The following is a 58,387-nucleotide window of genomic DNA, read 5'->3' on the forward strand; positions in this document are numbered from 1 at the left end:
GCCTTTTATCATTGTTCAAAACCAAAACTTTTAATTGCTTTCATTTACTGTTAATTGAATTGTCACTCGAAATTGAGAAATTGAAACGAATTCAAACCAAACCCTTCACACTTCTAGTACCTAACTCGGATTTGTAGAAATTTAGAATCGAATTAAACCGTCCCTGAGGATCGATACCTTATTATGCTATACGGATAGGGTTGTGCACTTGCAACCTTAGACGAGAGTAAATTCAAGGTTTAAACTAGTACAACTTGTTGTACCTGAAACTTTGTAGCGTACTTTTGTAAGCGAACAGTAAGTATTTTAATTTTTTCTTTTAATATATTTATTTTATTTTATTGTATCACACAAATTATCTTTTAAATATATCATTCTCTTGTAGAGATTTCGCCAGCTGAAGCAGACCGCAAAAGGAATCAGTATAGTAAAGACGCCTGGACAGAAGGCTTTTGGACTTATGATGCTTGAAAATAGTCGTGATGTCCTATCTGATCTCGGGCAGATTGCACTGTTCACAGCCATGCTCGAGCAGGCAGAACTTCTAGTTGATATAAGAAATATAGATATCGGCAGTGATTTTCCTGACCAATTTCCGAGGGAACCATGCATCGAAGTTCCTCAAACCGCCATGTATGATGATATGTCTGACATTTTTCAGTCAATGGGGTCCATTCGGATAGATGGGCATGCCCTAGGAGAAAGTGCTTCCCTAAGAGATGGTGGTGCCGGTCCATCAAGGGCAACTCAAGTTCGACGGCAAAAAAAAAACCCAACAGATATAGCGACTCGAAATTCAGACATGCTAGGGACAGAGAATATATAGATGAAGACGAAAACTTAGTGTAGGTGTTTTAGCTTATGTTTTGTTAGTTAACACAATCTTTAGATGAAAACTACCAATACAATGCAGAGGCCGATCTGTAAAAACACAATATTTTGATAGAACTTCTTTTTAGCTGAAAATTGTGAAAATGGTGGAGAAGAAGAAATCAATTGTCTGTTTCAGGAAGAAAGAAGATGGATATTTATAGTGAAAAAAATTACATGGAGACTGAATCCCTAATTCGGTCTACAATTTAAATTCTCGAGCCAATAATAACACTTGTTGAGTCAAAGTAATAATAATTGTTTCTTTAGAAAAATTAAAAGGTTTACTTTATCTTTACTTTAAAATTATTTACAAAAAGTCCGGCCATTTTTATTAATATCCCTAAAAAAAAATCAAAATTTTAAAAATGCCCCTATTCCCCATTTTTTTTTTAAAAATGCCCTGACCGCCTGGGCCCAGGGCGGCCCAAAATTCCCCATAGCACATGTGAGGCGCCAGCCCCCAGGGCGCCTCATAACCCGTTTTTTTTTTTTTTTTTTTTTAGAGAAATCTTAGTATTTTGATTTGAATAATTTTGTGAAAAAAGTTTAGGGTTTATATGTGTATGTGTATGTCAAAAAATAAAATATTATGTGTATGGCTACCGGAAGCATTTCGGCCGAGGTGCTTCCGGGGTTATATTTTAGTGTGTATCAAACAACAAATCTAAACCGTTAGATGTTCAATCTATTATAAAATATGCTTGGAGACCAAATTTTACATTTTTTGGAATTTTTTTACTATTTATTAAGATGGTTTGAAAATCACTGTTTTTATTAAAATTCTGCACCATTAAAGCTTATATTCAACATAATGCGCGCTAATGTAATACAACAGTCCCATAGTAATATATTACAATAAACAAAAAAGTTCACACAAGCAAAATAGCAAGTTTATCTGCCCCTACCACGACATCTCAATAAACCTAACAAACGACTAGTTGTACTGGTATGAGCTGCAGGTGCGGCATTACTTGTAGAGGCTTGGCAACTAGATGATTGGCTCGGAGGAGGGGGGGTTGTGTTCTACCAGTTGCTTCAGCAACAACTCTAGCATTTTCTCTTTCGTTGTGCGCGTTTATGGCATCTGAAAATAAGAATACAATTCAGTTAGTAATATAATAAAATCATAAATGAATTTCGTACAATGCTACATACCTGCCGTGCGCCTGTCAGAAACAAAACGGCGAGCCCGATTTCCCGACGGTCGCCTACCACCCATCTCGTCCATGGTCATTACAATACGCTTGTGTCTCCTCCTCCCCTTTCTTATCCATCCTTCTGAAGGGAGTATTCTATCACCGATATATGCAGGCCACTCGTGCTGATCGGGATAAGAATGGAAAGATCCACCCCAAGTGGAAGCAAGGTAATCGGTACGGTACATGTCAGCAACATAGTGATCCTCGCAGTAGTTCCTCACTCGGCATACCGCCATCACGTGACTGCAGGGTATGTGACTTAGTTGGGGTCCCTGGCATGTACAGTTTACCGCCCTGGCATCTCCGAATTTAACCACGTACTTGCAAGCCCTCTTGACAAACGCCATAGTCCCATCTGGTTTACGGCTAGTAGGAACGTACTCATTTGGATTTTTCACTTCGAATTCTGTTCCATCACTACCCATCGGGATAACGGTCATAGTTGCACCTTTGTCCTTGTGTCGTCTTAGTTTCTCCTCCACCCTTGTTGAAAATGACTGGTTCATCCTTATTAATTCTGCGGCCTTAGCACGCCGTTCCTGAAACCAGACATTTAACTTGTAGAATGTGTCCTCTACAATTGCAGCCACAGGCAACATCCGGCTCTGCTTGAATATTGCATTCAGCGACTCGGACCCGTTGGTTGTCATAATTCCCCAACGCCAACCTCCATCACGGGATTGATATATTTTCTCGTATGCTGGATCTTCGTTGACATCTCGGGGATTATTTTTGCCCACCTTCATTAGGTAGAGATTTGCCTTTGGCATGTACTACACAAAAAATAAGGAAATAGAATAATGTAAGTAAACAATTGTACTAAAAAATCGTTTTCTTAAAGTACAATAGTATATGTAAACAATTGAAATACATGTACCTTTGCAAAACTGCTAGTCATCTCTACCACTCTTCTCGGTTTTTTCTTTCTGCAATTCCATCTAAATGTATCAGTAACCCACTTGTCACCCCCGGTTGCCTTGGAAAGGTTCTCCGCAACGTGTTGCATGCACAACCTGTGCACACACTGGCCAGTACGGGTTGACCAACCGTAATCTTCACGATCAAAAACATATTTTATTCCTTTGTGATGGTCTGATATCACGCAGAAAAACTTCCCTTCCCCAATCACCCGTCTTCTTAAAAACTGCATAAAGAATCCCCAGTTCTCGCCGTCCTCTTTATGAACAATTGCAAACGCCAAAGGCAACAACTGGTTCTCAGCATCGTATGCGCATGCTATCAGTAGCCTCCCCTCGTAACGGCCAGACATGAAGCATGCATCAATGCTGATAACGGGTAGTATACATTCCCAGTTGTGTAGTATACATTCCCAGTTGCCGTGAACATGAGTCTCATTTATTTTCTTTACAAGTTCGTCTATGTTGGTATAAACTTGCCCTGCGGCAAGTTCTTTATTGTATTCAACACGAGGACCGAAGAAACTAATGTCTGCCTTTTCGAAAGCTGTGGTGTCATTGAATGTGGCGACCGGATGCTTACTTCCCCGACTTGTAATCGGGAATTTTTCTGCCCTGGATAAACCTGGTACATTTGCATCACCATCTAATAAGTCATCAGCTTCCCAAACCCCTTGGTATTCGTCCCCCGTTTCCATTTCCCTCTCTGGTATGGCATCAATAGCATCAACATCAATATCAATATCATTTCGATTAACGGGTACCGGTCCTGACTCTGGCATAGTTGGAAATCTAGGGATTATGGGTGTCTGTTTGGGTGGTGGTGGCAACTCTTCAGTATTTTCTGGGGAGTTGTGGTACCCCTGGTTGTCATAACCGGGGCTGTGATACCTCTGGCTGTCATAAGGGGACTGCTGGTGATATCCCTGGTTGTCATAAGGGGATTGCTGGTGGTACTCTTGGTGGTCATAAGGGGAGTGCTGGTGGTACCCTTGGTTGTCATAAGGGGAGTGCTGGTGGTACCCCTGGTTGTCATAACCCGAATTGTCATAACCTGAAGGTCCGGCCCTCGTTTGGGGAACCCTCTTCGAATATATGTCCATTACCGGGACCCCACAAGCTACAAATTGAGTATACACAACTCTCCACAAATTGGCATATGTTATTGGAAACTTAACAAAGTAAGGTCTACCCCCCCCCCCCCCCCCCCCCCCCGCGTGAGTTGTCAATCCGTGTAGCCAATTCTATTTCATACCTGTTGGGGTTTACAAATGTCTTTTCGTATATTAGCTGCTTCAGTTCCTCAAATGTGGTATTTTCATTAATCTCGAAGCCAAATGCGACTTCTTTCGTGTAATGCACGCCATCTTCATCCCTTTCTAGCTTGCTGCCGACATACAGTGCAACTAACATCTCTTCTTTAACAAACTACATTTTAAAAAAAAATTTACAAGTATTACATGACATAATAATGGGTACAGTAATAAATGACTAATTGAAAATAATTTAAAAAAAGTTTTAAAAAAATTACAATTTTGCTACAGTACAATACAGTAATTACAACAGTCAGATACAGTAAATGTACAGTGCGCTACAGTAAGTACGATACAGTAATTACAACAGTCAGATACAGTAAATGTACAGTGTGCTACAGTAAATGTACAGTACGCTACAGTAACTACAACAGTCAAAATTAACTACAGTACTCCATCTTTATCAACAGTAATGACTAATTATTATAATTAAAAACATACCTATTCACTCAGTTTCTCGCCTCGAGCGAAATTCTCAAATCGGGAAGTGACAGAGGCAGAAAACGAAGGGTTAAATCAGATTAAATATGGGGCGCCCGGCTGTGTGGCGCCTCACATGTGCTATGGGCCGCCCTGGGCCCAGGCGGTCAGGGCATTTTTAAAAAAAAATGAGGAACATGGGCATTTTTAAAATTTTGATTTTTTTTAGGGATATTAATAAAAATGGCCGCAAAAAGTCACAGCAAACAAAATAAAATCAGTTGCAATAATGATGAAAACAGTAATATTAATAACACTTTCAGTCAATCTAATAATAATTATTTCTTCAGAAAAATAAAAAGTTTACTTTATTCTTACTTTAAAATTATTTGCAACGATCACGGCAAACAAAAAAACAAAAAAAATGATGAAAAAAGTATTATTAGAAGAAAAAATAAACACAGACCCACGGGTTGAATAAAAAAATTAAAAAAAATTAAGACCGAACTAACCGTCCGGTCTGAAGAAAAATAAAAACAGACCGGACGGACCATTCAGTCCGGAGAAAAAGCCACGCAAAAAGAAAAAAAAACAAAAAACAAAAAACAAAAAACAAAAAAACAATTAAGACCACGTGATATCATAGAAATAAAATAGAAAAAAACAAAAATTTTTTTTTAAAAACCACGGTGATACGAAACAAAACAGAAAAAAACAAAAAAAAGGAAAAAATTTAAGACCGGACGGACCGTCCGATCTGGAGAAAATGCGAAAAATAAAGTTTAAGACCTGACGGTCCGTCCGGTATGGAGAAAAAAAATAAAAATGGAAGATTTTCTGTGGCCGATAATAAAGAAAAAGGTGCAAAACTTAAAAAAATGAAGAAAAATAAATTCCAGACCGCACGATTCGTCCGGTCCTTATGTGTTTTGAAAAAAAAAAAAAGGAATCGTATTGTTATCGTTAAATGTTTTTAATTATTTATGGTTTATGAAAAAATTTCCCATTCCAGTCGGACTGTCCCAGTAACAGTTGAAAAGGCCCCACGTGAAAAGCCTTTTAATTTGGCTACGGGCGTGTTTGAAGCAAAAATAAAAAATAAAACCTATTAATTTAATATATTAAATAAACATGGTTTCAGGTAACTTTACGGGTCTCCAACTGTATGGATCAATTGGAGCGATGTTGCACTTCTCCTCTAAGAATAATGAGTATGGGTGAGTAAATTGTTCATAACTTGCTCGCTAAAAGTTTATTAACAATTCGTTCATTATCAACTTATTTAAATTTGCTCGTTAACTTAATGAGCCGAGTATGATCATATTCCAACTCGCTCATAACTCGCTCATTAAGAATTGAGTTACATGAATTATTTTTTTTTGAAAAATAGGCTAAAAAGCCATTCCATTATATAAAATGTCTTACACAGAAAAGCAACAAGGCACTACAGCCATGTGTCAGAACATCAAAAGAAGTGAGCAAAGTACGAACAATTTGTACCAGAGATAATAAACTTTGCAGGAGATCACACTCCATGCTTATTATAGACAAACAAAAGCAAGCAATAAGTAGGAAAAAAAAAAATGGGACCGAGCATCCATATTGCTAATTGGCAAGCAACATGAATCATGCCACGTCTAATCCCAAATTATATCAAACCCAAATAAATCAGGTTTCTGCCACATCCAATCTCAAGTGTATTGTTTACAGAGAATTGAAATTAAAGTGTTTGCAATGTTATTCGGATCATCATTTGTTGGTATTTTGTTGTAGCATGTTTTTTGTTCGTTGCAGCCTTGTTACAACACTAAACACTCATGTACTTTCTTATTATATTAATGATAACCTACGGATTTTTACTGTACAAAAAAAAAACCAAAGAATGTTAAATGGATTATGACAATCTGTTAAATTCTATAACTCGTGACTTGCTTATAACTCACTCGGTAAAATTAAGTTCATTAACAACTTGCTCGTTAACTTAATGAGCCGAACATGAGCATACCCTAACTCGCTCATGCTTGCTCATTAATCACCCCTACTAATGAGTAACAAGTAACAACTGAAATTCGAATCACCCATGTACTTGAGGTGTAATAAGTAAATATGGATCGTTCTTTCAACTTGGCACGAATCTGAAAGCAGACCCTCTATAGTTTCTATAGACATTGGAGTAAGTTTTGCCTAACTGAAATTAATATGGACCATCCATTTATTTAGATCGCACCTTAGGTACCTGAGGGGATACAGACTCGAATGATTGGAAATCTATGTTGTATGGATATGGGTATGGATATGGGTACGGATATCGTATCAGATACGATACGATAATTTAAAAAAAATCCTAAATACGATACGGCTACTATATATATTATTTTAATCATTTTATTAATTCAACACTTATATTATATTTTCGTATCCCATTTGCTTAAGCTCCAGAAATGTGGTATTTTCATTAATCTGGAAGCCATAGTTTGCATCTTTCGTGTACTGTTCTCCCTCCACACCCCGGGTAATATTTCCGCCCACATACAGTGCAGTCACCATTTTTACTTTAACGAACCACATTAGCCAATAAACATTTATCGGTTTATATATTAAAATGAATTAAAAAATTAAATAGTAAATAAATAAAAATCTGTAGTCGCAAAAAAATTATTTGAATTTCTTCTTCCTCTTTCTCTTTATCTGGAGTAAGAATGAATTGTGAGTGGACGTGAGAGAAAAAACTATCTTATATATATAGGAATTTTTATAGCAGATCGCCCATACATGAAGCGGTTTGGTTCAGGCAGTTGATCGTCCCAATGTGAGGCGGTCAGGTATCAAAAGCAAACCGCCCAAATATGGAACGGTTATGGTGTTTTTAAAAAATAAATAAATCAATATTTGCTATTTTTTTAGAGTATTTAAAAAAAAAACGTCAATAACTATGGGATGGTGTTTATGTAAGCTCACGCAATTTCCTCTCTTTAATCATATAATTTAGTCCATCGCTTCACCGTTCAAATTATTAAATAATTTTCATCATTTTAGAGTAATTTAAATTATTTATAATTTTATAATTTTATAATCTTATAAGCAAAATATACACACACATACACACGGAAGTATCATGGAAATAATTCTGCTGTTATTTCAAAGGAATAGAAACCTGTTATTTCAATTTCAACTGTTCAAAATTTTAATGTGCAAATCAATAAAAAAAAATTCATGTTCGAATCTCAATGCAGATCAACAATTGGGATCAGAATAACATGTTCCTTATATTTCTTTAGTCCTAGTGGATCTGATCTGATGGGTCGCTCTGACATGTCACAGCCTGGCAGAGAGCAGTTGAGCAGTTGAGCTTATCTCAAGATCCATCGCTAATGTATTTCCATGTACGGGATACATATCAGGATATGAGTTTGAAGATCATAGAATCATTTAGGTTTGAATAACATTCCTTCTTCATTTTATATGTATTCAGTTACGGTAATAAATCTGCTGCGATCCGAAATAGATAAAAAGTACCTTGAAATTCTTACCTTTCCAAATCTAACTATTGATTTGTTTTGAGATACGTGCACAGAAAAAGTTGAACGGTTAGATTTAAAAAAGCAGAAATTTCAGAATACTGCTCATCTAATTCAGATTGCAGCAGATTTATTCCAATTCAGTTACCTACTGACGTGTCATATTCCGAATAGAAAGAATCATTATCAGTGTATTGCCATCACATGGGTAAGTAATTTGGATTAACAGTACTTTCGCCATGTTATTAGCTTTAAAAAAAATTAGATAAATTGTATAAAAAGAAACACAATATACTTGCATACAGTAGTAGGGAAACATACAACATAAGAAATTTTCGGATAGGAAGGGAATGAGGACCGAAAAGATTTTTTTTTTTTCCTTCTCTTTTTATGATTAGAGTTAAAATGTTCGTTGTTTTTGTACTCCAGTTATTTTTTTGAGAGTTAACCGGCAAAGAGCTAGCCGTTAACAAATTAATATATTGATGATAAAAGAGTTTATTTTACAAAATGAGATTTATATACACTATAATACAATCACTTCTCAGCTGTACTCTTTACATGTTAAATAAGGACCTCCACCCTTCTCAATGGTGGGTACTATATTCTTCATGTAATCAGAAATATATTTCTGTGGAGGCGCTATTAATTATTATCGGCACTGGTTTTGATGTTTTATTGAAGATTCTTTTGTTTCTCTCTCTATAGTGTTCATGTTTCCGCTACTCAAGTTAAGTCCAATTTTTGTCTTACTTGAGTATGGAGGGAATCCCTATGATCGAACCATGCTACCTCTACCGAGTCCCCTCCTGGTATTGTTAGGTTGAATTCCGCAAGTAACCCTATATATCCAAAATTGTTTAGAATATGTACAACCCCAAACAGGTGATCCCTACTCTCCAATGAACCCGTATCGCACAGTACACACTCTTGGGCGATGTTGCACCCCCTAATCATAAGGATTTCCCGAGTCATTAGTCTGTCACACAGCAATAGCCAAAAAAGACCCTTACTTTGATTGGTACCCTCAGTTTTCACAATGTTTTTTGAAATCTGCATCGGTATCCCTTATCATGCATGGACCAATAAGCCAAGGAGCAAGTGAACTTACTGTTTGCATTTCATCGCCAGACTTAGGTCCCCGTTTGGATATCCCAATGTCAAGATGCCGAATAGAAATGTTTCAGAGTAATTGTCATCATTCCCGCAAACGGCCCCTGTTGATCGCTATGCATCTTCCATAACCATTTCGTGAGCGCGCAATGCCTCATTTTATCTATCAAGGTCAATAATGCTCATACCCCCATTTACTTGGAGAGTGCAAACCCTTTCCCAACTGACCACGCAATTTATACCACTACATACTTCGCTCGCTTTCCACAAAAAAAATCCTTCTAATTATGTCTATGTGTTTCAGAACGCACTTTAGGATTATAAGGACTTGCATGTAATGAAGCGGCATTGCTGAAAGGACTACTGACTTCACCAGTGTTACTCTCCCCCCGTATGATATGATATTTGTTTTCCATCTCTGAAGTCTAGCTTGTACCGCCTCTAATATTGGTTGGTAATGAAATTTCCTCGGTTTCCTCAATGTTAATGGTAGACCTAAGTAGGTAATTGGCAAGTTAGATGAATCACAAGCTAGAATATTTTGTATAACCGGCACTAGCCGTGGTGGGGTTGCTACTGGTATGAAGGTATTTCTTGACTTATTTATTCTAAGGCCCGATAAATCCTCATAAAGTGTGAGCACTAGTGCTATCACCTTTAGAGTTTCTGGGTGAGCTTTTGTCACGATTACGGTGTCGTTCGCGAATTGGATGACTCTCGGGAAAGCAAAAGCAGGAGTTGCCATTACTGAGGTTGCGTTTTGTAGAAACCTTGATAGGGTATCCGCTGCAATAATTAATAGCATAGGAGACAGAGACAGGGGATCTCCTTGTCGCAACCCTCGCTTGTATCTGAAAGAGACTAAGAAAGTTCTATTTGCCTTGATCACCGAGGTAGATGACTGTAATTATCCTACATTCTCATCTCTGTTTTTAAAATTCAAACAGTTGATCCGAATCGTTCAACATGACCTCTATATTAAAATGTGTTTGAAAACACAATTTTATATATTGTTAATTTCTTTACTATTTTTATAAATAGTTACAAAATTAGAAAATTATGGACCATCTAAAAATAGTAAGTTTGTATCTATCTAAAACAGTTGTAAAGAGTTTCTAAAAAAATATAAAATTTGATCTTCAAATTATATATTTTAATATAAAAAATATATTAAGTGACTCGAATCACTCACTCACACATTCTATTCCTACATATACAAGATTTGAATTCTTATCCACTCGTACGACGATTTATGTCACCGCTAATTGCATAATTAAGTAGCGATTGCATAATATGAATTGCCTGAACAAAAAGTATGACTTTGTTCAAAAAAAAAAAAAAAGTATGACACTTTTTCTGTTTTGGTCCCTAAAAGGGTTTAAGTTTCTAAATATTTAATTTTTTATTTTTTATTTTTTATATCAACTCTTTAAACATTACATTTTATAAATTATTCACCTTCCTTCAAGGAATTGGATAAAATCGTAAATTACGAGAGTGGTCAGGTGAATGGTTGACTCAACCATGATGCTAAATAAGTATTGTATATACTGAGTTTGAGTTTGGCTAGTATAACATCAGTGTCATTTCAACCTATATAACACCAACTCTAAAACTTATCAAATCAACTTCAAACGGTGAATCCAAACCGTTCAAACCAATCTACTTCATTAGTTGTGCGTTTACATGCATAATTTATAACCTTTTAAATTTATTTAGTATTAAGTCAAGCGGTCAAATGTGTGAGTTTTTAAGTTAATTTTAATACATTAATTTTTCAATATTTTACCGCTTGATTTGATACTAAAATAACTCGAAAATATAAAAAAATTGTATGTAAACGAATCACTCATAATGTAAATCAGTTTGAACGGTTTGGATTAGTCGTTCGAAGTCGATTGAATAGATTTTAGAGTTGGTGTTATATAGGCTGAAATGACACTAATGTTATACTAGCCAAACTCTATATTACTTTATTCATGCGAGTAAAAGTCAAATAGATTTTTTGTTAAATTCATCAAGACTGATTGACATTACTTTTCACGAGTAGAACTAGGATGTTCTTAAGTTCACTAAGTTCTTTGGTGAACTCAAGTCTAAAACTTATTGAAATCCGAATCGTTGAAATCCGAATCGTTGAAATCCGCCTACTTTATAAGTGATGCATTTACATGTAAAAAACATTAATTTTGTATAGAGTCAAGTGGTAAAAAACATTCAAAAATGAATGCACTAAAATTAATTTATTAACCTTTTAATTTTGACCGCTTGATTTTAAACTAAATTAGTTTGAATGTTTAAAATTTTCACATATAGACGAATCACTCATAAGGTAGGCGGAATTCAACGGTTCAAATTCGTCATTTAAAGCCAATTTAAGAGATTTTAGACTTGAGTTCACCAAAATACTTGGTGAACTTAAGAACACCGTAGTTCTACTCACTTTTCACATATAGCTCTCTCTGAATATAAGCAATAAAAAGTAAAAAGAGTAATAATTATAATTTTCATGGATCAAATCGAAAATATGACAAACTGGATTTGCGACTGTCGACTCTGACTAGTCACTCTCAGTCGAGTCCAGACTCGTAAGAATCTCAAATTTTGAATTTAGATCTGGGCAGAGTTGGGATGCAAGAGATCTTTTAAAATTCGTGCCAAACAGATCTGACGGTCTGGATCTAAACCCAAAATTTGAGTTACTTCAGGAAATATGTATTCCTTTAAAAAAAAAATAGAAAAGAGTTTAGTCCTTTCACGGATCATCTAGCAGTGCATGCCTATCTGATCCCATTTCACTTTCACAATCTAGAAAGAGAAACAATCGAACAAACCTCTTATATCTTACAATTTTAGAAACATTTCTTCCATTTCCTTTACTTCCACTTCTCTCGATTCAAATTGAAACGAGATGCAAGAAGAGGTAGAATACTTGTCCGGATTTGGGGGTCACTTCTCGTCAGAGGCCATCCCTGGTGCGCTGCCACGTAATCAGAACAACCCCCTCATCTGCCCCCTTGGCCTCTACGCCGAGCAACTCTCCGGCACCTCCTTCACCTCCCCTCGCCACCTCAATCAGTGCAGGTTTGCTTAGTTCCAGTTATACTGTCGTTTTTTTTTTAAAAAAAAAATGTTCACTGCATAGAGCAATTGATTGGTTAGAACCGGGTTTATTTTTTTTTTTTGTCAATTTCTTATAAATTCTTGCATATATGTTGGCCGGAAATTTGATCACCTGCAATTGGTTATCCAGAATCAGTTAAATTGACGATCATGATACTTCTTGCATATAATTGTTTTAGTTTAGCTGATGTCTTTTTTTGCATTGAACTCATCATGACATAATTGAGCTTAAACTGGATAAGTGATATCTTGCTCCAGCCAACATAAACTTCCTGCCTCCTATTATAATTGAGCTTAAGTTACACATTTTACACAAATTGTCCTTAAAATACAATTAGTTTTCCATTGTGAAAGATGGGTGATATTTGGGGACCATTTTTGTAATATACCTTTGTAACTAACTTAATAATGATTTTTTTTTTTTTTTTTTTTTTTTTACTTATAGTTGGTTCTACCGAATAAAGCCATCTGTGACCCATGAGCCATTTTACCCCTGCATTCCTGAAAACAAGCGCATCGTCAGTGAATTTAATCAGCAGACAACCTCAGCCACGCCGACTCAGTTGCGATGGAAGCCAGCTGAATTTTCAGAAATTCCAACTGACTTTATTGACGGTTTGTACACAATTTGTGGGGCCGGGAGTTCTTTTCTTCGGCATGGCTATGCTATTCATATGTATTGTCTTTTCTTTTCTTTTTGAGAAAAGTGGCCAACAAACCACTATTCACAAAAAAATTTCAAATTTCTATATATATATTTCTTGATGTACCATCTTTCAGGGGATGCAGTGCCTTTACTTTATTAAAATTAGTTTTATGTATGTTTTAGGTATGTGGCTAATAAGTCAATGGAGGGACGCGCCTTTTGCAACGCTGATGGTGATTTTCTCGTTGTTCCTCAACATGGAAGTAAGTTTTACCACAATTCTTTTACTCTATTTGATCCCTTTCCATAGTAGATTATCATTTTTTTCTTTTGTTAATTGTTTTATTTTGTGTTTTCTGCTTGTCTTTTGTGTCTGGATATAAGATGTTGTCTATATTTTCTAATAATTCTGGGTTTAGATGAGTATCTCTATTTAGATGAGTCTGTCAAAAATAGGAAAAAGAAGTGATAGCCAATCCAATTGTCTACACACTCAGCTAGATAGTTATCCTTCAATAATAAACTTTACTTTTTTGCAAATTATCTTGGTTCCTTTTTACTTTGTATCAAGCCCAGAGCTCTTCATCACAACCGAATGCGGAAAATTGTTTGTTCAACCGGGTGAAATAGTTGTGATTCCTCAAGGCTTCCGATTCTCAATTGATCTGCCAGATGGACCTTCCCGTGGTTATGTTGCTGAAATATTCGGCACTCATTATCGGCTTCCTGATCTTGGACCAATCGGTAAGGAATATTTATCAAATTGTATTGTCATAATTATTACCTTTACTGTTAGTTTTGCATAACAACATCCTCATTCAGAATTAGGTGTTAGTTTTGCATAGCGACATTCATATTACACTTCCTTCTCTTTGGGCCTTTTCAGTACTTTTTAGATGATTTATTTGTTTAGGTGCAAATGGACTTGCTGCTCCAAGAGACTTTTTAGTTCCAAAAGCTTGGTATGAAGATGCTACCTATCCCAACTACACAGTAGTGCAAAAGTTCGGTGGAGAGCTGTTCATGGCAAAACAAGATTTCTCCCCATTTAATGTGGTTGCATGGCATGGGAACTATGTGCCGTATAAGGTATCAACAATGCTTTTTGAGTTTTCACCATTTGAAACACTGGTGCAAGGTTTAGCATAGTCCTGCAAATTTTACAGTATCAAGTCCAAAATATCTTGAATTTTGAAATCTGGGAAACTAAATCCAACTTATTCTCCATTGGTCTTTTGGTTTATAATTTATCCTAACTAATCCTCAATTAGGCATTTGATTGTGCAATTTATACAATTTTGTTAATCCAGTTCAACTGGTGGAGCAAAATGTCAAGGAAAAAAATAAAGCAAAAGAAAAGATTCAGAAATTGCTGCTATTGGTATGGTACCAGGTGCTAGCCAGTCATACTAGTTGGTATATATAGGAACTGAATAACATGGTACCGCAAGTCCGCAATCCTATATTTTGATACTTGAATAGCATCAATCTTAAAAGGAAGTCTGTCCTTCTCCATTCTAGTAAATAATCTATTACCTACTAAGCTGTGATAGTCAATGCTAATCTATTCTGTTGTAACTTTTAAATTTTTTTTCAGTATGATTTGAGCAAGTTCTGTCCATTTAACACTGTCCTCTTTGATCATGGAGATCCATCAATAAATACAGGTGATTAATCTTTTTCATATTATCTCAGCAATTATTGGGAGGTACTGGAATAGCTATTAATAGTAAAACCTGAAATGGAAAATTTTAATTATATTCTGAGCTTTTTAATTACTAATTTTTTGCTCCTTTTTCAGTATTAACAGCACCAACTGATAAACTGGGGGTCGCACTACTTGATTTTGTGATCTTTCCACCTAGATGGCTAGTCGCAGAGAACACCTTTCGTCCGCCTTACTACCACCGCAATTGTATGACTGAATTCATGGGTTTAATCAATGGAGTTTATGAGGTGAATATTTTTGGATAAATACTCCATCAAAGTAGCCACAGTCGGATATATTTTACTGCAAATAAGCTTATGTAAATTTCATTTTGTAGGCTAAACAAGACGGATTTCTACCTGGTGGTGCTAGTCTTCATAGTTGCATGACTCCTCATGGACCTGATACAAAAACATTCGAGGTTAATTTCTCTTATTGCCTTTTTTTAATTCAAAAGTCTTAAGCATTAATGTTTTTCTGCTATCTCATTATCTACTACATTCCTTTAAAGTCTTTCATGTTTATGTCTGTATTTTATAATCTTACAATTGATTTTCTAATCTAATTATTCAATAACAGGCTACAGTTAGTAGAAGCGAGGCTAACGAACCTTCTAGAATCAAGGGAACACTAGCTTTCATGTTCGAGTCGTCTCTCATCCCTCGTGTGTGTAAATGGGCACTCGAATCTCCTGGTCTTGATAAAGACTACTACCAGTGTTGGATCGGCCTCAAGTCACATTTTTCACATAACAGAGAAACTGTGGATGAAAATGGCACTAAGATCAGTGAAGCCGCACAATCTTGAAAATGAAATTTTATTTCCACTCTTGGGATTGCACCAAGGGTAATATGTAATATCTACCATGTGATGCGTACTAAAACATGTTGTATATTAGTTTATGGTAATAATGTGAATAAATGATTTAAGTGATCAGATCAAAGTCAGAAAGGTTTGCTGGACAACAGGTCAAATTGGTTTAATGCATAATAATTGCAATATGATAAGGTATTTTAAATGTATATCAGTATATGAAATGTTTTGTATAAATCTGCAAAGTGGAGATTACAGGATATATATAGCCAATCGCTATTACAGTGTCTTCCTATCTGACCTCTGTTAAAGGTTAAAAGAATAAATGAGCTGTATTATAAAACAAATTGCAGTTACAACGAGTCTCAGTCATCTCCAGGAGAAAGGGATAATCAATACAGAACCGTATGCTTCAAGTAGTGATCAAATGGATAACTCCTGTTGGGTCTAATACGCCCCCCATCCCCACCCCAGCTGGAGTGACCTTGCAAGCGTGAGGTAGGTAGGGGGCCAATTGATTTTTTGAGCACAAGAAGCGAACATGTAACTCTTTAGAAACCATGCGTTCATGAACAAAGTGGTAATCACTAATCAATCTCAACATGCTTATTTCGTGCATAGAACATGAGATTGGAGGTAAGAAAAGTAGCATCAAGCTTGTCACACCAAATGGTTGTTGGAGAGACGAGTTTGACATGAAGCACGTGAAGCAAATGTTGGAGCCAAAGAAGTTCGGCGCAAGTGATAGTCAAACTTCAATACTCAGCTTCGGTGATATACAAAAGCTGGAGGTCGAGCAATGGCCATGGGGTTAAAGATGCGGGTTGTTGAAAGGAGCACTATTATTGCCAAAAATAGAGGAACTGACGGCCATGTGTGTAGGGTTAGACTTGGCGGTTTGCATATTGGTTCGGGTTAGAAGGTCTTGGAGGTACTTGGTTTGTGAAAGATGCAACTTGAGGGGAGTGTTTTGAACCTCAATACCCAAAAAGTAACTTATTGGACCAAGGTCTTTGAGAGAAAAAACTTGTTACAAGTGTGTGATACATTGGTGCAAATGAGAGGTGTTACTTCCTGTGATCAATATATCATCGACATAGATCAAAACCATAGTACTATAGTAGTATGACCACAAGCATGAGAAAGAAAGAGGGAGGGATCATAGTTGGAAGCAGTGTTCTAAAAAACGGTCTTAACGGCCGATTAAACGGAAGTTTAATCGTTAATGGTGGCCAAACCGTTATGAATATACTTAATGGATGCTTGTTTACGGATGAAAAGGATTAATCGGCCGTTTTACCGTTTAGTCGTCCGTTTATTCTCGTTTATTCCATAAATATTTATTTTCACATTGATTTTTTTTCTATGATTGTGTGTGATAATAAGTTTTATAAATCATGTATTGTAGTTTAATTTGTGCTTGGATATACATCCAATATTTTTAATATAAGTTTTTTCTTTTTACTTTGAAATTGACTAATTTTTCTGTTATTTATATACTACGTATTTTTCTCATTTACTGATGTACTTTTTTCACTTAGTACGACATATTCAATTATGAAACTAAGTTGTTATTATAAACTAAATTTAGTGATTTTATATTAAGAATGTTTCATTTCTTTCAAATAATATGTTATTAGTATTTGAAAAAACTTAATTCTTGAATTTATTTTTTTTATGAAATAAATGTGTTACTTACACATGTGAAGTGCTTATGCGTTGAAAAAAAATAAGTGTAGTGTCATGTTATAATAATAGAACTAAGTTAAATTAAGTTTATTTGATAAGTTTAATAAGTTAAATAAATTACTTTTTTTATAAATTATGATATATATACATAAATTCAATAAAAACGTTAAATTGTACGCATATTTTCGATTAATCAGCCGCATACCGATTAATCGCTTGGCAGTACCTTTTCGTCCGACAACCGCATACCGTTATTTACAACACTGGTTTGGAAGCAACACACTCAAGAGTAATGAAAACTAAGCCTTTGAAGATTGTTTGAGACCGTATAGAGCCTTACAGAGAAGGCACACATAGTCGAGGTGGTTCGGATCAACAAAACCGGGGATTGGCACATAAAAACTTGTTCGGTATGCTCACCAGTGAGAAAAACATTATGAACATCAACTTGACGAATGGGCAAATGAGATGACACCACAATAGAGAAGATAAGTCTAATGGTGGTGGGTCAAACCACGAGACTAGAAGTATTAAAATAATCAATACTTTCAATTTCATGAAATTCCTAAGCCACCAAACGGGCCTTGTAGCGTTTGATCGAATCACCGGCTTGTTGTTTGATCTTGTAGACCCATTTAAATCCAACAACTTGTTGATTGGGGCGAGGAGGAACCAAGGTTCATGTGTTGTTGAGAGCAAGAGCATTCATTTCAATCGTCATAGAATTATGCCATTTGAGTTTGGAGTTAGCTTGAGTAAAGGAGGTAGGCTCAGTTTCAAGCGAGGTGACAATTAAAGGCAACATGGTCGGGAAAGGCACAGACCCGATGAGCATTGTCCCGAGTTCGAGTGACCATAGGGTGTGTTGATGTATTGGGTGTGGTATTCGGTGTAGGTGCAGTAACAGGTGTAGTGGCAGTAGGCAGGAGTGGCTATTCAGTTTGGAGAGGATCTGGTGCAATGGTATGGTGATTGATATGAATGCTTTTGCTCTCAACAACACATGAACTTTGGTTCCTCCTCGCCCCAATCAACAAGTTGTTGGATATAAATGGGTCTACAAGATCAAATGACGAGCCGATGGTTCGATCGAATGCTATTACATTGTATTTAAAATTTTTTGAATTGATTTTGTATTAATCCGCAAAGAGGAGATTATAGGATATATATAGCCAATCGATATTACATTGTATTCCTATCTGATCTGTACTAAAAGTTAAATAGAAAATGAGCTGTAGTATAAAACAAATTGTAGTTACGAGTCTCAGTTATCTCCAGGAGGAAGAATCAATATAGGCCGTATACAGTGTTTTAAAATGCGGCTGCATGGGCCACATATGTGTATGCGGTCGGCAGCTGTGTTCAGAATGTCCATGCGGTTTTTCCATGCGGCCGCATATGCGGTCCGAATATGTGGTCATGCGGATTAAAAATGCGGCCATGTGGTCTGAATATGCGGCTATGCAGTCTTCCCATACGGTTTTGATAATTTGATTGTATTTTAATTAAAATTTATATTAAAAAAATAAAAAAATTATTGTTGGTTATGTTATTATGTAAAAATAAATTCAAATATATGAATATGAATATATATATATATACACACACACGTGAATTTTTATTTTAAAATCTGCATATGCGTCCGCATACCGCATATGCGGTATGCAGTGGCCTTCCGCATGCATGAACAAAATCGCATTTTAAAACACTGGCCATATAAGTGGTCAAATGGATAACTCCAGTTGTGTCTAATAAATTGTCAGTTATGGAAGTGCTGGATGAAAAGTTGCTTTGATGATTTCTGTTTCCTACATTACTAGCAACAGGGTTGCTAATGTTCGAAGGAAAATTGAAACTAGAAGAAGGTGATCCATCATTCTTTTGGGAGTACGAAAGATTAATACTGGTAGGGCGTTTAACAAATTTAATTGCATAGACAAGGTTAGTAAAGTGATCGTTGTTGGAAATCGTTTTATCAGACGTTTCTTTCGAGATGACTTGTTTTATCGCATTATTTTCTTACTGCAAATTTTCCCTGCGGTATTATACGGTGGCATGTCAATATCTGTTAACGCCTTAATGGCACAACAGTTATAACGTGCACTCCCTCTCCACTACCTGTCTACCTCCCCTCAAAGAAAGCAGAGAAATAACACTTCCTGGCTATGTTACACGGATACGCCATATTAGATCCCGTACCAGTATCCGATATATATCGGATACGGATACGCGTACGATACGGCTACGCCAGTATCCGATGATGTGGCGTATCCTTAATATTTTGAGCAAGCCGTACCCAACAAATTTGGAGCAAAATTCCTAGTCTTCAACTTGAATCGAACCAAGGTTCTAAGGGTAGCCAGACAGACGCGTCAACCACTGCACCCACTCAACTTTGTTGTTGTAATAAAGTAGCTTATATTTATAAACTTATATAAAGCACCTTATTTAGAATTTTTGATATTTAATTTATATAATATAAATTTTGAATCAATAATATAATTAATATAATATATAATAGGCGTATCGTATCTGAAATTTTTGAAAATTACCGTATCACCGTATCCGTATCGTATCCATATCCATGCAACATAGCTTCCTGGTAATAATATAATCTCTCTTTAAACTGCTTTACTAAGTTAGCGGAAGGGGAAAAGAAAGACGTTTGGGCTGATGTAGTACGGCCGTTTACTTTTCTAGGAATGGAATGTGGGCGTTTTCCAACCCAAGAAATCCAAGCCCTTTTGGCAAAGCAGTAAACAGATCAAACACCTAACTCCAGTCCAGTGGCTAATAAAATAGGCTAGAAATATCGCCGCCTAGACGGGCAAGGGCAACCTTGAATTTCGAGCAGGAAAAAGAACTTTATACTATACGGTTCTCCTTTTAACACACCGATGTTCGTCCGCAAACATGAATTAAATTCGGAGGACTAGAGAGTCGGTATTCGGTAAAATCAGATTAAGAAAAACAACTTTCTTTTAAAGAATAAGGAGACCACGAAGTCTTAAGAAGGTTTAAATTTAAGAAACTGGTGTCTTAAGAATTCGGATAGGATAAACTTAAGCTTAGGAATTCAGATCAAAAGAAAAAAAGCTAATTCTCACTCAAATGTTGTTCGGACGGATTAAGTTTTTAGGAATTCTAAAGGAAGCTCAAGAAATGTTATGTAGACTTTGCCAAATAATCTCAAAATTTGTTAACTTTCAGCTGAATTTTATGCAGTCTTATTACTCTTCATTAGCAAACCCAAATATGCAATCTGATAACACTAAAATGCAAAAAAATATTATTCTTCGCTAGCAGTAGATACAAATGTAAACTGGTAACTTCTAGTCTCGATAACATAATGTAAGGCAACGCATGGCTTCATTCAACACGCTATATTATCAGACAAGCACTTGATAATGTCCAATACTGCTCACAACATTTCATTGATGTATTTGTTTTATTTTTTTCTATAAAAAAATGAACGTTGGTTGTAAACCTTCCTATCTTCTTTAAAGCTAGTAAAATTGTTCATGGCAAAGTCATCCAATGGCAAGACTGGTACGAAATCCTGCTGATGTCATATCCTAAAACCCACCAGCACTGTTATTGGAACCTAATCCCTACTTGTGCCCGTTACCTATATAAACCCTTATACCAAGTCCAACCTATCTAAAATTTAACTTGCAGTGAAATTTACCTTGAATTAGTACAGAAAATGATTTATGGAATTACCAAAGGTCAATGAAAAGTAATTTATAGCACTAAAAGCTAAATTTGCCAACAAGTACCTCAAAAGCACCAACACTTCTTTCCCAGTTGCCCAACAGGTTATTGTCAATTGTCACCCTCTGGAGTCTGGATCAGTAAGATTATCCTTACTGTCATCATGCTATATCATATAACTACAGCAGCTCCAATTTTAATTTCACATTGAAAACTACTGGTGCCTCTTTAGCCCCCATTAGTCGTTTTGGTCCGAAACTTCCTATCTAGGACAGCAATTGCAAGGACACAAAAAACATCCACAATTTTTGCAAACATATTCTGTCCATTACTCTGGAGGGCTTTTGAATAGTAAAATATTAAATTTTGCAAACATAATCTGCAACTGATGTTTCTCTTCACCTAATTTTTTCATTAATCTCTATCATTTGTGTGTGGTTTGAGTTTTAGTTGCTCAAGCCTTTCACTCTTTTCTTTCCATTTGAAATAACACAAGCAAAAGAAACTGAACACAAGTTTCCTTGCAAATGGTGCTCCAAGGTAAAAGTTGCTTTTGAGTGTGCTGTTTGAAATTAAGTTTTCTTTTTGAGTGGTTGCTAGAAACAAACCTTCTAAAGACAAGAGTTGTGCATCAAACAATTATTTTCTATATATTTCATTTCATTGTTGTGGAGTTGATTGTTTAACAATTACTCTACAATTTATAAAATTTACAGGTTAAATATGTTAGCAAGATTTGATGATACATTGAATGTTTCGATTTCGAAGCTTTAACTAAATTACACAACATAATAGCTAAATCACAACTGCAAAAGTTAATAAACTCCAAAAAAAAATTAAAAAAAAAATGCTCCTAAGAGCAAATAATAATTTCACTTTTTAGCTCTCTTTACAGTTTTCAACACTCCCCCTTCCAATTTCTCAACCAAAACCTTCCTTTTGGACCCTTTATCCTGTTTCAAAGCAACCTCACCATCTTCATCCTCTTCTCCACTCTCTTTGTAGATCGGCAATGCAACCGACTCAGTTGATTTTATATGAATCGATCTTATGTTATACCATTTCTTGGGCATACACCGAACTGCAGCCTCAACCACCACCGCCACATTCTCAACAATCTCCTTTCTCTCCATGGAAACCCGGCCAACCCGTACCCCCTTACAGTGGCCTCCCTCCATCACCAGCTGTGTCGAGCCAAGAATCTCCTGAGCCTTGTTCGGCCAAGCCGGGTTGGCCAGATTAATCAGCACAGGCTCCTTGCTTCTCCTCTTCTTCTTCTTGCTATAAAACGCATCACCAAGCAGATTAGGCAGGCGGGAGGCTATTTTTAGGTCAGCAAGGAACAAATCGAAGGAGGCGGAGAGGGAGGCAAGAGAGTCGCGTGAGGAATAAAGGGACCGAAGGTCGGAGACAGAGAGGATCGAAGGGGAAGGGTTTAGGTTCTGAGTTTCTACTCCAGAGTTGTTAGTGAAGATGCAAATGGAGGAGAAGAGAGGGTTGGGGAGGGAGAGGCGGAAGGAGCGGTGGCACCCGTTGTGGGGGGTGGTTTTTAGGGAGAGAATGAGGTAGATGAAGTTGTCGGAGGGTGGCGGTGGATGATGGCGGTGCCATTTGAGGAGAGCGCCAACAGCACGGTCGATTGTTTCGCGTGGCACGGCGGAGGAGGTGGCGGCGGGTTGAGGCGGGAGAGGGGACATTGGTTTAGGGTTTTGCGAAGGAAGAGGAGTGACGTGGAGCCTTGTGTTAACGGCTTAAAAGCATATTTTCCCATTGGAGAAGGGACCCGAATTAAAGCTATTCAGCTGAGCTTAGATGAGTTTTGGGCCTTTCTTGGGTTTGTATATGCTGGAGCTTCCTTGAATTGGCCCAGTACGTGTCAAATTCCAAGCATCGCATTGTTTGCTGAAGACAGTCGAAACATACAATGCTTGAAACTGACGGATTTAGGTTCTGTTGTCCGTTACAGAGAAGAGCCCCACACAACCCCATCAGGTCTCATTCATCAGTTATGACCAAGAAATAGCAGAAAAAATCTACTATCCTAACAATTCCGCTATTTGCATTTTGCTGCTATTAGCGCTTCGGCAGATATGTGCCTATTCAATCTAAGCCACCTGATCAAAATCAAGATGGTTCTCTTTCATAACTGATTGCACAGTTCGGTAAACAAAATAGCAAAACATAGAAAGAACGTCCCACAAGAAGCCATTGATCTGTTCTTCACAAATATGGAAAGAATGTCACACAAGCAAAAATTGACCGCTCTTATCTACCGATGCCTGATGGGTTGTGGTTCGCATCATTGCTGATGGAGTATGCATGTCAGCATGTGTATTGCTGGTTGGAGCATATAAGTCTTATCTTTATAATATATATTGGTAAAATTACTAAACTGTGAAATGGCCTACCTTAGAATATATACGAGTTAAAATATTAAAATGTAAAGAAATTAGGAAATTCCTCACTTGTGTGAGGGGTTAGACACGACAATGTTAGTGTTTATTGCATTAGTAGGTGGCAAGATGAATGTCTGACATTTTGCAGCAGTACATGAGAAATAACTCGATGAATAACTAAATTACCATCTATTGAAGAATAGATATCTTTGCCTCAGATATTACTCATCATTGGCAACTTAGGCAACAAATAATTTAGCACCCAAATGTATAGCTGTCACACTAATTAGGTATCTAGCTGAATATTAGTAACGGCTAGTAAATCTTGTAATTAAGACATAGATTATAACTTCTGTAAATTAGGAAATAGCCTAACGGCTAGTACAATTTTAGCCTATAAATAGTCATGTACAGACATTGTAAAACAACAACAATCAATAATACAATATTTTCATTATTCTCATCTTCACTTCCACATGGTATCAGAGCGGGATAAATTCTGACTCAAGAAAAGCAAACTCAAATCAAGCTGCAGATAACGAGAACTGCAAGCAACATCAGATAACCCACAAAACAAGAAGGCTCTTAGAATTCAGCAACAGTACTTGGCCGATTACTCGACGAGCCACTCGTGTTTTTTATTCTACATCATCAAGCAGATTCGCACACAGAAACCAGAAATAATCAGTTTTTTTTATCAGGTTCTTAATTTCTTAATTTTCTTAGAACCTTACCAGAAAAATTCCTTTTTCATCAACAAAAACCAGAAATTTCAGTTTTTTACCAGAAAGCCAGAAATCAGTATTTTCGTTACCAGAAAACCAGAAAACCAGAAACCAGTATTTTCTTTACCAGAAAGCCAGAAACCAGTATTTCGTTACCAGAAAATCAGAAACCAGTATTTTCTTTACCTGAAAACCAGAAACCAGTTTTTCATTTACCAGAAAAATCAGAAATCTTTGATTTCAATATCTGTTTTTATCACTTTTCACAAAATAAAAAAGGTTTTCAAGTAGCATCTGTTTTTATCAAATTTAACACACACACACAGAGACCCTAGAAAACCAGTAAAAGACCAAAAAAAAAAAAAATTCAGAAAATCAAACCCAAGCTTCATCAGCTTGACTAGCAAACCGAAGGAAAAAAGGTTACCTTATTTCGCTCCTAAGCCAAGAAAGGATGCAATTTAGTTTCGCCCGAAACCCTAACCCTAACTCTCAAGAAGTGGCGAGAGGGAGAGGAGCACCCAACAACACCGAGCGGTGTGACCACTGCAAGAAAGCAGGGCACAACCCTGATGGGTGTTGGTTCCTCCATCCTCACCTCCGACCAGTCAGAGAGAAGGAAGATCGGGGAAACAACTGGGGCGGCGCAAGAAAGGAGAAGAAAGGAAGGTTTGGCAGGGTGAGCAAAGTAGTGGACGGGAATGAAGGGGTCGGATCTGAAGCGGTTCAACCAAATAACCCATCTGACCTCTTTGGATTCTCTGTGGCTCAAGAAGTGCAGCTGATCCAACTAATAACTCAAATAAACAATTTGCTACAGCAGCAAACTACAGGTTTTGTACACTCTAAATCTACTTTTATTACTTTTAATTCTTGCAAAATTGACAATAATTTTAAATCTGCAAATATGTGTCATAACACAAGTAAATGGATTATTGATTCAGGTGCTACTGATCATATGACATGGGACAAAAATAAATTAGAAAATGTCACACAAATTAAAAACCCTCAATATGTAACTGTTGCAAATGGAAATAAGGTTCAAATTCAAGGTGTTGGTACAACCAAATTTCTCACAAAAAATGTGAATGATATTTTGTATTTACCAGACTTTAACTCAAACTTATTATCGGTTAGTAAAATAACCCAAGAGTTGAATTGCAATGTCATCTTCTCACCAAATAAAGTAACCCTTCAGGATCAAGAATCGGGTAATACAATTGGTGAGGGATCTTTGAAAAATGGTCTTTATTACCTTGAAGAAAATAACAATAAATGTCTTGTGTCATTAAATTCAGTAGATCGTGACAAATTGCTACACCGACGATTTGGTCATCCATCTGATCAAGTTTTAAATAAACTTTTTTGTTATAATCTTGATTCAAAAAATTATGATGTGTGTAAATTTTCAAAACAAACTAGATTACTCTTCATCCACTAGTATGTCAAAAAAATGTTTTGACTTAATTCATTCAGATGTTTGGGGTCCAGCTCATATTAATTCTTATAATCATTTTAGATATTTTGTCACATTTATTGATGATTTTTCTCGTACAACTTGGATATATCTTTTGAAAGGAAAACATGAAGTTTTTTCCTACTTTCAAGAATTCTATAATTTTGTCGAAAATCAATACAATGCGAAAATTAAAATTTTTAGGTCTGATAATGGGACAGAATACATAAATAATAATTTCTTAGAATTTTTTAAACAAAAAAGAATTTTACATCAAACCACATGCATCAACACACCTGAACAAAACGGAGTTTCAGAAAGAAAAAATAGACATTTACTTGAAGTTACTAGATCACTTCTCTTTCAAACTAACGTTCCAAAAACATATTGGTCAGACGCGGTGTTAACGGCAACTTACCTAATAAATAGATTACCAAGTGCTAGACTTAGGAACATGAGTCCTTTAGAAATTCTTAAGGGTAGAAAAATTGATCTTGACCATATAAGAATATTTGGGTGTACATGTTTTGTACATATAAAAAGATAAGACAAGTTAGATAAAAATTCAGTTAAAGCTATTTTTTTGGGATACTCCTCAGAAAAGAAAGGATATAAGTGTTATGACCCAAAAAACCATAAGCTTTATATTTCACGAGATGTGTCATTCTTTGAAAATGAACCATATTATCAAACAAATGAACAAGGAAATGCACAAGGTCAACCAATACAATTGCCTCCAAATAATTTTATATTTCCTGAAGAAATAAATCAAGAACAGGTTGAAGGAGATCACACTGGTGAAACAAGTGCAATCCCTTCAGGGGGAGAAAATGAAGAAACTGAGTCAAGTGAAGAAACAACTCAAGAAGAGATTGAAACTGACTCAAGCGAAGAAGCAACTCAAGAAGAAACTGCCTTGAGAAGATCAGTAAGACAAACTCAGCCTCCCATCAAACTAAGAGATTATGTATCCCATCAGGTGATGTATCCAATTCAAAATTTTATTTCTTATGATAAGGTATCTCCAACATACCGGGCCTATTTGGGTAGCATCAACAATCAAACCGAACCAACCAGTTTTAACGAAGCCAACCAAAGTCTAGTTTGGGTTAAGGCTATGAAAGAAGAACTTCAAGCCTTAGAAAATAATAATACATGGGATACTATTCATTTACCAAAAAACAAAAAACCCGTAGGTTGCAAATGGGTATACAAAATCAAATATAATTGCGATGGTACGATTGAGAGATACAAAGCTAGGTTAGTGGCCAAAGGATTCACCCAAACTTATGGTATTGACTACCAAGAAACTTTTGCACCAATAGCAAAGATGAATACTGTTAGAATTTTACTATCGGTAGCCACCAACTTAGGATGGAACTTGTTCCAAATGGATGTAAAAAATGCATTTCTCCAAGGAACATTGGAAGAAGAGGTCTACATGACTCTTCCTCCAGGTCATAAGAACGCATCGGATTCAACATTGGTGTGTAAGTTAAAGAAAGCAATTTATGGCGTAAAGCAATCACCAAGAGCATGGTATGCCAAGCTAAGCTTTTCTCTTTTAAAAATCAACTTTAATAAAAGCACATCAGATTCTTCTATGTTTATCAAATATTCACAAAATTGCACCACCATTATTCTTGTCTATGTAGATGATATTATCATCACTGGAAATAATAATGAGGAAATTAAAAAGGTTAAACAATATTTGAAGGAGGAATTTGATATCAAGGACCTTGGGAACCTTTCATATTTTCTAGGAATAGAAATAGCTCATTCAAGTAAAGGCTTATTTCTATGTCAAAGAAAATATGTCATTGACATGTTAAAAGAAACTGGTAAATTGGGAGCTAAACCAGCCAATATCCCAATGGAGACAAATATTAAACTTGGAATTGAGGATGGTGAACCACCACCTGATATAGGACAATATCAAAGGTTGGTAGGCAAGTTAATTTACCTTACAGTTACCAGACCTGACATTGCCTTTGCAGTTAGTGTTATAAGCCAATTTATGCATGCTCCACGAACCAGTCACTTAAGTGCTATCGATAGAATACTGAGATATCTGAAAAGCACTCCAGGTCAAGGAATTTGGATGAAAAAAAATAATTCTAATGAAGTGGTTGGTTTCTCTGATGCAGATTGGGCCGGTAGCTGTGACAGAAAATCAACCACGGGATTTTGTACCTTTGTAGGTGGCAACTTGGTCACATGGAAGAGCAAGAAGCAGAATGTGGTGGCAAGGTCAAGTGCAGAAGCATAATATCGAGCCATGGCATCCACTGCGAGTGAGCTCATCTGGATCAAGCAACTACTTAGCGACATGAAGATAGAGCACAAGGGAGCAATGAAAATGTACTGTAACAATCAAGCTGCACGACATATTGCATCAAACCCAGTGTTCCATGAAAGAACAAAACACATAGAGGTCGACTGTCACTTTGTCAGAGAAAAAGTACAGTCAGGAGAAATAGAAACCTCATTCGTCAAAAGCAAAGAGCAACTGGCAGATGTCTTTACCAAAGCACTCGACAAAGCCAGTCACCTAAGGATACTTAGCAAGTTGGGGTCAATTAACTTATTCGAACCCAACTTGAGGGGGGGTATTGAAGAATAGATATCTTTGCCTCAGATATTACTCATCATTGGCAACAAATAATTTAGCACCCAAATGTATAGCTGTGACACTAATTAGGTATCTAGCTGAATATTAATAACGGCTAGTAAATCTTGTAATTAAGACATAGATTATAACTTCTGTAAATTAGGAAATAGCCTAACGGCTAGTACAATTTTAGCCTATAAATAGTCATGTACAGACATTGTAAAACAACAACAATCAATAATACAATATTTTCATTATTCTCATCTTCACTCTAAAATTCCACACCATCAAAACCGAAATGGTTTTATTTATTAGATGTTTTTCTCTACCTAATATTTTACACAATCAATTTATTTAATTTAACTCGTTGCCTTCTCCAACTTTGTTATAGCAGTGGAACTCTCGTCACACTCGAAATCATCATATCCTCTGAACAACTCTGCTAAAAATAAGCATGCCGTCCAGACCACATAATCCTTTGCCGCACACTGCTTATTCTCAGGCGAAGGCGAACTGGTCTGGGGCCCATTTGACCAGTAAACATAATTGAGCAGCTCTTGCCCTTTGTCCCCCATAAAACGGGTTGGTATGAATGACTCTGGATCCTCAAACACTGCTGGGTCACGCATTACCAGTGGCTGGTATCCACATAGGAGCTCTCCTTTGGATACCTAAAACCAGAGCAAGCACATTGGTACATAATCGATATAATGTTATCAACATTTTCATATATTGTAACTCTTTAGTTCTGGGCCTTCTGGTACATTTTCTGGTGCATTTTAGTATTTTTATTTTTTTTGAAGAAAATACTGTTATCACTTTTGCGAGCAAAAACTCGATGCTAACTTTATACCTTAAATGTAGCATCATGTGAAGTTAGAACAAAGTCATTCCTTGCCCGTCCATATTGAAGTGGGACCGGCGGGTTCAATCTTAAGATCTCATACACTGTCGATTTAACTAGCTCCATCTGCTTCACGGCTTCAAAGCCCAACTCACCATTTGTACCTTTTAGCACTCTCCTGACCTCATCCCGTAATTTCTCTCGCAATCCATTCTTGTCCCGGCCTACTGTGGTTATCAAACTTGGAAAAAATATCGAGAACCCACCAAAAGCATTGAACCCAAGCACAAAGAGTATGTTATTGATCGCTTCCTCCTTTGTCATGCCATACTCGTTTGTCGCCCGTTCTATGACTTCTTTTCCTTGCTTCTCCACAAAGTTGTAAAGCTTCTTGTATGGACCACTGACAAGTACAAACGGGTAAGGAAATGAGTGGAGAAATATCTCCTCCAACGGTTGAAGGAAGCCTATGCTTGTAATGGGCAGCAATTGCAGTGCAAGCCATGAGTCTAGCAAAGCAAAACCATTTTCTCCAATAGCATTATCTGTCGATGGGTCCCCTCCGACAATGCTTTTGGTTAGAAATGTGAATACGCACTTCTGCAGAGGGACTAAAAAGTTCGATGATGTAGCACCTATTACAAAATAAAAGAAACATATATAAAGACCCCCAAATACTATATATGGATAAAAAAGAGACATGGTCTTAACTTAATCCATATATTGTTTAGAACTGCGTTAGAGTATATATGTCTTGACAAACATTCTCAAATAATGACTGTGTTTAAATATACTGAAATTATCACATTACCCTTGGAGAGGTCTCCCTCAATTGTTGACAGCATGATTCCAAGACTGCCAAGGAACTCATCGACCCAAACCCTGGCACTGCGCCGAAGTAGATCTAGACAAAAAGACTTGACGCGGCCATGTGCCTCCTCAGATGGGTCTTGATACACAACCACACGAGTTCCACCAGTAAATGACAAGCTAGGCATGTAAGAACCTACTAGCACGTCACGCTTGTCGACAAGTGTGGAGTCAAAGAGGGCAGCAAAGGACGTGCAATCTAGCACTGCCACCACACGGGGATCGACACCTATGAAGAAAGGGAATGTCGGTGGCATGTTCACACGAAAGACGGTGCTTTTGTGAGTGGCCATGCGGTTCCGGAAAAATTTCTCGGGTCCTTCAAACCAGAAGTAGTCAAGTCGATCCTTCAATGGGCCCAGTACCGGGAAGCCGTAGCTGCCCGGTATCGGCCTTGTTGGTGGTACATTGGTTGTGACAGTGGCCATGGATCTTAAAGGTCTCATGTGGTTGTGATAGTTTCTCCTTCTGTTATCTTCCCTTCCATATATCTATGTGACCAATCTGTTGATAAGGTGTACGAACCTGACCTAGACTTGATTGATGCTTACGTACTATTCTACCATGTGCTTTAATTTCTGTCCACAAGAGAGATTTCGTGTGGGGCATGTATGATTTCGATCTTGGATTTATTGCCAAGGGTACAATTCGGATAGGTTGGAATCATTTCCATACCTATATTCACTAAGACTCATATTCTATCCATATCCGTTAAGAATTTTTCTTACCTTATCCTACCCATATCCGTCAAAATTAGTGGGCAACGAAACGGTAGTAGACGAATAATAAATAATACAAATATAATAGTTTTATTATTTTTACAAATAAATTATCAAAACTTATCATGTCATACATATGCAATCACAATTACTAATATAAAATTAAAATATAAATATGCAATTGATTCTAAGTAATAGTTTTTTATTAAGTAAAAAAAAATCAAAATCACAAATACCTCTTCTAACATATTTAATTTCTTAACTAAATAATAAAACATTCAAATAAAAAAGTAAAATGTTTAGCATAATATTCTTCTTATGATATAATTTATTTTATATAATAACCTGTTATCCAATGAGTACAAAATGATATTTACCCGTACCCATACCCGTTTATCTAATAAAATAAAATCATTACCCAGACTCATACCCAATAAGTTAACGTAAAAAAAATCTTACCCATGCCCAGGTAGGGTAAACGGGTAAATGGGTAAACGGCTAAACGGGTGTCATTGACACCCCTATTGCCAACCTCGTTGGATTTAATGTCAAGATTGAGCATATATGTAATATAATTATGGATTGTTTACTGTCATATATGATTGTCAATTAAAGTAATCAAATAAGGTAATAAACAATTAATATATTCATTCGGATGTGGTTCATACATGTGTAGAACAATTTAAGCAAAGATCAAATCATTGATGGACTGATTTCAAAATTTACAATTCATAAAAGTACCTTTTCAGAGGTCAGAAAACGACCTTTATGAAGGGTTGTGCAGTCTGCATAGATATCGATGCAGTCGCACAGCTTTTGATGCATCATCACGGTTTTTGATGCACAACACATTATACCTTTTTCAAATTGGCAAATAACCATAAATGTTATCATATATAAGGATTGGTTTCTAAAGCACAAGGTAATCAAGAAAAACATAGAAACTTAACATACGTTTTTCTCTTAAGAAAAATACAGTTTCGTGTGTTTTTTCTTCTTCCATCATCAAAGAATAAAGAAGAGAAATCCATTAGAAAATTTGGAGATGATTTCTCAAGGGCCACACCTTACTGTTTTAGAAGACTTATTCCTCGACCCGACGATAAAAGGCGAGAATAACTTCTTGCCATTGAAGATTTGTCTCGTGCTCACGGAGACAGCTTGCTCTACTATGGCTTTGGTTATTTCATGACAAACGATATGAAATCAGATATTATATTCCATACTTATGATTTATGTTTTGAGTCTTTTTGACATATGATGGTTCTTAGGTTAAGGTGGGTAACTATTTCTCCATCTCCGGGATATAAGTGTTTGACTTCTATATGAAATGTAATTGTTTGATCTCTTGATAAGACGTAATTGTTTGACTTTTATGATTCCCCAACATTTGAAAGAGACTGTCTTGATCGTTTCTGCTCGTGATACATGAGCAAGCGCGCTCACTTTTGGAACCATTTTCCATGTTCTAACCAATAATCATTCAATAGATCGATTTGTGAGATAAGGTTATTCTAACCCTTTCCTGTTTCTCGTGTAATTGGGCCAGCCAAAGTCAGTGTCGGCAGCCAAGATCACTGTATGTTGAATCTAAAATTGAAGCTGTCAAGTGTCAAGTCATAGTCATATAAAAATGTATGCATGCATGCTAAAAGACAACAATGGTGATGAAGAAGAATGAGGCCACGGTGCTATGTAAAATGAAGAACGGTCCTGTTATGAATTCATACTTCTATTTTTAAAATGTAAATAGTTGATTTAAATTGTTCAACATGATCAATTTCATATAAAAATATACTTAAAAATCATGTTTTACAATTTTTTAGAATTCCAATTTTAGTTTTTTTTTAGATACGGTCATTTTGCATTGCACCTTTTTACATGAAAATTATATTTAATGATTCATATCGACTATTTGAACTTTTAAAAATGGAGATATTGATTTATAATACAAATTGATCCATAATATCCATATCACCATGGCCTCACTCTAACTTCAATTCTGAGTTTTCTTTTTCAAATTATATAATTAAAAAAAGAAAAAATTATAATCAAATTGTTTTTTTAGAAATTAGTAGTGTATCAATTTTTATTTAATTTTCAATCAAATGTTGTATAATATGAAATGTTGCAAAATTTATATAAAATTTTATCATTTTTTATATAATATTTATAAAATGTAAATTTTATTTTATTTGTCAAATTTTAAAAATATAAAATATTTTTTGTTGTTGTCATTTGTCAAACTAATTCATTGCCAATGTGAGTTGAAACCAGAAACATATATAACATAGCTGGACAAAGATTATTGGTTGTATTACTGTCTTAGAGAGATTAATTGTATACTTTGTAAGATCTTTTATTTTGATGTATTCTTTGTTTGCTGTGTTTTTTTTTTTTTTTGTGGGGGGGGGGGGGGGGGGGGGGGGGGGGGGGGGGGGGGGGGGGGGGCAAGAAAAATAAAGACTTGACCTTCAAATTTTATATCCTTGTTATTATAACAAATAATTTCTTCTATTTGAATTTTGAATCCATAACCTCCTACACGGAGACCATTTTTTTCTACAATTATATATATTGTTGTTTTCTATATATTATGGTGGTGAACAAAATTAAATTGGACGAAAATTGTTGTTTTAACTTATCAGATTTTACAATTGAATTGTCGTTGTTTTGTGTGATTAACTAGCGTTGTTACACAGGGGCAGAACTCGACCTTTGAGTATAGAGGTGGCTAACTAAATAAACATCATATTTTAAAAATATTTTAATAAAAATTAATCAAAATCTATATAACACAAAATATTTACTATTTCATTTCATAAAAAAACACAATTAAGAACTAACACTAATAAAATGACAAGTTTATCGGAAAAAAAAACATAACATGTTCATATTCATATTTTTTTTTTTTATAGATTTAGACTTATGAAAAGACATGCTATCTTACGTGTTCATACACATAAAATACAGGTTTCAATTCAATTTTTATGTACTTATTAAAAAATTCTGAAAATGTTAGGGGTGGCTTAGCCACCCCTGTACTACATTACGTTCTGCCACTGGCGTTGTATGCATGAGTTTGATTTTGTAGAGTCATAGTTAAACATTATTATATTTTACATGTTAATATTATTTAGTTTTGAAATGTTGACGAAAATTAATGGATAACAAAAAATGCAATAATGGAGGGGGGGCGATTAGAAATAGGGTTGCAGTTTGCACTGTTTGCTTGGCTTTTGACCAACAAATTCAGTACGGTCATCAATAATAGACTTTCTTTTCTTTATATAAATTAAGACCCTTTTTTAACTATGAAAATGTTATGAAAAGTAAATGAATAATCATAAAATTAGAAAGAAGTATTATAGTATTTTTATTTTATTATATTATTAAAAGAAAACATGAAAATATGATAAAGATATTAGTTAGATTAGTTTGAATCAATATTAGTGAGGTAAAAATATAGCTTTTCAAGTCTTTGGTGAAAAATTAAGACTATAGGATTTAATAACAAGTATATAAATGTTTTCTTTAATGATCTAAATGGTTTCAGCCTTGGATAAACAATAATAAATTTGGAAAATAATACAAAAGCACTTGAATGATTGTGAAATTCTTATGCTAATATTGTTCTAATATTGTGCTGAAGTTTTGAAAATATAACCTATATGTGATTCTTTTTTTAAATAGGATTTGATCAACAACAACAAACGGTCTATATTGACATTAAGTCTCATGCTGTTTTAATCGATTTGTACTCAAAACTAACAAATTACGAAATACACAATTAGAATAAAGTAAGACAAGATATGAATTTCTTTTGAATTTGTGGAAACCAATTTATAATAAAATAGATGAAATTAGATGTGCACCATTATATACGTTGTTATATTATATTTTTGATAACTTTTCCAAAAAATATATTAGATTATTGATATGAAAAGAATGAAATTAAAAATGTCTTATTATTTTAAGAATGCAATGAAGTGTATAACAATAAATTAGGGTATATATATCATCTGAAGTGTATTGACAGTATCTCATCTGAGACAACTGCAGGATTTTGTAACTCACCTGATAGCCTCTATCATGTTTTCAAAAATAAATAAATTAGAATATATGTTGTTAACTGAATTTAATTTTAATAAGTCAAAATATTAAAAAGCAATTAATCGTGATGAAGACAGAAAACCCAGGACGTTTTAATCTCATTATTTTGTTTGCATCTATTTCCAGTTCAATAGACCAAAAATATTGTTTTTTGTGGTCTAAAATACTCACTTTTTGATGGCCATTGTTAAAGCAATATAACTATTGTTTTGACCAGAGAAACAAGAAAAGTTTAATTGGTGTAAGTTATTAGTTATTACTTTCTGCTGAATATCAAACATTAAATATAACAAAATTATTGTTTTATTTTTGGGTCAAAGAAATATACCTAGATTGATTTACATAAGTTTAGGGTAGATTCAAAATTTTGAAATTGGGATGTGGAGAGCGAATAAGCTAGTGCAATACAATTTTATTTGATAAAAAGGAGGAATTTGATGTATACCCCTAAAAAACAGTGAAATTAGGTATTACCCCCTTTAAAATTCATAATATACCCTTCTAAATTTGAAAAACTCACAAATTAACTTATTTTATTGCCTTTTCTATTAAAACTCATTTTAAATTTATGAAATAACAATTTTACTCTTTATTAAAAATATTGAAAAATATGTGGTGTTATAAGGAAAATACCAGTTGATACGGGCTATCTCGGGATAGCAGGCCGTATGCTAATAAGGGCTTAGATTGGGCTCGCCCTGCTTGAGATCGCAGGCCGAGAAATGACTAAGTTGGGGAGATCAAGGGATGATCTCGTGTCTCAGATCTCGGAAGTCGGAAGGAGACCTCGGAGACTAAGGAATGATCTTGGAGATATTGACTCTTTCCTATCTGATATCTCTGAGAGTATAAGTGTAAGTGTGTATTGCTCGTGATTCGCCCTTTTTCTATCAAAGGGAGAGCTTTATATAGTGACCTATGTACCGCCTTATCCATGCCAGGGTAAGCCGGTTCGTGGGTTAGTTATAAGATCATGTGATCATGGCCACGTATAACCAGCGGTTATACGACGTCGTTGACGGTTATGCCATAACCAACATCGCGACCGGTTATAAGCGGTTATCGTCCAGGAGCGACCTCAGGGTTCTGTGTCACGATATACGGGCTATCTCGGCCTATTTGAGCCAGTCTATTTTGGGCTTTTGTCATAAGGGGCTTCAATCGTGGGTTTTACATTGTATCCGGGTTGACCTCTAAAAAATGAGGTCCTAATCCCGGCCTTGTTCATGGCCCAGATTGAAACTAAAAGGGTCTGGGAACATGGCCCTATCACCAGTCTTCTAATTTGTGGATTATTGAGCAAATTGTTTATTTTTGATTCATGCATAATGACATTTAGATATATGCTTTTGTGTGAATTAGAATTTAGAAAAAAAAAACTGTCCTCCAAAACCAACAAATTAGAACACGTACATTTGTAAAATCCAATTATATTTTTTTAAATGAATGGTTCAATTTCTTTTTGGGAGCTAATAACAGTACTTGCACTATAGTACCCATACTATACCCGCAAGGGCGATCACCGAAAATTAAATGTAGAAAGATAACTTTTGTGGGGATCGCAAAAACTTCACAACTCAATTTTTTTTCCTAAAGTATTAATATCTATGCACAGAAGTATTTATATCTATGTATGGAAGTATTTATAGCACCCGCGGGGGGGGGGGGGGGGGGGGGCACCAAAAATTAAATACAGAAAGATAACTTCTGTAGGGATTGCAAAATCTTCACAATTTGAATTTTTTTTTTAAATATTAATACCTATGCAATTTTTTCTTTCAAATGAGATCCATGATGACGTACTTTCAGACTCGATTGTCATCGCACAAGTATTTATACTTATACTAGCAAGTATTTTTTACATATAATACTAAAAGTATTAGTATCTAAGTATTGAAAGTATTTATACTTATATACTAACGTATTTTTACCTATAAGGTCAACTATTTTTGTTAGAGAAAAGTTGATGCAGGGATGATTAGGAAACTCGAAAAGGGATAACCATAATAAGTTACGCATCAAAGTATTAATTATTTAATTAATATCTTATTTTTTAAGTATTATTATATTATCTTCTAACGAATGTATAAATATCTAAGTATTTTTTACGTATGACATTGAAAGTATTAATATCTAAGTATTGAAAGTATTTATTCCTATGAGATCAACTATTTTTGTTAGAGAAAGATTGACGCGGGGACAAGTGCGGAGACTATTAAAAGTTAACTATATAATTAGTGGGAACCATAGAGAAATGTTGTTGCTGTGATTTTAGAATAATAATTAGTAGATACTATATAATATCTTTTTTAAATAATAATTAGTGGAGACCACAATACATTATTTCTCTAAATGCGGGTACTGTAACGCAGTTACTATAGTGTGGGTACAGTACGGATACTGTGGCGCAGGTACTGAAATAATTATTCTTTCTTTTTTGCAAAATATAATGGTTCAAATTGAACTTAACTGAAACGTCCTTGACACTTTACTAATGCTTATATGTTTGTTTTTACGTAATATTAAATAGTGAAATATCTTATTATCTTATATATATATTTTTTATTTTATTTTTGAAATATTTTTTTAGAAATGATATTTAATGCATCTTAGTTTCGTTCCTGTTTGAGGTGATGGCTAGACTTCATTAAGATATACTCACTGATAGCCACCATTAGTTTTTCAAAAAAAAGAAAAAGAAAAAGAAAAAAGAGATGATGGCTAGACTAAAATATCACACTGATTGGGACTAAAAAAAATTATATTTAGGTTAACTATCATTTTAGAACTTTTGAAATAAATAATTTTGTGTAAAAAACTGTGGATAAATTATTTGAAATGATGGTTGGCTAAAAGTCAACAATATATTAAGCCAAAAAAAAGTTTATTTACATAAAGGTAGAATGAGGCTATAGGTCTCTTTTACAAGAGGATGTTTATGATTTCCAGTGCTATGTAAGCTTGCTGTTCTAACAGTACATATATTAATGAATGGAAAGTGCCTACGGGCTGTTTGCCAAAAAAAAAAAAAAAATTGTGCACAACTTTCTATTAAATATATCTGAGTTATTTCTTTATTCGAATCTTACCTTTCAATTTTATCGTATGTGAAATAATAAAAAAAAGAGGCAAACAAAGACTGACAGCCAAATTATGTGAAATAATAAATAATTTTGTAATTTTATATTTAACCGAGGATATTAATAAAAAATTCGGCGAGCCATATTTACTAATCAGGATCGTTCTATTTTTCTGTAAGAAAAAAAGTTCTAGGATCGAGAGCTTGATCCCCTCATAATTTTGCAGCTTTGAAGTTTTTCAGAAAAAAGAAAAAAAAAAAGATTTGTTTTCTCATGTAGCGGAATAATACATATGCATGTACTAATGAGTGTTAGGTTTTTATTTAAACTTTATATGATGAATAATCCACAAAAATAATTAATGCACGCTAATTTCTGCTTATACAATTATTGCTGTGAACAACATATTTGAATATCAATTCAATTAACAAATTCTATAGACAAGTACTCAACACACTACATTAAAATTGATGCAAAAATTGGAATCCATAAATTATTAAATTATAATAAAACGAATTTGTATTATAAGGTCATGTCTTGTGCTCCTAGCACACGAATTGTTCACTGCTTAGAAACAATCTTTTCTAACTACCTCCTGATATGCAATTTTTTGTAAGAAAAAGAAAACAAAAAAGGAACAGCTTACCAGGCACATTTAAGACAACAACTTTGAGATAAAATAAAATAAAAATATGACGAATCGTTTTAAACACAGTCATGCTATTGAGTTGATTATCAATGCCCGTTTTCTAATTGTGTTTTCGCACGGATAGTTAATAGTAACAATTAATTATTTTTATGATGAAAGTGACAGTATTGCAGGAAAGTTCGTGCAGCAGGAAGTGTTCAGTTTTAATCAAGTTCCCTGTTGCTTCAGAGAATAGGTTGATCATTTTGCAATTAAGAACGCAGGAGATTGACAAATTTATGAGAAATAACACAAACTAACACCGAGATAAACTAATCAAAAGATCATAATAATCTCTAGATAAACATCAGTACATCATCCAACATTACAAAAAGAAAAAAAAATATAACAAAGGTCGACTTGACAAGGAAACTGGCAGATGACAAAACTAGCATTGCTCTTTCAGTTAGGGTTATACGAAAGCATATTCAATGTTAATGGGTTCCCTTGTCTTAGCCCACACCACACCTACATTAACTTGACACACATCCCCCATGAGAGTCCCCACGTTCTGTGGGTCCTGGCCACTCGAGCATGTAAATGTTAAAATCTCATTTTTAGCAATCGGCTGATCTTGTGAGCCCATGATACTGCTTTGCCAGATGTTCACAGTGATGGTGACATCTGAATCATTTGGATGTACAGTTTTAGATCGTGAAAGAGGAAGTTTCATTACGTTATCCTTGTAAGGACTAACATCTAACCGAATGCCTTCCGTTTTATTCCTATCGAACAGGAAACTTCTAGTCCTCTCACCAAGCTTTGAATTTTCAGCAGTTATGCACCCATAGACTACTGCTGAGTCAAATTGACAGCCTGTGAGCGAAACCTCAACACGAGCCTCTACGCCACCCTTATAAACAGCAAAGTCCACCTCAATCGGACCAAAACGGCTTTGTATCCTCTTGGACAAGAACATGTCATACATCCTTCTTCTATTATCCCATATCACCTCATCGCCCCAGCACACCTTTTCATCATAATCTTTGAACTGATCTATGCAAGTTTCATATTTGAATAGATGAGGAACAAAAAATATAGGACCATATGGCTCTATGGCTCTGTTGGGGCCTCTGAGCTTAACAAAACCCTGCAGCAATGAAACAAGCAATTGCACTTTAATGTCAATTTAGCTATACCCATTAGCTGATCAATACAGTACAACATTAAGAGACCAAACTACAAATAAACAATTTATTATATGGATATATATTACGAGATACAAATAAAATCACTTAAAATCTTATGAAAAATAATTTTACCATATATTTCAGTAGAAAGAAAAGAGAACCAAATTAAAACTAAATTGACCAAAAATAACCTCAGGAGTAATATTCAGAGGACCCCCCCTGTTTCCTACTAAAGACGACATAAGTGGGCATTAAGCTCATTAATATGCAACCATACATCTGGTCCAAATCATGTTGATCGAATTCGAGGAATTTCACTGAAAACACCTCCATGAGATTCCTTGGCATTTTGATGCCCCTCGCCACAGGCAGCTGCTGCTGGTCCACAATAACACTTTGACTGGCCTCGACTGGAGTAAATCTGCTAACAATTCAATCTGACGTTATATACTACTCCATCAAATTTTATAAAGAGAGGAGTGTTGATTTAGGATTTTGACATGAGAGGGAAAGAGAGAGAGGCCTGGTGTGCACGTCAGTTTGCAGGTACTCAACGCGAGTCACTTTGGAATCCCTGAAGCAGTCCATCACATTGTTTCGTTGAGGCCCACGATCCCCTTCTCCAACATGAGCATCTATGAAATTGGCTACCTGAGAAGCAACATCCTCTTCTTTTATGAGGTGGTCGTTTCCATCTCCATCTAGGGTTTGACAATCGACCCAACTGACCTTCAGTAACACCTTCCCACAGCCATGGTTGGGAAGAATAATAGACCCTTCAGCAGAGCCTAAACTAGGATTGAACTTCACTGTCTTTTCAATGAGTAATACATTACCAGGTTCAGTACTTACATCTATACTCACATGAACGAGCAGAGATGATTGACGTGGAATTGTTATTACCCTTCTTGAGAGAGGAAGAGGGACAAACTTGCCAGGTTTGAGACCAACACACTCTTTACTCAATTTATGAAAGAGAATGCTCTTAGCCTCAAAGTTAGTAAGAAAACTATTTGATGCACTCACCTTCCCATGAACCTGTATGAGAGAATCTTCTCCTTCATACTCAAAATCAACAAAATAAACATCCAAATGCGCCTCTACAGCATCATGGTAGACTGCAAAGCTAACATTAAGATACTTTTCCCCTAAGCATTTGATAGACTTGCAAATAAATTGGTCCATGTAACCTTGTTTAGCTTCCCACAAACTGGTTTGAGTTCTATGCATAGTACAAACAGTGTGATCAAAGAACCAAGCAAATATGACTATTTCATCTTCTACTGGTATGCTACGCCTCGGGCCGGATAGAATGACCTGACCCTGTGAGTGTTAACAAAAACATGATAATTACATCAATACTATAAGAATCTAAGAAACTTATTGACAGATTTTCATTTAAAGTGTTTTCTATCTGGTTTAAGGTGGGATGCTTTTTGAATTGAAATATAAGATTGTCAAATAGGGCTGAGATATTGACAGATGGGCTGGTATGACAAAAATTAAAATTGTAGGTTCTGTTTGTGTGACTGAAATGAAAGATTTAACTCTCCAGAAAGAAAGACCTCTGAATTAATTTGTGGAAGCTGTAGGGCCTCGGCATCAAAGATGACGAAATCTTGGTCGCAGCTATGGAGGAAAATGACACCAAAAAATTGTTCCTAGCCACCTGGCTCACTAAATGGCTTAAATTCTTCATCTTTCAATACAGCTGAAAACACCTCGATCCGTGCACTTGTGCGATCGCGACGTCTGATACATCTAAAATCGTACAATTGGTCTGCTTTGTCAGTTACCATTCGGTTGCTGCCGTCAGCACCAGACGCGAAGGGGTCTTCTCCGGTTGCCATTCGGTTGTTGCTATCAGCCCCAGAGCCGAAGGGGTCGTCTCCGGTTGCCATTCGGTATGTCGCGTATATAATTTACCCAATTTGTCTGTGTGACGTTTATTGTTCCTAGGGACCATTTTTACGGCGTAAAATTCTGTGCGCAGAGCGTTTGAATTTTTTACAGATCAAAATGCCCCTCTACTCTTCTCTCTCCCGCGACACTTCCGGGTTTTTTTTTTTCTGATTTTTTTTTACTGTGGGTCTGTCTGTCAGAGGAAGAAGAGGGGAAAGAAATCAAAGAATAGGGGTCCGAACCCGAAGTAGGGAATTGATTTGGATAAAATCCTCTCCAAAAATTAAATTCAAGCTTTGAGATTTGTGCTATTTTTATTTAAATGGCTACATGCTATTCTCATTTGAATGGTTAATTTATTTTATAATTTCTAATTTGTCATGTAGCAATTCAAGATCAGATTCAATTTCTTTGCTAGCTAAGAGTCAACAGTATTTTTAGTATGCATAAATTTTATTAATTTTAGGTGCTTCAAGAATAGTGGTGAGTTGCATCCAAAGTTCAAACAAACTAGAATTCAATATGTAATCATTTAATTTGTTAAAAATCTATTTTCGTCTAAATTTCGAATCGAATGTTCGTAAAATATTACAGTGTCGTACGAATATTATTACGTGTTTATAATTTGACTTTTAAAATCTGAATAGTTCAATATCAAATAGTGTGTATATATATACATAAAATTATCAAGTCACATCTTTATAATTCCTAAATAAATAAAATTTGTAACTTATATATAAAAATTATTCGTGCGAAAATTTGTATATTTATTCGACTAAGTACAAATCTATTTATTTATTTCTTTACGCGAGTTATTTTATTTTATTATATTTATTCGACTAAGTTACCCTCTTAATAAACATTTAAGTTTGGTTTCATAAGAACCAAGAAGTTCAAATGCTAATGCCTGAGAATGTCCACAACAACAAGTTTCTATAAGTTATTGGAGTCAATCAAAATAAAATTAAGATGTTAATTTTTATTAAATACATAACAGATGATATATATCGTATTTGATGGTTTTATTTTGATAAAATTATATATTAACAATCATATTTATTTGACAATAACGAATGAAACAATAAAATAAAATTATAATGTATTCTCTATAGTATAAATAGGTTGTGTAGTGTATTTTATTGTATTTTTTTTAATAATTTGGTTACTAAATAAATGAAAATAAAATTAAACTTCTAAAAAAGGCCCCTGCCTTCTAGGGTTTCGTTGGGGGTGTGGGGAGAAGGAAATAAAAAATTTCTTTTGCTGGGGCCTGTGCGAACCAAGGTTAAACAGAGCAATTTCGAGCTAGACAGGGACATTTTGGTCCATCAAAAGTTCAAACGCTATACACACAAAAATTCACTTTGTACAAATGAGTTTCCACTTCTACGCACCAGCAATTAGATGGGCTTCATGGCCCAGAGCCGAGTGGGTGGGCTTGCGAATTTGTGCCTTCCAGTCTTTCACCCAAAGTGATAATGCGGCCCATCTCCTTTGTAACCTAGGTCTCTCGAGGACATGCTTGTTTATCTCGTAAAACTAAGATTATAATTTGTAAAGAAACAAAAAAAAACCCAAAATTTTTAAAAATATCATAATATAAAAATTAATATAAAACTCTGGAAATTCAAAACTTGTCATGGCCGCATCTTTGGGATGCGGCCCACCTTTTTCAAGGCCGCATCCCTTAGATGTGGACCCCAGGGAGTCTCATCTAGGTGATGCGGCCCACCTTTTTCAAGGCCGCATCCCTTTATTTTTTTTTCCATTAATGTATTTTTTTATATTTTTGTATTTTGTTTATTGTTTTGGTGTTTTTAGGTTTTGAAAATAGTTGTAATTGTTTTTTTTATGTTAATTATTTTGAAAATATTTTACTTTTGTCGAAGAAATATTATATTAGAAATGACGTTCGTTTGAGAACCGCATATGTACGAAGAAATAATGTTGTGATGATAACTGTAATAAAATAATAAAACATTAAATAAAAAGCTAAATAGTATGATAAATAAACAGTATCTGACAAAATAAGTACCCTGATAAAATAAATCACAGTATCTGATAGAAACATCTAAATAGCCTAGTCAGAAGGACTGAACAACTTCCTCGCCTTCTTGACCCTCAGACCATGAATCCGCAATGCGAGTGGCGTACAGTCGAGAGAATCATCTGAGTCCTCCGCCTAGACATCCTCTGCATGAACCGGCTCCTGATGAACCTTCTCAATCTCGGTCGACTGCTGAACTCTAGGACCAAAAGTTGTAGTCTGTCCAGACTCACCCTGCGTGAAACCAAAAAACACACATCGCACAATGAGATCCTCCACTGATAACCTCGGGATGGGAGGATACTGTGCCGGTGTCTGCTGTGTGAAGGTGTCAGGAAACTCCGAGAATGGAGGATACTGTGTTGATTGGGTGGAGGTGTCAGGAAACTCCGGGAATGAGTGAGTCTGAACATACCTCGACTGATATGCAGGCGACAATGTCTGAGTCGGACTGTAACCCGGAGAGTACAAATCATCTACCTCTGTGCCAAAATATGTCCTGATATTGAAGCCCAGGTACTCCTCATCCTATAAATTTACAAATTAGTTATGCAATATTTACTGTTTTAGTCAAAAATTAGAGCAATCTATGATGATGATGTAAACCCAACATAAATGAATTGGTCGCAACATTTGTTCTACTATAAAAATAATGCAACACAATCCATAAATATATATATATATATATATATATATATATATATATATATAGAGTTAGGCTGGGGTGCTATGGATAGCATAGTGGCCTCCCGTGCTACGGCTCAATATTCCACTTTTCAAAATCCAAACGGTCGATCCGAACCATTCATTGTTTAATCCATATTGAAATGTGCTTGGAGACCAAATTTTACATTTTTTGGAATTTTTTTGCTATTTATTAAGATGGTTTCAAAATCGCTGTTTTTATTAAAATTCTGCACCACTGGAAAACAGCGATTTGAAACCATCTTAATAAATAGCAAAAAAATTCCAAAAAATGTAAAATTTGGTCTCCAAGCACATTTCAATATGGATTAAACAATGAATGGTTCGGATCGACCGTTTGGATTTTGAAAAGTTGAATATTGAGCCGTAGCACGGGAGGCCACTATGCTATCCATAGCACCCCAGCCTAACTCTATATATATATATATATATATAGAGTAAGGCTTGAGTGCTATGGATAGCATAGCGGCCTACGGTGCTACGGCTTAATATTCGAGTTTTTAAAATCCTAACGGTCGATCCGAACCGTTCATCTTGTTCTCCATATTAATAAGTGTTTGGAGACCAAATTTTTCATTTTTTGAAAATTTTTTACTATTTTTTTAGATAGGTAGAAAATCAAATATCTGAATGGTGCAGAATTTTTTAGATCGAGTGATTTTCTACCTAGCTAAAAAAATAGTAAAAAATTTCCAAAAAATATAAAATTTGGTCTCCAAACACATATTAATATGGAGAACAAGATGAACGGTTCGGATTGACCGTTAGGATTTTAAAAACTCAAATATTGAGCCGTAGCACCGTAGGCTTCTATGCTATCCATAGCACCCAAGCCTTACTCTATATATATATATATATATATAGAGTTAGGCTGGGGTGCTATGGATAGCATAGTGGCCTCCCGTGCTACGGCTCAATATTCAAGTTTTCAAAATCCAAACGGTCGATCCGAACCGTTCATCTTATTCTCCATATTAATATCTGCTTGGAGACCAAATTTTACATTTTTCTGATTTTTTGTATTATTTATTAAGTATTTTACAAAATTGTTGATCCAACGGTGGCTGCACAAAACAGTAAAACCGTTGGATTAGCGATTTTCAAAGTGGCTTAATAAATAGTAAAAAAATTCAGAAAATTATAAAATTTGGTCTCCAAGCAGATATTAATATGGAGAATAAGATGAACGGTTCGGATCGACCGTTTGGATTTTGAAAACTTGAATATTGAACCGTAGCACGGGAGGCCACTATGCTATCCATAGCACCCCAGCCTAACTCTATATATATATATACATTTCAAATATATAAAGCTGTAGCTGACCTACCTCCATGAGTAGCAAAGAAAATAAAAAAATCAAAATAAAGGGGATTTGTAGGCCGAAGAAATCCATCTAAAAAATGCAAATGAATCATAACAAATTGTCGAAATAATTACAAATAATTTCACTTTTAATTAAAAAAAATGTATTTATAAATTTATTTCCATAAACCCTGAACTGTAAACTCTAAACCTAAATTCTAAAAGGAACTGGGCCGCAATGAATGATAACAAATTCATCCTTGCAAGGTTAAAAAAAAAAAAAAAAAAAAATCTTTCACTTGCCAATGGAAGAAAAGGATAAAAAAAATATTATTTAACATTTTGGTACATAAAACTGTTGTTCTTTGTACTTGTCAGAGAAGAGAAGGCGCAACTACACTGCTGACTAGAAATTTATCTTGTTTGTTAGACGCTATCCGGTGGAAAACTGCAAATTAATTCAATTTGTAACAAAAATCTAATAAAATTAATTAAATTGAATTTATCTAGCTAGGCCAAGAGTTACTTGGGCGCCGCAGCCGATTGGGCTCAAATCTTCCAATTCTTAGGCTCAAATACTCCCAATTTGAATTGAGGAATTGTGGTTGAGTAAGCACACGGAAAGCAACCAAAACAGGATCTGTAAATTATACAATCAAATAGCATGAAAGTAAGAATGTAATTCTCATTTCTTAATTATCAGCATAGTTACAAAGAGGGCCTTCTATAGGCTCAAAGCCTCAAGTACTCACGCTAACAAACTCTCTAATGTGGTTATAACTAACTAACAGGATCCAATGTGGCTCAAAGAGTTTAATTAGCAACTCAAAAGATAAAATGTGCACTAGGGCATGATAAGAGACCTATTTAGGTGCCACCTGGCCTGTCATCCCAGCTCGGAGGGGTTTAGAAACAATTAAAATCGAATGGCACATTATAAAGAAACAATCAACATTAATTGTCAATGCAATAAAAAAAAACATTTTAAGGAAACAATCAACATTAATTGTCCTTTCCCTCTCTCTGTTTTGTTTCTGGGTTCTTTATGGCTAAAATAGTAAAATACCCTTATTTGTTTGTTCTTCTTTTGTTGCACTTGTGTTTGAGGAAGCATGGAATTTTTACGTGATCATGATAAGTACAAAATAAGATTTGGAAGCATCTAATTGTCCACAATGAGTTGTCCACACTTTTTTCACAAAAAAAAATATTATTTGACTTATGTGAATACTGTAAAATTTCAATTATATACTGTAATATCATATAGCGAATTATATACACAACACACTTTAAAATTCTAACATTCAGCGAGACCACTTTATGTACTGGCAACTTGCACAACTTGCCAAACTAATTGTACTTGCTGCGGGACCACTTGGTGTACTTCTCTAACTTACAGTTAGATGTGGCCATGCATCTAACGATAAACCAATCAAATTCAAACAAAGTTCAACTAAGCAAATAAAATACTACACAATCAAGCAAGTACAAATTTCAACACAAATTTCAATAACTAGCAAGTAAAACAAAACATTCAACTACATCATAACCCTAGAAACTAAAATGTTTAGCCTAATATAGCCAAAAAGCAAATAAAACATATATCAAATGAAAAGCTCATGACAAAACTCGAAGAACAAAGAAGATTCGTTGCAAAACTCGCGTTTTCTTCCTCTCTACTTCTTCTCCAAGCTTAGTTGTCTTTTCCAAACCCTAGGTTTCGTCCTTGGCTCCAGAATGGTCTTTATGTTGCCTAGAATCTCGCCTTTATAGCTTCTATTCGCGACTATCCCCAGCTGGCCTCTATTTCCCTCTTTGATTTTATTTCCGGAAATGCCATACACGGTCCGTATACAGGGGTGCACGGACTGTGTGCCTGTGTCCTGGTCGTGTGGATTGTGCACGGTCGTGTCTCTTCAGTCTGTGGTTGGGAAGAGGGTTTACGGTCCGCATACAGATGGTGCACACTCTGTGTATAAGCCTTCAGATTCCATATTCTTCCTCGGTTTTGCCCGTTTCCTGCAAAATAAGAACAAAAGCACAACAGTACCACATCATATAGATATTCAATGAAATAAATACGATTTCAGAGTTTTAGGCACAGGTTTTAACGTAAAGTTCGGTCGAAATATAGATAAAATAGCGAGATATCAATATCCTAAAAAATATTCTACAAAAATTTAAATCCTAACTGACCGATCCTATAAAATAATGTATAGATCTATAAACTGATTATATAAATTTAAATTCTGGCGCTGCTCTTTAATCCAAATAACAAATGAATTATGAAATTAACACTATACGGCACAAATCGAGGAGGCAGATTCAGAAATCGAACCAATTCTGAAATAATTACTTGAAAAGCTTGCTAAAACCAGCTTTGTGGGGATAATTACTTGAAAAGGAATGAAAGAAAACAATTGCTCTTAGTGATCCTACAAAGCCTATTGTTTAGTCCTCTCAACAAAATAGATAGAGAAAATCAACAGATATCAAAACTAAGCGTCTTCAAGTCCCTTTTTCATAATCCCGCTTCTGAGGATCAGAAACTAAAACCACCACCTAAGTCAACTCCATCGAAAACACTTTGACCAAATAAAATTCCTACTGACTTTAGATCATCACTGTTCCTTGAACTCCCATCAACGGCACGATTCGAGATGCCACCTAAGGTGCTAAATCGGTCATGGCAGCAGCTAGAAACGAAGAAGAGAGAAGTAGAGGGGTGAAAGAGAGTCTTTGTCGCGGCGCATCGGTGCAGTGTGTAGAGAGATATGTGGTTTTTGTAAAGAGAAGAGAGATTGAGATTTTATTTTTATAATGAAACTGGTTTAGAAGACGGAACAGATAAAGCGTTATGGACAAAATGTAGATAGTAGAAGGTGAATAGAAACCTTTTCTTATAAGATTTATAGCCTGCAACAAATTTTCCATCACAGAAACTGTACATAATTTCTATGCACTTTTTAGTCTAACTCCAATAGAGGTGCTATCGGGTCGGGTCGGGTCGGGTCTGGATACTATTATATTTGGACCCGTACTCTAAAAGTGTTCGGTTCCAAATTTCGATCCATACACTTATCTGTTTCAATTCGGGTCGGGTTCGGATTCGGATACCTATCTACCCGTAGATATTTCGGGTCCAGTCTTTCGGTTCCGGGTAGATAGATACCCATAACTTGTTTGTAGATATTAGAACACAAACATTTTTAAAATCTAATTATCTATTTTAAAATGAATGGTTCATTTTTTTTTACAAAATATAATGGTTCAAATTGAACTCAACTAAGGGTGTGCTCCAATTGGGGTTACGCGGAGAGAGAGGAAGGAAAAAACACTGTGCAGAGGAGAACTGTGCCTCAGACCGTAGCTGCCCGAAGAGTTCACCTGCTCCAGAACAGACAAAGCGGAGAGGAAGCGGAGGTGAATGCGTACTGTGCAGAGGTGAATGCGTAGTGATTTTTGGCGAGAATCTTTACCCCCCAAATCGTAGTGTACAAATCACTGTTCGGGGGTGCGAACACTTCTTTTCCCTTCCATTAATGAGGGTTTTCATCCTCAATTGCGGAGCACACTCTAAAACGTCTTTTGACACTTTATTGATGCTTTGTGTTAGTTTTTTTATAATATTAAATAGTGAAATATCTTATTATCTTATGTTATATATATATATATATTTTTTATTTTTTTATTGAAATATTTTTTTTAGAAATGATGTTTAGCCTCATTTATATTCTTAGTTTCGTTCCTGTTTGAGGTGATGGCTACTCACTGATAACCAATATCAGTTTTTCAAAAAAAGCGATGATGGCTAGACTAAAAAATCACACTGATTGGGTGTAAATATATATATATATATATATATATATATATATATATATATAGATAGGCTAATGTGCTTCCATAAGCACTTCGCCCGAAGTGCTGCCACCCCATTTTCGATTTTTCAAAATCCAAACAGTCGATCCGAACCGTTCATCTTGTTCTCCATATTAATATCTGCTTGGAGACCAAATTTTACATTTTTTGGAATTTTTTTGCTATTTATTAAGCCACTTTGAAAATCGCTGATCCAACGGTGGCTTGCCAAACAGTAAAATCAGGGGTTCACCGTTGGATCAGCGATTTTCAAAGTGGCTTAATAAATAACAAAAAAAATTCAAAAAATGTAAAATTTGGTCTCCAAGCAGATATTAATATGGAGAACAAGATGAACGGTTCGGATCGACTGTTTGAATTTTGAAAAATCGAAAATGGGGTGGCAGCACTTCGGGCCAAGTGCTTATGGAAGCACATTAGCCTATCTCTCTCTCTCTCTCTATATATATATATATATATATATATATATATATATATATATATATTTGGGTTAACTATCATTTTAGAACTTTTGAAAATAAATAATTTTGTTTAAAAAACTGTGGATAAATTATTTGAAATAAGTTGCTGGATCTCGATTTGAAGCGTCTTATACAAATATGAAAAATTTAAAGAAACAATAGAAAAATCTTCTACAAAATATAATCATTTTTAAAGTTCAAATTAGATGGTCAATTAGCTATAGGTAGTGTTGTAAAATGCGATTTAATTCATACATGTAAAAAGTCACTGCATACTGCATATGCAGATTTGTATACGGAAGTACATATGTAGTTTTACTATGCTTTGTTAAAGAAATATAGATAAAATAAAGGATCCTGATAACAATCCCCGCAGTCTCAACCCCACAAAAAACCCCGCACTAATTGCCAAAAAAGTCATGGGGGGCCGCTCAATCATTAATACTCCGCAGAAACTGTTAGTATTTAACTTGAAGCATCAAAGTATTTATTCTGGATTTGCAAAGTATTAATTCCTATGCAATGATATCTATTTATAATTAAACAAATCAATTCATCAATTGTCCCCGCACAAAATTTCTTTTTTTTTTGAATTGTTCCCGCACAACTGGGGACCATTAAATAAACAATCCCCTCATAAATACTTATCAGTTATCCCCGCACAATTTTTTTTTTTTTTTTTGGATTGTCCCCGCACAACTGGGGACCATTAAATAAACAATCCCTCACCCAATGATAAATATTTCTCAGACATAATGATAAATACTTTATGTTACATGGATAAATACTTTATATTATATGGATAAATACTTTTCAGGCATAATTGCAACTTTCAGTAAAACATCAATGATAAATACTCTCATGCATAATGATAAATATTTTATTTTATATGCATAAATACTTTATGTTACATAGATAAATACTTCTCAGACATAATTGCAATTTTCAGTAAAACATCAATGATAAATACTCTAAGACATAATGATAAATACTCCATGTTACATGGATAAATACTCTATGTTACAAGGATAAATATTTTTTGTTACATAGATAAATACTTCTCAAACATAATTGCACTTACAGTAAAACATCAATGATAAATACTCTCATACATAATGATAAATATTTTATGTTACATGGATAAATACTTTATGTTACATTGATAAATACTTTTCAAAAATAACAAATAAGCATTTATTAACGGAGATTGTTATTAGATAACAGTATAATTAATGCGGGAATTGTTTTTAAAAAAATAATTAATGCGGGAATTGTTATTAGAGGAAAGCATAATTAATGCGGAGATTGGTATTAAATGACAGTATAATTTAATGCGGGAATAAATAAAAATTTTTAGCGAAATAAATGAGAGGATATATGGCAGTTAAGGAAGAGAGAGAGTGCGGGGAAAATACGAGGATGGACGTGAGGGGAGCAATATAATTATTCTAAAATAAAACTAATTTATATCTAAAGACTTATTTAGTCTAGTGGTTTGTGTTCTTTATTATATTATAAATGTTATAGATTCTAATCTCCTCCACTGCAAAATAAATTTTTAGACTTTTTTTAAATTCGCATAGACCATATATATACCTGTATATTCAAAATCACATGAACTTAACTACATAAGATTCTGTATACAAAAAATCACTGTATAAGCATATGCGATCCATGTGGCCGCATTTTACAACACTGGTCATAAGTGCAGCTTTCTATCTGATTCGATGCATCCGTTAATGTCAAGTTTTATCGACCGGCACCAATTTCGGGTAAAGGAAATTTCCCATAATAAAATTGAGCTACTTTACGTCAAATTCAATTTGAATCCTATTCATTTCCTGAGAGAAACTGATACCTTTTATTGGTCAAAACTCAAAATTGAGAGATTTTAAGTTCTAGCCGGGAGAGTTGAACGAGAGTCTGCACTGAGAGCATCCGCCATGCTACTGAATTTCTTACATACACCAGGTACTAGTTCACTATTCGATTTGTTATATTTTTTTTCCTATTTGAAAGGTGTCACATTGTTTGATTCTTGTGCAATTAGAGAGAAAACTTGATAAAAAAAGAAGTTGAGGCAATCCACGGTGGGTGTTTGATAGAATGCTTCAATGAGCCGTGGCAGAAGAAACACCTTTCCTTGGGTTTTTTTGTTCAATATATAAATGTGAACTGTACACAATGTAAATTCATAGATGCGATATATTCATTCATTTATTCTCAAATGATGCTGCTCATTGTTGGCCTATTAACTCATACTAACATAATGTACTTGACATTTTATAGGTGCCAAGCTTCCGTTGTACACTTTCAGTAAGAGTAATGCTTTAAATTTTTCCACAGAGAAACAACCTTGCTCTCCATTCCTCGATGCACTTTTCAAAGAGGTAAACGACAAGACCTCTTTTGATGTTAAACCATTTAGTTGAAGAAATTGACTTTTTTGTTTCTTTTTCAGTGGGAGGAACGGAAGACCAGGAGCTTGTTCCACCATGACATTACCAGTTGTCCAAATAAGGTATGAAATTTAATTTCTATAATCTTGATTTTTGCTATGCATGCATCAAGGAAAATCATGCCATGCCCGGCATGGGATATTTCTGGAAAAGTGCCAAGGACATGTCTTATAAAAAGATGCTGTTCTATTTTAACTTAAATTTGGTGTTATGGCTTAATCCGTATCTGAAGTTTGCTCTTAAGAGACTCTCGGGTTAAGTTATACAGAGAGGGAGGAAGGGAGGGGGCTTTGTCTGCAAGGTGGAATTAGAAAATTTGAATAGGAAGGGCTAAACTATAAAATACATAATATGTGAAAAGGCAAAAAAAGTGTGGTGGCAAGGAATTGAACCCAAGACCTCACAAACACTAAGTAGAACTCGAGCCACTAGGCTACAAGCACACATTTATCAGTTTATGAGGGGGGGGGGGGGGGGGGGGGGGGGCTAAACTATATAAAAACTTTAAATAAACGGAAATTTAAGTAAATTTCAATATACATAATTAAAATTTTAAAATCATAGGGGTGGCTTAGCCACGCTTGGATAAGCCTTAGATCCGCCCTGTCTGTCTAGAACATTGCCAAGGATGATCATGCCATGCGTTGCTTGGAGTGGGCTCTGTCAGTACATTGCCAAGGACACGTCCTATCGACACTAGACTTGATTAGTATAAATTAGTGTGCTGTTCTTCTTTTACAAAAATTTGGTGTTACAGATCAATTTTGCCTGAAGTTTGCTCTTAAGTGACTATCAGGCTTTAGTATAATGAAATGGAGGATGGGAGGAAGGAGGAGTGGGGGGTGTTGGTGGCGGGGGTGCGATTTTTTTGACAGTATTGTCCATTGTTGTATGTTGTTTATTAGTTTTTTCGGTCATATATTGCATTTACATATTTCTACTCTTTTTTGCAGATTCTACAAGGAGAGGTTGGATTTATCACCACATTAGTAGAAGGACGTGACCAAAAGAAGAGACCTACTGAATTCAAAATTGATCAAGTGCTTCAACCATTTAACAAAGAAAAATTCAACTTCACAAAAGTGGCACAAGAGGAAGTTATTTTCCTGTTTGAACAGAACGAGACTAGTGGGACTGGGTATTTTGAATGCGGCCCCACAACTGTTGGCTCTTATTCTCCAAATGTTGTTCTGATCAATGTGCGTGTATATTGTATCACTTGGTATAGCAGTTTACGAAAATCATAAAATACAGTGACTTGCAATTGGATTTGCATGATCATAATTTCTGGCAAAATCTGACATGAATTGTGCAACTGTAGGAATGAAACACTCCATCATACAGATTCTTGTGGTGGAAAATTTTGTCCTTGGATTTGGGTCATTTTTCGTTCACCTTGGTTTGGTTCTGGTCAATTTAGGTTTTCGTTGTTTAAGTTTGTTTCAGGACTTTCTGGGTTCGGATCTGGTTATATTTTAGATATTGGCCATTTAGGGTGTTATCCTGAGAACTTTGGGTTTTTTTTTTTCCTTTTAATCTTCCCTTTTAGTCTGTGTCAGTTTGGGTTAACTTTGGGTTGGGCTTGTTTGATTTTTAGTCAGGTTGGGTTGAGTTAGTAGGTCAAGCAGGTTTTGGATCCATTGTCTATTGGATTGCTCAAATTCTGTTAATATAGTTCATAAAGCAAAAAAATATTTTGCAAAATTGTTAAAAATACAAAAAGAAAATATTTGGGTTAAATTCAGGCAGGTCAGGTGGATTTCTGGATCTTGCTAACACTTTTAGCTCCAGTTGATGCCTTACTCCAGCAGTGATGGGTATAAGACCATTTAGGTCATATAATATTGTAGTACCTATGTGCATTTATTCTGCTCAACTTCAAAATCAAACTGAAAAATCTTAACTACTCAAAGTTCTTATGTAGGTTAGCCCAATTGGTTATGGCCATGTGCTTTTAATCCCTCACTTACTGGAGTGCTTGCCACAAAGAATTGACCGTGAAAGCTTCTTTCTAGCCCTTTGTATGGCAAAGGAAGCTGGAAGCCACTATTTTAGAGTTGGTTACAACAGCCTTGGTGGCTTTGCCACCATAAATCATCTCCACTTCCAGGTTTACTCTCTGTGCATTTAATTTTTATTATGTTTCACTTAAAGATAAGTTTTTATAGTGTACTGTTGAACATATCAATTGCAAACCTGCCAAATTTATGCAGTTCTGGAAATTATTTAATATCTTGTTCTCAAATATTAACAGTTGCAAGTTGTAAATCTTTTGATGAATGATATAACATACAACGAAATCTGTACTATCAGTACCACAACTGTACCAGCTGTGTCTGGCATTGGTAGAGACCAACCAAGGATGCTATCCCTTGGTTCACAAGTATGGAACATATGAAAATTTCCATATAATTTACCTTCCAGTACAGGCCTATTACTTGGAAGCTGAGTTCCCAGTTGAGAAGGTTAAGACAAGGGAGATTCCAACTCTAGAAAGCACAGTAAAAATCTCTGAACTGATGAATTATCCTGTCAGAGGTCTTGTCTTTGAAGGAGAAGGTAGCCTTGATGATTTATGTGATGTTGTTTCCTCAACTACTATTTTTTTGCAAGAGGAAAACACGCCTTTCAATGTGCTTATATCTGAGTCGGGAAAAAGAATCTTTCTTCTATTACAGGTCTCGCTATACTTTTCATCTCTTAATACATTTTTGTTCTTCTTTCATTGGATGTTTCTTTTTATTATTGGTCTTTAGGGATTAATTAGAGATAACATCATGTTGTGACCAATAGTACCTTTATAACTAGTGTCCTGTACAAGCCACACATGTAAAATTGAACTTCATTGGAAACTTAATCTGTACTATACTGTACTGATCGTTTTGGTACCTCCTTGAGCTTTCCATTGACTATATATATAGCTAGGTCAACATGATTAATTTCATAATGGAGAGATGGAGACTAAATTTTTGTTTAACATTTACTAATGCAGTGCTATGCCAAGAAACTGGCATTGGGGCAAGTGAGGCAAGAGTTGGTAGAAACACAAATCAATCCAGCAGTATGGGAGCTAAGTGGGCATTTGGTACTGAAACGAAGAAAAGATTATGAAGAAACATCCGAGACAAGCATATGTCAATTTTTGGCTGAAGCGACTTTGCCTGAAAACCAGTTCCAGGAGGTGAAGAAAAGGATCTTGAGTTTGGTTGTGCAAAAGTTCTGCAAATGATAACATGTGATAGTTTTCTCACCCCATGGAGGAAACATTTTACAAGCAGCAATAGTACACTTTGAGAACATGTGATAGTTACATTGGTTGGAAATAATTTCTCTGAGTTAAGCTTTGAGGGGCTAGATGATTTTTTTTTTTTTTTACTGGATTGGAAAGATCTTACTGTCATGCCATCACTCACCAATGGAGCTGCCATCACTTGCACTTGAGACCTTGAGATGGGTTTTTTCTATCTCTACTTCACTATGGCATGTCAGGACAGTAAAATGTAATCATGTGATTGTGATGTGTTGTTTACATGATTGGAAATTCTGCAAATAAAGATGTGCTTTTGAAGAAAATAAATCATGTGCTTTTGGAAGAAAATAAAAACATGTGTTGAATAAATGGTTCATTGTATAATTGAACATTGTTTAGTGAATTAGTAATGTCATCTTTTGCTCTCTTTCTGTTATGATAATTGATATTGACCTCTTCTTATGGCATAAGATGAACAGTTAATTGAAGGATAACTCCTTTGGAACCGTACCGTCAATTACTGTTCAATAATAATAAAAAAATATTGGACTGTTAACGGACCGAATTATCCAACAAGTGCCAAATCAACTGGGGTATGTAAGTTTGGATGTGTCAAGAAGCTATTCAAAATAGTAATTTGTATTGAAATAATATTTTTGTTATTTAGAATATATAGAATAGTTACTATTTATTATTCTTTATAAATGTTGGATCGAATAGTTACTATTCAGAAAATTTGAAGAGAGGAAAATAAAATAAAATACTTTATTCTCAAATTTTTGCTAACATAGTTTTGAAATTACAAAATTGACACCTCTTCTGCTATTTTTACGTCGTGATAATTTGTTTGAGATCTCCACTTGTGTATCTTTCATCTTAATTAACACTTAGTTAACACTATTCATTTTCAGTTACAGCTATTCGTTATTTCAAATGTACAATCCAGACAATATTTTTATTAGTCCCAATAATACCAATTTCACACTAATATGAAAATCACTTTTTTTTTACTCTATTATCATTTACTAATCTCAAATTTCGTTATTCAACTATTCTAGCAGCTCTAACTCACATCCAAATATATCTAGTGGCATGGAAAACTCGAAAGTTCCCCCACAAGAAAATATGTCTAGTCTAAAAAAAGTGACGATAATTAACTGGTGAAATCCTTTCTGTGGAGTTTATGTTTTTTAAAGCTTCGTAAAAGCTGTAAATTCATGAATGAAGTTCAAACTCTCGACCTTTTTAACAGATTTTGGATTTTTTTTTTTTCTTTTTCTTTTAGTCAACTGTATCACCGTTTCAATTCGGGGGGGGGGGGGGGGGGGGGGGGGGGGGGTGTGTGTGTGTGTGTGTGTTTTAATTTTGATATTTCTACAAACTTTTAATAAAAATATAAGAAAAATATAGTGCAAGTTAATTAAGTTTTGTAAAGAGATTGAGCTCAATTGATCCCATATCTCATCGAGTATATCAGCTATTGAGCTGCTTGATTTGATTTCATAAGATCCTATTGCATATCTCTTCATATTATATATAAAGAAAGATTGACATGAATATTTAATTTGACAATGGATGCAGGATTAGTGTTCTTGGGTAGTCGGGTGCACGTGTTCAAACCAAAGGGTTGTTCGTCAAATTATATATGCTTCCTATCCTTTGATTGTCTTAAGAATGATGTTTTGTTGACTTGGACTGTAAAGTTGCGCATACAATTAGTTACAAAAATAATTTACAATATTTAAATATTCTTTTACACAACAACACATGGTCTCTTTTTGCACCTCCACCGAACCAGCTGGTAGACTGCAAGTGGGTGTTTTTAAATCAATCTCGAGAGTTGAGAGAAACCAGTTTATAAATGTGTCGATATGGTGGGTGACGCAGCCGGTTAGCATACTTTTATTTTTGAAGCGAGTCCTCTTTTCTTATTTCTAGGTTTGACCCGAATCTTTGTTTTATTTTTATTTTTATTTTAAAGAGAAATTTGAAGGTCTAGCATTCAGATTTCATTAAAAATGACACAAGTCGTGCCGTGAATTTTACAAATGTAATGTAAAATAAATTTGTATGCCTTGTCCTGCGCCTATATCATGTCAAACCAGCGCGCTGTGAAACTCTTGCACTGTTTCTTTTGCTATGGTTCTTGATGTTTTAGTTTTTTCCCTAAAGATTCTAGTGCATCTTTCTCTCCATATTACAAAACATATGACCATCTGCATTCTTCTTGCCACCAGCGAGTTTGATTGCAACATTGTTTTCGTATAATTATCTCTTATAAAGTATCCCCACTTCAGCAGCCACCTGATCTCTGACTCGTACTGCAAAACTGCAATTTGTGTACATGTTAGCTACTGTTTCTGAGTCTTGGTTACAGAGGCAACATCTGTTAACAACTATCCATCCCTTGATCCGTACATTATCCACCATGAGTATTCTGTTTTGCAACATTAACCATGAAAATATCATAACTCTGTGTGGTGCTTTTAATTTCCATAAGGGCAGCAAGTGACTTTGCACATAGGGTCCTTCTTACATTGCTTGATAAAATGATCTAACAGTGAAATTGCCTTTTTCTGTCCATGTTCAACATGCCTCATCTCTTTCCCCCAGTTTTGGTTGAATGTGTCAGTTCCTCTTGTAGTGATGTTTCCTGCTGGAGGCTATTTTGTGTATGTTTTCCAGCCTCAGGTTCCATTCTTGC

General features: G+C 35.2%; 6 protein-coding genes across 7 annotated transcripts; 2 read left to right on the forward strand and 4 right to left on the reverse strand.

Moving 5' to 3' along the window:
* Positions 1-9,189: 9,189 nt before the first annotated feature.
* On the reverse strand, positions 9,190-10,098 carry LOC144563911 (uncharacterized). The gene is made up of 2 exons (XM_078313374.1): positions 9,682-10,098; positions 9,190-9,219 (listed from the first exon to the last, which is right to left on the reverse strand). The coding sequence occupies exons 1-2, from the start codon at positions 10,096-10,098 to the stop codon at positions 9,190-9,192; spliced, it is 447 nt and encodes a 148-aa protein (XP_078169500.1).
* A 1,993-nt stretch (positions 10,099-12,091) lies between these two features.
* HGO (homogentisate 1,2-dioxygenase) lies at positions 12,092-15,804 on the forward strand. The gene is made up of 9 exons (XM_078314299.1): positions 12,092-12,437; positions 12,922-13,152; positions 13,306-13,385; positions 13,699-13,866; positions 14,036-14,211; positions 14,720-14,789; positions 14,924-15,078; positions 15,168-15,251; positions 15,410-15,804. Exons 1-9 carry the CDS (start codon positions 12,265-12,267, stop codon positions 15,635-15,637), a joined length of 1,365 nt encoding a protein of 454 aa, XP_078170425.1. The 5' UTR covers positions 12,092-12,264; the 3' UTR covers positions 15,638-15,804.
* A 5,976-nt stretch (positions 15,805-21,780) lies between these two features.
* Positions 21,781-23,022, reverse strand: LOC144564703 (uncharacterized). Its single transcript, XM_078314302.1, has one exon. The coding sequence runs from the start codon at positions 22,741-22,743 to the stop codon at positions 21,919-21,921; it is 825 nt and encodes a 274-aa protein (XP_078170428.1). The 5' UTR covers positions 22,744-23,022; the 3' UTR covers positions 21,781-21,918.
* Positions 23,023-28,365: 5,343 nt separating this feature from the next.
* Positions 28,366-30,570, reverse strand: HPL1 (hydroperoxide lyase 1). The gene is made up of 3 exons (XM_078314298.1): positions 29,890-30,570; positions 29,088-29,713; positions 28,366-28,905 (listed from the first exon to the last, which is right to left on the reverse strand). The coding sequence occupies exons 1-3, from the start codon at positions 30,392-30,394 to the stop codon at positions 28,594-28,596; spliced, it is 1,443 nt and encodes a 480-aa protein (XP_078170424.1). The 5' UTR covers positions 30,395-30,570; the 3' UTR covers positions 28,366-28,593.
* Positions 30,571-38,960: 8,390 nt separating this feature from the next.
* Positions 38,961-40,007, reverse strand: LOC144564704 (60 kDa jasmonate-induced protein-like). The gene is made up of 2 exons (XM_078314303.1): positions 39,870-40,007; positions 38,961-39,638 (listed from the first exon to the last, which is right to left on the reverse strand). The coding sequence occupies exons 1-2, from the start codon at positions 39,918-39,920 to the stop codon at positions 38,961-38,963; spliced, it is 729 nt and encodes a 242-aa protein (XP_078170429.1). The 5' UTR covers positions 39,921-40,007.
* An 11,739-nt stretch (positions 40,008-51,746) lies between these two features.
* LOC144564702 (GDP-L-galactose phosphorylase 2-like) lies at positions 51,747-56,049 on the forward strand. 2 transcript variants are annotated; one of them, XM_078314301.1, is made up of 8 exons: positions 51,747-51,945; positions 52,264-52,364; positions 52,436-52,495; positions 53,387-53,632; positions 54,358-54,543; positions 54,863-55,111; positions 55,426-55,679; positions 55,745-55,997. In XM_078314301.1, the coding sequence occupies exons 1-7, from the start codon at positions 51,918-51,920 to the stop codon at positions 55,660-55,662; spliced, it is 1,107 nt and encodes a 368-aa protein (XP_078170427.1). In that variant the 5' UTR covers positions 51,747-51,917; the 3' UTR covers positions 55,663-55,679; positions 55,745-55,997. The 2 variants fall into 2 exon arrangements, with proteins under 2 accessions (XP_078170427.1, XP_078170426.1); XM_078314300.1 differs by having other exon boundaries at positions 55,426-56,049.
* The last annotated feature ends 2,338 nt before the right edge of the window (positions 56,050-58,387 follow it).

This window comes from Carex rostrata, chromosome 13, assembly GCF_964058835.1.
Source record: "Carex rostrata chromosome 13, lpCarRost1.2, whole genome shotgun sequence".
NCBI lineage: Eukaryota > Viridiplantae > Streptophyta > Magnoliopsida > Poales > Cyperaceae > Carex > Carex rostrata.

Coding starts and splice junctions, on each gene's coding strand:
- LOC144563911 (XM_078313374.1), bottom strand. CDS start 10,098: ATGGCAACTCCTGCTTTTGCTTTCCCGAGAGTCATCCAATTCGCGAAC. Junction 9,220..9,681: donor TGCCGCTTCATTACATGCAA/GTCCTTATAATC, acceptor GCTGTGTGACAG/ACTAATGACTCGGGAAATCC.
- LOC144564703 (XM_078314302.1), bottom strand. CDS start 22,743: ATGTCCCCTCTCCCGCCTCAACCCGCCGCCACCTCCTCCGCCGTGCCA.
- HPL1 (XM_078314298.1), bottom strand. CDS start 30,394: ATGAGACCTTTAAGATCCATGGCCACTGTCACAACCAATGTACCACCA. Junction 29,714..29,889: donor TGAGGGAGACCTCTCCAAGG/GTAATGTGATAA, acceptor ATTTTGTAATAG/GTGCTACATCATCGAACTTT. Junction 28,906..29,087: donor CACATGATGCTACATTTAAG/GTATAAAGTTAG, acceptor CTCTGGTTTTAG/GTATCCAAAGGAGAGCTCCT.
- LOC144564702 (XM_078314300.1), top strand. CDS start 51,918: ATGCTACTGAATTTCTTACATACACCAG. Junction 52,365..52,435: donor TCGATGCACTTTTCAAAGAG/GTAAACGACAAG, acceptor TTTCTTTTTCAG/TGGGAGGAACGGAAGACCAG. Junction 54,544..54,862: donor TAAATCATCTCCACTTCCAG/GTTTACTCTCTG, acceptor CTTCCAGTACAG/GCCTATTACTTGGAAGCTGA.
- HGO (XM_078314299.1), top strand. CDS start 12,265: ATGCAAGAAGAGGTAGAATACTTGTCCGGATTTGGGGGTCACTTCTCG. Junction 13,386..13,698: donor CGTTGTTCCTCAACATGGAA/GTAAGTTTTACC, acceptor TATCAAGCCCAG/AGCTCTTCATCACAACCGAA. Junction 14,212..14,719: donor GGAACTATGTGCCGTATAAG/GTATCAACAATG, acceptor ATTTTTTTTCAG/TATGATTTGAGCAAGTTCTG.
- LOC144564704 (XM_078314303.1), bottom strand. CDS start 39,920: ATGTCGTCTTTAGTAGGAAACAGGGGGGGTCCTCTGAATATTACTCCT. Junction 39,639..39,869: donor CTCTGAATATTACTCCTGAG/GTTATTTTTGGT, acceptor TCATTGCTGCAG/GGTTTTGTTAAGCTCAGAGG.